This window comes from Cheilinus undulatus, linkage group 20 (assembly GCF_018320785.1).
Source record: "Cheilinus undulatus linkage group 20, ASM1832078v1, whole genome shotgun sequence".
NCBI lineage: Eukaryota > Metazoa > Chordata > Actinopteri > Labriformes > Labridae > Cheilinus > Cheilinus undulatus.
Window position 1 is genome coordinate 6,609,412 of NC_054884.1, and position 72,089 is coordinate 6,681,500.

The window sequence follows — 72,089 nt, forward strand, 5'->3', positions numbered from 1 at the left end:
ATCATTTAAAGCTTTTTTAAATTTATTCTGGTGATCTAATATTAAGTGTGATGAATATGGGATTATGTAAATGTTGCTACCTTTAGTTAATGTTTAAAATGTTTAATACGACTTATTTGATTTATCCGTCCATTGCCATTATTATTATTACGCTATAACAGTTCTATTTATTTATTTATTTTCACAAAATAAGTGCCCAGCTTTGTATTCTAATGCCAAAACCCTCTAACTGAGCGAATTTCTTTTTCTCAATAAATAAAAGCTCTGTCGTAAAGGTGCTTTACGACACTAACATCAAGTGTCGCAAACGTGTGGGAGGCTTTGGGCGCTGTTCGTTACGTAGGGAGGCAGCCGCCTACACTGACCTGGATATTATGGCTGAGGAGGACTCCACCGACCTTTTTAAACGCCATGGATTATTGGACTATAAAATACCGTATACGTGCTTGTATTCAAAAGCTGGACCTGTGTCTATAGACTGCTGGTAGAGGAACCGTGAGGCTCCTCTGCTCTGGTGGAGGGACTTGCTTTGGAGGTAATGGACAATATCGATAAGTAAGAAATCAAAACCTGGACCGTGCTGCGTTCTCCTGCTATATCACGGCTTTTGGATCTCGGTTGGACCGACCTGCTTCTGTGGTTGCTCACTGGAACTGGATATCACATCTGAGAGGGTCGTAACATCATCATTACTCAGAGACAACAGTATTTACTTCTCTGAAGTGAGGAAGTAGAGCTGCGTCAGGCTAAATCAAGCTCGCTACGTGTATGGCAGGAAATTGGGGATTTCGCCTTCAAGATAAAAGCATCGGACATATTTGTTGACTTTTAGTAATGGATGTTGTAGTTTTTGAAAGTCGCAACACTTCTTGAAAACAGCGGTGGACTTGTATAAAGAATAAGAGCCACCTTATTGTGTACAGACGCGGATTTCTTTACTATAGGTAAGCCTGCATTCGTTTTATTGTGAAAGCTCAGAGCGGAAGTCGTGCTCCCGTCGTCCAGCCGTTGACACAGGTTTGGAGAGGGATGTGGCCAGGATGTATTTATGCTGCTGTTCAAGATATGAAAATCAGTGAATTACAGCTTCACTGCTTCACCACGGGACACAGCAGGAGTGACGACAGTGCTGCTATCCGTCGGAGCGGCTGTTGTCGGCGGCTAAAATCAGTGAGCACGACCGCGGCTGCTGCTGCTGTGCTAGTTTCGCCGAGACTGGACCATTTCCATGAAGGCTTGTCAACCTCACGCCCCAACAGTTTGTGTGCTGGGCTGTACTCTGTGCTTGGTTACGTAATAAAAGTATGTGAATCTATACGGTCACATTGTTGACTTTTTTATTTTTTTCTACAAAGACTTGTATTTTCCTATTTTTTATTTAATAAACATGTCGACAACTCAGCGTCAAGTGATGATGGAGTCGTCCCTAGCGCTCGGCAGACTGGAGCTGACCCCCAGTTCAGCCGCGGTCGGGGTCAGCTTGACCCCGCGGCTGTCCGGAGGGACCCCCGGGAAAGAGAAGTGCAGTCAGCGGCCTCAGGTGTCACAAGGACCGGCTCACCTGAACGGATGCGTCCCGCTGTCACATCAGGTTGCAGGTCACAAGTATGGAGTGGATAAAGTGGGTGAGTACACTAGTGTTATTTCTATCTGTTTGTTCTGTATGGATGAACTATTAGAGAAAATAGCACGCATGCATTAATTCACACCTATAGCTGTCACAGACCAGGAGCAAATTATTACACTATACAGCTAATAGACAACAAAAGGGGACAAAACTCATATGTTGAAATTTTTTAGTTGAATAATATTACATGATCTTAGGGATGCACAATACTATTGTCATGATATTAGCTTATAAAACTTTATTATGGGTAATGTTAGGCATGGCATTTTTAGGACGTATTTACAGCTTTATTGTGGCTGAAAAATCTGCCAATATCTGCTTTAAACATTGGCCTTACAAACAAAAAAAATGTGTTTTATGCAAGACCAACAGATCCACGTCAGCTGAAGTCTTTTTCTTTATTCATCATCACTTTAAATTGTGTGTTAAAGACTGAAATTTTAGGTCTGAGCAGTTGTCGGTATCGGCCAATAATAATTTGCTGATATGAGCAAATCCATTATCATGCATCCTTAATTAGTGCCAATACCAAGCCTTAGTACTTGGACTATTTCTCATGAAACAGGAAACATGAAACAGATACTACACTTGGTATCACTGATGTTGGCCGTTTATTTTGTGCGGTCAAAGTTGGAGCCATGTCTGTTGTTTGGTGATATTTTAACATAAATGAGGATGACAAAAGTAGGGGAGAATGGAAACTTTATCAGTGAGGGGGAGGAAGAACATCTGATGAAAATAAAACTAACTTTCAGAATAATTTTAAGAACAGTTATGGCATCATGAAGTACTTATATTTGTACTCAGCGTGGGTGAGTAGCCAAATATAAGTACTTTCATTCAGCCTGGTGTGGAAAACTGTGGTATCGGTGCATCCCTACATGATTATTATCTTCTTCTGTAGAAAAATAACAGCCACACAGTTGTAACAGTACCAACATTTTAAACTCTGTGGGGATGCTTGATAATGGATTTTTGCAGAGAATGGACACATATGCCCATTAGGGATGCACAATATCATCAGCATGATATCAGTATCTGCAGAAATAGCTTAAAAAGGACATAATCTATATCAGCAGATAGAACAACTGATAAATTGGCTGGAAATACCAGACTATATCAGCTGTAGATAGTGGCTGCAAGTATGAACAAGTTTGTGGAGTTTTAGGCCGTTTTTCTAGTTCATTTTCATCCCTTAAACTTTAAAATGTGTATCAAGGACAAAAATTGTAGGTCTAAACTGGTGAAACTCAACATGCAGCTCTTGAGCCTTGTGTGGCTCTTGTGTGAGGACTTGCGGCTCTTTTAAATTTCAGTTCAACAAATAATTCCCCCTGAAAAACTTTAAGAAATGGAAATTTTGACATCAGAAATGACCCATCAAGCCACATCGAACAATTTGTTCTCCTCACTTTATGCAGTATACTTTAAATGTCAAATTCAATTGTTAACCTTTATTTTTAGTCTGTTGGATGTGTGCAAGAAAGAACATACATGATAAAAATCACTGATTCTTGAGAAAAGGGACCAAACAGGTTTTAAACTTTGTGTTTGTTGAGGTCCAAACTAACTGTTTTGTGTTGGAGCTTTTTATCCCCAAAATTCCGAATACTGAGTTAAAAAGGTCAAATATGACTTAAAATGAATCTAAAAGGTCAAAATATGAAATAAAAAGTCAACATAATAAGTTTAAGTCATAATTGTGAGATACAAAATTAAGAATATATAATGAAAACATGAATTGATTTCTTTTCTTACATTCCTGACATTTTTATCTAGTTGATTTGACTCCTTACTAGTTAAAATTTTATGACTGAAAAAGGATATTTTAAATCATTTTCACCATTTAGTTTACATTTTTATACTGGACCAAGTCTGCAGACCTCACCGGTGGGCCAGCTGTAATAAAAATATGATATAGTAGGTATAACTGTACCATGGGCCGGATTTGGTCCCCAGGCCTTGAGTTTGACACCCCTGCAAATAACTATCTTAATCGACTAAAGAGAAAGAAAAATAATGAAATGAAAGGTGAAACTAAGCTCTCTGCATGCCTGTGACTAATATGTGTATTTATTTTTTAATGATTACTGGAATCACACCCCCAGGGGTGAATTGTGGCTCTTGCAAAGGTATTTTTTAACAGCTTGACTCTATTGGAGAGCAGGATTGAGTAACACTGATCTAAAGTGTATTCTTCTTGTGAAAGTTTGTTTTAGAAACAGACGTAAAACTGGACTAACGACAAATAGTTTCAACCACAAAAGATGCATTTTTGAACAGGAAAATAATGTTAAGTGACTGTTTGAGAGCTACCAACAGCACTGTAACAACCTACAGACAGTCAGTCAGCTCTGTAGAGGCTACATGAAAATGTGACCCTTTTATGTTGTGCTCCACCTTCAAATATACAGACATCCTAATTAAACAGCAGGTTTAACATCATCATATGCTTTTGTATATTCTGCTACTATATAAAGCCAATGCATAGGCAGCGATTTTCATACCATCCGATATAGATATCATGCAGATATCGCCTTGCATCCCTAGATTCTACTAAAAGAATGATATTGAAACCTGTTTAATAACACAGCAACAAAAAGATCAGCTGTGCTGCTGCATTCTGGATCATCTATGTTATTTCTTGTCTCTGACTATTAAAGGTTGCATGCAAGCTTCTGCACTCTAAATTGCACAAGAGTATATGCAACTTCCACAATGTTTCCAACTATATTGTAGAGTGTAGAGTGCGCTCTCTTGCTTGTAGGGACTTTTTGGAAAAGACAGGACTAAAGATGAGTAGTTTATTAAAGCATTAGTGCTTATCAGTACAATCAACTATTAAAAGATTGTGTTTCTTAAAAGCATGGCATTAAAAAGAATACTGAAAAATTTGACAACCTTAGTGTTTTTGTATTGTTGAGTTCTTTTGCATTTTTAGGGTGGATCTCTTCCCAAACTGGAAAACATTTTATCTGCTCAATCTTGGATGTCTCCTGTCATGAACAGGTCATTTAAATGGAAGTTTAGGCTAGTTGTCTGCAGAAAGAGGTCATGTGTATTGAGTTTGTATATTGAGGGTTGAGTTTGATGCAGTTCTAGTAAAAGCAAACAATATAGATACCCCCTTGATACCAAAGCAACAAAGATTAAAGACCTAGACATCCATTATTAGAAAATTTCTTTTTAGAAATGACCAAAAGTTGCAGGTTAACTCCTGTATTGTATCTACATTTCAGTGTCCTGGTACCAAAATGTTGCCAATTTGCAGTGCCTAAAAAAGTATTCACCCACTTGGTTGGTTTACCCTGGTATCGATTCTATTAATCAGTTATGGCTGATATAATCTGGCCTTTTTGACAAATAGAACTGTCAGATTGCACAGGGAATTAGTGTGAACAGCCCTTTTCAAGTCCAGCCACAGATTCTAGCTTTGGCTGTATCCTTTGGCCCATTGTCTTGCTGGAAAATAAATCTCCCCCCAAGCTGCAGTTCTCTTGCAGACTGAATAAGACTGTCCTCCAGGATTTTCCTATATTTTGCGACATTCATTTTACCCTCTACCTTTACAAGCTTTCCAGGGCCAGCTGCTGAGAAGCATCCCCACAGCACGATGCTTCCACCCCCGTGCTCCACTGTGGGGATGATGTGTCTAGTGTTTGGTACCCACTGTCCTATAGCATCATCTTGGTCTCATCAGACCGAGAACTTTCTCCCACTTGACCATGGAGTCAGTCAACAGTGTCTTTCTCTTTGCCACTCTCCCATAAAGCTTTGACTGGTGAAGAACCCTGGCAGTTGTTGTTGTCTGCAGAGTCTCTCCCATCTCAGCTGCTGAAGCTTGTAACTCCTTCAGAGTAGTCATAGGTGTCTTGGTGGCCTCTTTCAGTAGTCTCCTTCTTGCTGATCACTCAGTTTGTGAGGACGGCCTGATCTAGGCACATGTGCCATATTCCTTCCATCTCTTTATGATGGATTAAACTGAACTCTGGGGATGCCCACAGAAACTTTGGGTTAAAATATGGCTGAAAACCTGCTTTATTTTTAACTCCAGTACTTTTCAGTTCTATTGTGCATTAAAAACAGAGACTTTAAAAGACATGATATTGATTAGCAGGCACAATAAAGAAGTCTTTACATACTTGTGTCATTCTATTATTTTATTCCATAATATCTTAAATTAGAAAGAGTCAGTTCATTGGAACTTCTCTGCACAGTGGTGTCTCACATCTTTATGCATAGGACACTGAACATGATCAAGGCTTTCATTGTGTGCTGTCAGATAGACTGCTGACCTGATTTGATTGTGTGCGAGTCAGCAGCGGGTGTTGGTTACGCTACCTGCTCATCAGTCAGTCACCTTGATTAACCCTCCTAGAAGATCCATCTTTATGTTATGAGACAGGCATGCATTCAAACATGTATGACTGCAGGGTTCTTGTTTGACCTGAGATATGAAGTAAACTGTGTTTTCTTTGGTGCAGTGGAGGCAATGAGTCTTTAAATTTGGTGTGTTTATTTATGTCAGGTTTAGGAATGCATCAGTGCATGGTTTTACATCTGCAATGATCGATATCAGCCCTGTTGAAAGATATTAGACAGTGACAGATAATGTGGCATGAACAGATGCCATTAGCCACTGATTATCTGTCGTGTGCATTCAGCTCGGTACTTAAAACTAGTAGGTGTAACTACTGGGTCAAAGAAGAGATGTTTAATGAGCAGAAGAAGTCACCTGTTGCACAGACTCCTGAAGTTTTTCATGGTCAAACATTAGACAGCATTCTGGCATAGTGAGAGTGTTACACTAACAGAGGTTATGAATAAAACATCAGTGTCAGTATTGACTAAATTGTTAAACTTGCCCTCCTTTTCTAGCTACTGCATGACTTTCTTATTTAATAAATATGATATCAGGGTCCGTCCGTGTGGAGAATTTTTGAAGTATGGCTCAAACAAAAGTTCAGGATGTGTTCAGAGCTTCATTTGAAGTGGTCTTAAGCACACTGATGACAGGCCTGTGTGGTAAATGTGAGCTCTTTTGTGCTGAGTTTATTGCTGGTTGTGAAATATTGAGGAAGTGGTCTGAACACTTGTGCAGTTTCATGTAGAGCATGTCTAAGTGTGAGGCCTTCCCTGGACTCCTCAGATTATCTCAGTCAGATAAGACAGACGTGAGTTAACTCTTTGATAAACACCGTCTCTAGAACAATGATTTTCAGTGACAATCAAGGCTTTCTTCATGAAATATGACATAATTACTGCTGCAACAACACCATCCAGCAACTATCAACACTTTTCAGAAACATTTAAACCTATGCAAACCGCTTTTATCTGAAATGTAGATGAAGTTTAGCGATGCCTGTTGGTTAAAGGCTCTAAAATAGTGTATAACTTTTTATAATATTTCTTGGAAAATAAACTCATTTTCATCACTTTGAAGCTTAATTTTGTAAACTTAGAGATGTGTTATTTGACCTGGGGGTTCATAACACAGTGACCGGTCATACAACAAACCTATATACAGATTTATTTTCATTTCAGAGGGTCTTTAAGATTAAATGAAGCGCCTGCAGAGGTGCACCCGCTACTTGCTGTGCTTACACATGCATGCACACAGGCTAATGCTTGTAAAACTCGTTTTTTAACACCTGTACACCCCCTTAAAAATTAGTGAGGGTTTGACGGTGTTAAAAAACAGAGAACACCCAATCCATGAAGGGACCAGATAACAGCAATTTTTTTTTTTTTTTAATCCATTTGTTCTCATTGGAAGTAGGTGTTTCAACCTAGAATCTGACTGTAAAATGTCGCCAGTAGTCTTAGTTTAACAAACTGTAACTTTGATAATGCCAAGTAGTAAACCCTGTGTTTCTCCATTTGAAATTAACATGACAGGATGCTCAATCTGTTAACCCGTTTATGGCAGTTTTCATCATGTGTTAGCATCCAGCTAACAAAATCAAATGTCAATCCCTGTTTGTCCATGAGATTTTTAACCTTCCAACGCAGACGGATACGCTTGTTTTTGTGTTTCTCACTGGCAAATCCATCTTGCAAAGCTCCCATCTGAAAAGATTTGGCCCGGTTAGAAAGTGACAGGACCAATCAGCATTGAGGGGCAGTACTTTCAGGCACGGTGGAGTCGTGGCGTATGCAAGCAGCGACAAGAGGTAAAACATATTTGCAATGATGATCTTCAGGAGTTTTTTGGTAATTAAAACAAGACACATTTTTCTTGCATGGGTGATGTGGTCTGATTAATACTAGTCGTGCTATAGTAGAATTGCTTGCACTGTGACAACCCTTATTAAAAGATAGATATTGTCATTTGAATGCTGACATACTTAAGCCAGAGTCACACCTTTGCAGTGAGCTCACGCTTTAAAATATGCTGTAGATCTGCAAAACCCTGAACTGCCTAGTCTATGCTCGTAGCAAATGTGTGTGTAGAAACAACGCAGACTGCTAGCCCTGTGATAGGTCACTGCCTGACTCTATCTACTAGCATATTTTGTGTACTCTAGTGTGAGATTAAATGACTACTGATTGGGATACAACTAGTCTAGCCTACATGCAGCATCTGAAGTGGCTGTACTCTCCTGTTTTCTAATGTCTCCATTCTTTATTTCTTTGCAATCATCAATATTCTTCAGTTCAAACTCCAACAACATACGATCAGATTTAGATGCCATTGTTTTCTTTAGACGACCATGAAAGAAATTTGGCTGCAGGACCAGGAACTGGCACAAAAGTGCGCGGCTGAGTAACGTTAAGGTGGGTGATTGCAGAGTGACGCTGATACACCCACTCTAAGTATGTAGAGTTCATCCAGACGATGTAGCTATGGTGTAGATCAGGCACTGAAGTATTGCATTGTTGATTGGCTGTTATATTTACTTCCCTCGTTAAAAAGTCACCAAGAGCACAACACAAAATCAAGCAGAAATAACCTGAAAATGCCTTCTTTTCCTAGTTTTAACCAGAAAATTAGTCAGAAACTTCTTGAGAATCAGTAAAACATGAGTCATACTTGAAGCAAACACAAGACAAAGAGAGAGGCTGTTACTGAGGAATTTTATAGCATGTTCAACAGTAGAAGGTGGGAGTATCTTATCTCAATCCTTCCTTGGGCTTGGTGGTGAACAATCATTAACACAGGCCACATGAGTTCAAGTTAACAGGAAGAGGACGGAGTATTGACACAGTATTCAGACTCCATGGCAGTGGTAGGACGAGCTCAGGAATCCTGTTGAGCTTGTACTGCTGCAGACTGAGAATGATCCTGCTCACTCCTCCTCCTCCTCCTCCCACGGTCCCCGGGCCCTCAGGCTGCTCCTGCTCTATACGTCTTTGTTTAAATGTATGTTAGTGATGTGTGGGCTATCAACAGCTCAAACTGTCAACGGTTTAGATGGAGCAGGGGTGGATATTAACACTTGAAACAAGCCCACATTCGTCTGAGCTTAAACAGCTTTTCTTTAGATGAACTGTGATATTTAGTAAATAGAGTCATTAAGAGTATGAAAACATATAGTTATATATAGTTTGTGTTTACTGTTAGCATGTTTGCATGCTCTTAAAAAAGGTTGAATTATTATGTTGGTCTAACTAAACTGGACTTGTTTGTCCACATGTAGGAGGGTAGTTTGTGAACATGGAGGTTTTTCTGTGCTCTCTGGCCTTTTGTACTCATGCAACCACATCTGGGTCACTGAAAATGCAGGATTGACTTTTTTTTATTACCGGCCACTTTATTAGGTACACCTGATTAATTGCAAAAATAGCTAAGGAGCCAATCACATGGCACAACTCAATGCATTTAGGCATGAAGAATGGTCAAGACGACTTGCTGAAGGTTAAACCAAGCATAAAGATGTGGCACACGAGGGATTTAAGCGACTTTGAATGTGGCTCGGTTGCAGTCACCAGATCTCAATCCAGTAGAGCCCCTTGGGATGTGGTGGAACGGGAGATTGGCGTCATGGATGTGCAGCTGACAAATCTGCAGCAACTTCGTGATGCTATCATGTCATGCTAACCAGCAAACACAACTAGCAGCCCTGTAATAACAAAAGGTTCAGCTGGTGGTCCACAAGTGGATCTTTTTCTTACTAATTTATTTCCTTCATTGTAGGAAAGGCACATCAAAAGGCATTCCTGCTGTTTTGTGGTGATTAAAGGTGCTATCTGGCAGTTTAGAAAGGAAAATAAGCCCCAAAGTTGAGGATTCTGCTCATGGCTCTGCCCAGGGGGATAAAAATATCAAACATGCCAGGAATCCAACGAATCAAACCAGTTTGGAGCAGCTGGTCGGCTGTCGTGTCCCTGTGGACGCTACACAACAAACGATGCCTAATTAGGCTGACTTCTGAGTGAGCAAGGCGACTCAAAATTCGGGTCAAAATCGGCTGAAAATTGCACAGTGTGCAGTTGTCTTTAGAGGGAAGATTATGATGAGGCAGAGTGCTTTAGAGCCTGGTTTCTGGTTTACAACAATATGAAGATGCCTTTTTTAGTGTTCAGCTGGCTCTGAGAAGTCAGGTGTGACATTTCTCAGCTGGTGTACTTTGTTTAAACACTTTTTTCACAAGCAAACACTTGCTTCCAATTTTTACAGAATTTTCAAGAACATTGGAGTCGTCTCAATATCAAAACCAAGGTCAGAGTTCCCGGAGTCTCATTCTCATCTATTATCTGTAGAAGTGGGGGTCAACACAATGGAAAACCAACAAAACTAGATGATCCATCTGGCTCAGTTTGACCATTTTATCATCAAATACAATCATCTGGTTAAGGTGTAATTATAGAAACATGTCAGATGAACATTCACGTTTCCACGGAAATGCTTCAAATGAAGTATATCTATACTGTGCTGTATATGGTTTTATTTTCAGTTGACCTCAATTCTGCCTCTTTCACACCATCATTTCATCAGTCAGATCAAGTGTCTCATCAGGTCAGCTGACTGCCACTGTGTTTATGTGTGTTACACAAGTGACACACTTGTATCCCGCAGCGTGATTAACTAGAACAGTGAGCTGATGTGTTCATTGACTGTCTGTACAGCAGACTGATGGAGCTCTCTGGATGTTTAATGATTCACTGATGGTGTCATCAGTTTCTGTTGATATCTCACCGGTCATTTAACTGTTTGATCTACACACATCAAGCTGCAGCTGTTGAGTTTATAGCTCTACTATGATGGTTCAATTTCAGAGTAAGAGCTGTAAAAAGCAACCATATGCTACATTCTTCGTAAAAGCACACATATATTTAGAGATTCCCTTCTGCACATAGCGGAGCATCTACTCAACTGAGGAGCCTGACTTTTCTTTGAAGGATTAGTTTTGCCAAAGAAGATAAAATCCTAAAAGGACAAATAAAATTTGCGCTGATGTGCACCTTGTTGCTCCACATTGATCCTTGTGTTGCCACATACCAGATTTGGTTTGCAAACAAGATCCCCATATCAGAAAGACGTCTATACACCAGTTAGAGTTTAGACTGCACCAAAAAACCCACCCAGACCCACACATGCACCCTCAGAGCTTGGCCTGGGGCTCAGAGCGGCAGTAAATGTCCATTAATTTTGGAAAATTCTGCCTTTATGAATAACTTTTTATTGCGGTATTTTAATGTAAGGAATCAGAAATTGTGCAGTGATTTTTCACTTAAAGGGGACACTGGCCTGACATGGTTCTGGGCTGTGAGACATGTCAGGCTGGTCTCCAGTTTGGGCAACCTTTCACACCAGTCAGACTTGTCCTGCTTAAGTTTCTTCCTGTTTAAAAGTTCCTCCGTGAAGCTAGTACCATGTGCTTGCTTGTTGATGTATTTAGGGATACACGGTGTTATTGGTGTTGGCAGATATCAATATTTTGGCCGATATTTACATCAGATATTTTACCCGTGTACTTCAGCATATATCGACTAATGGATTGGCACATTGTCACCGATACCCAATTAGCTCTTTGACTATACATCGATATCAGATGCCATGATTGGATCGGTCCATCCCAACACAGCATGTGCTAACTCTGTGATTCTTAACACTCTCAGCACTGTCTGGAGTACATTCCAGAAACTTAGCAGGTGGTGGTCTGGTCTGCATGAGCATAGACGAACAATGTAGATGAGAGATACTCTTTAAGAAAGCTACAGCTCCTGTGTAGCTTTGCATCAGTGCATTAAAGTCTAAACATGCTGTGCTGCAGCTGAAAATTTTCCAACCAGGATCGTATCCTGATGCTGATGCTTTTGTCCCCTTATTGATACCAGTGTCAGAGTGTGTGTTTGTGTTCTCACATGTGTGTTCTTAGAGGAGGTTCAGCCAAAGAGCGGAATAATCCGCTCCATCTGCACTCAGCTGTGGTCAGTATGCGATGATGTAACAGGACACTTATCTTTTCCTCTCTGCATCTTTGTGTTCACTCTGGAGCAGGGCTGGCACAGGGAGCGTCAACTTTATCTGAGACTGTAGTGTGGGACATGCTGCACACACCAGCCTGAAATACACACGAGCACGGACAGTTTCTCAAAGTTTTCAGGGGGATCTGCACGTGTGAATGCAGACACATAAATCTCTTATTCCACTTTTATCAGAATCTTTCCTGCCATTGTAAATGAAGTCAGGGTGAGCTGATGTGAATTATCTAGATGCTAGAATTAAGAATTTTGGTACCATATTTGTGAAAATTCCTGTTTTGATTTCAAGACAAAAATGACCTCCTGGACACCCAAAACTAGTTATTTTATTTTGAAAGTCATTGAAGCCATACTGTCTATTTCTTTAGAGCGTAACTGCAGTGCATCCTCTTATTTCTCTGATCCTGCTATTTGCAGTATTTTTGAGTTATAATATGACTACTTATCTTATTTTTTTTTTCCAAAGTTTTATTGCTTTTGCTACTTTTGTTGTAAATTTGACATGTATTGTACATTTCCTGTGTATTCAGGCTTGGTTTGCTGGAGATGTGAATGCAACCAGTCCAGAGTATGGAGTAGTTATCAGCGAGTCGAGCTGTAAAGACAATTCTAAAACTTCAAAAACTGTCATATTCTTGCAGCACGGTGGATGTGGAAAGGAAGAAAGCATCTTAAAAGTAACTGAAGCATCCATAGTCCGCATGGAGCATAAAAACATTCTGACACAAGTTGTTGCTGTTGTTGTCTTTTCTTCGTTCTCACTCTGTGGAGGATTTTCAAACCATCTACGTGCATACCATTACCTGTCAGACTGTGTATATATATGCAAGTTTGTTCAGGCAGAAAAGATGTTACTAAAGCAGAGCAGCGGGGGAGAAGGGAACGATCACGTCCTGGCATGGCACAAAATTATTCTGCCAAATATAATGGCCAAGGGCTGCTGGATTATGGCACAAATCAATTCACGACAACTGAACATGATTGCTCACTCGTTTTACAAAGTCTGCATCCATGTGTCCAAAGATTTAAAGTCCCTGTAAAGTAAAATCCAAACTTTTATTTATTAACACTATAGAAATGTTGGAATAAGGCTGCTGTAAACATGTAAAAACTCTGATCTACTGTATGTGTGACTGTATTTAGAATTTATTCTTTCCTGGCTTGGTTTTATTCAAAGAGTCAAATATCTGAGGCCATGGCATTACCAGTCTCTTTTGGGAAATACCCCGCCCCCCTAATGCTGCAACGATGCAAAATCACAGAGCATTTTATATCAGAAAGTCTGTTGTTAGTAGGGCTGGACAATTTGAGAAAATAATCTAATTGCAATATTTTTTACCCAATATTGCGATTTATATGATTATCTCATGTAGTTTTCAACATAAACAAGCAATAATTCATTCTAAACTGTAACCAACACAATATAAGATTAAGCTAAGGCTGAACAATTTTGAAAAATATCTAATTGTTATGATTTTGACTCATTTTGCAAATCAGATATTGTTAAAGGGAATGATAATTTTTATATGATTATAATATTTACCAAGAAAAAAATACAAAAATGTTAAAAATATTATTTTTTTGTACACTTTTCAAATAATACGTTACTAGAATGTTTGCACGATAAAATCCTTATTCCCTTGAATACAGCAATTCATATAGAATTTTCAGTGTGTAAAATAATCACAATTAAATCTTTTTCTTAGTTTAATCTACCAAATGTGTTCATTATAATATAGAATGATTGATTGCTTGTTTGTTAAGAAAACAAAAACAAGATAAGGAAATTTAATTGCAAATTCAATATTGACAGAAAAAAATACAAATAGATCATTTTTTAAAAATTGTTCATCCCTAGTTAGGGCCCAGAAGTGGGTTGTAAAGCTGTTATCAAATGTCTACCTAGAAGCACAATTGTGGTGACCTGATTCAGTTATTGACAGAAGCCTAAGTGGACATACATCTGTTTACCACTCCATCTTGCCAAAAGTATATTTTGGCTGTTTTCTCAATATCTTGTCTTATTTATCTCATTATCTTGGAATAACAGAGCTGCATTTCCCATGATCATGTGTTAATTTGGGTTAAAAAATAGCAAGAAAACAACCAAATGTGCATGTTATCACAGGAACGTAGTAAAATAAATGTACGGATGCATGTCCTTGCATTTGTTTTGTCCTCCTGTCTCTTAGTTCACTCATATTTATTCCGTCTAATGTCCAAACTTGGGATTCAGTTTCTCATTAAGGAGGCTGTCTTGTGTCCTGAGGCGAGACAAGTTGAGATCCTCTGCTGTGAAGGGAGGGAGGGTGTGCTCCACTTACCAAACATGGCAAAACATACAGACAAAAGGAGTGCAACATGACATTTGGCACAGGAATTGTTTAACTTGAATCATCTTGTTTTCATGATCATAGAAAGCTAAAATCATTAAAGGTTTAAAATGGAAGCTATTAATCACTCAGTACTAGCTTACATTCTTTCAGCCACTGGTGGCAAAAGATGTGCGCCCTAGACTGCTGAGAGAATGTCTCAGACTTAGTGGATGAGAACAGTTTCTTATATGTGTTCATTTTTGTTTTGATTGACCTGTCTTTATTTTTTATGCCTAACCCTTCCTCCTCTTCATCCTCCTTCTCCTATAGCCTTATGATGCCACAGTCTCAGTGCTGCAGCTATAATTGTCCATATTCTTTCCCCAAACATCTCTCCTCCCACTGCGTCTCTGCCTGACTCCTACATATCTCCTGGTAAAGCTGTGCTCAGACAAAGCCTGCGACTAATGATTATTTTCAGCATTTTTAATCCACCAAGCATATCCTCGATAGTCATTTGTCAGTTAATCACATGAAACAGCTAAACACAAGATAAAGGTTTATACCAACTTTCCAGAGTCTTAAGTAAGGGTGCAAAAAGTCTCAAAAGGTGACTTAAGTAGATACTCATGGATTAAATATGTGATTAACAGACAGAAGTATGGCCGTCCCCTCTCTCACTCATGTCTTTAAATATACATAGGAGCTGAATTTGTCACTGTAGCAGTGTAAATTTAATGTAAGATAAAGCTGTTGTTAAGGGGCTAAAGGGGAGAGCTTTCTGGGGCCCAGCCATTTGGGGATGGGGGGGGGGGGGGGCTGGAGGTCAGAACATGGTCCAGTGTAAAGTTAAACTGTGATAATCACATTTTATATGTCAAATCAACATCTGCGCTGTTCTACAATAAAGACTTTCCTTAAAAGAGAACGTCCTCTTTTGGTAATGTCAACAAGTCTGGGCACATTGAACTAAAACATTTGGAAAGTAATGTCAGACTTCAGCTATGCATGAGGTGCACAAACACCAGACACAAAGAGCCAAAAATTGGACAATAGCAGCAAAAATGGGCTAAGAAAGTAGGGTGGAAAATGTTGAAAAGCGGTTAAAAAGTGGCAAAAAAATAACCAAACGGTGGCTAAACAGGTTAAAATAGAAACAAGTGGGATAACAAGCAAAAAGGGCAAAAAAGGTTGAGGAAACAGAGTTTAAAGCAGTTAAAAATGTAAAAAAAAAAATGGGTTAAAAGAGTTAAAATTGGGATTACAGCAGTTGGGGGCAAACATTGGTAATTAAAATGGAAAAAAATTGTTAAAAAAAAAAAAGAAAATTGGATAATGTTGGCAGAAAGGGTCATCGTTGGTCAGAAAAAAATTATGAAGAGTGGTTAAAAAAGTACTGAAAATGGGTAAAAGAGAAAAATGAGATTGCAGCAGCAAAAAAGCTGCTGAGATAGGCCACAAGGGGCAGAAAATGGGTGGGAAAATGGTTAAAAAGTAGTTAAAATGTGGGTCAATGGGTCAAAAGTGACAGATTGGCAAAAATGGGTTAAAAGAGACCAAAATGGGATAGCAACGGCATAAAGGGGCAAACATAGAACGGAGAAATGGTGAAAAGCAGTTAAAAAGCAAAAACAGAAAAAGACTGGATAACAGCAGGAAAAAAGGGGGCATAGATAGGCACAAAGTGACAAACATGGGCAAGAAAAAACAGAGACAAGTGGCAAAAATAGGCAACAAGTGGCAAAAAGGGGATTAAAAGAGACAAAAAAGGATAGCAGCAAAAGGGGTCAAAGATGGGTGAGGAAGATGGTGAAAAGTGGTTAAAAAGTGCCAAAAATTGGTTAAAAATGGCAAAACAAAGCATAAACACTGTCAAAATGGGCCAAGAAAGGCAAAAAGAGGAAAACTTGAGTGGAAAATCTTTAAAAAGCGGTTGAAAAGTGTCAAAAATGAGTTAAAAGTGACAAAAATAGGCAAAAGTGGCAAAATGGGTTAAAAGAGAAGAATGGGATAACAGCAGCAAAAAGGGGCTAAGATAGGCAAAAAGGCCAAACATGGGTAGGAAAAATGGGAAAAAATGTCGGTAAAAAAAATGATCAAAAAAGGCAAAAGTGGTAAAAATTTGTTAAAAGTATCCACATTTGGTTACAGGGGCAAAAATATCCAAAAAGCTGCAAAGATGTGTTAAAAGTGGCAAAAATGGGCAGAAAGAAAGATGAAAATGGTTTAAAAGTAGCATCACACTTTGCAGCTACAAATTGAAATAAATATAAGCCAGGACACTAGCATCAATGCTAACAAACACACATGCATTATCATAAGTCACTTCTGAGGACGGCCCATTTGCCGGGTTTTTCAGTGGCCCAGACATTTCTGCGTCAGCCTGATGTAAGGCAGTTAAAGTTTGTCATTGACGGCTCATGAGACCCACAGTTACAGTCCTTCACTGTGCTTCTTTATAGTCACCAAGAAATCTGCAATAAAAAATCAGTCAGAGTCTAAATGTGAGAAGTTTCATTGAATGTCTTTGAACGCTTCATACCACTTGATGTTGCACATTCTAAACTAAAAAGACTATATACGCCGATAAATCGTAATAATTTAAGGCTTTCCACAAGCACCATCTGCCAGCCAAACAGCCAACTACTCACTTAATCACAGCGGGCTACATTTTCCTTTTGTTGACAGAAGTCTAAAACATCTCATTGTGGTGAATCTTCCGTTATAAACTTTTCATCTGACTTCTATTGAAGGTTTGAAACTCTGAAAGTCTAGATATAAGTATTTAAAGCTGTTAACACCAGTCTCTAATGGGATTTTCTTTTCTACTATTTTCAAACCTACCATGTGAAAATTAACAGATCAAATCTTGCTGCAATGAAGCGTTTCGCATGAAGTAGCTGCGTTTTGATTATCTAACAACTCGCTGCTTTCTTTTACTTTCTTTTTGCACATCGAGTTCACAGTCGCCAACTGAAAATCTGTTTCAGTAGCACGTTACACCCCCGACACTGATGTCTTTATCAGTCAATACTTGTAAATTATTGCTGAGTTTTATAACTCAGCATCAAACATTAACTTCTGTGAAGGATGTAATGAACACAGTAGGATGTTTGTGGTTAAATGAGAGAAAAGTGTTTGTTTTGGTTGAATAATTTCTGTATCGAATGCTGGAAAACAGCCAAATCTTGTGCCCAGAATATAAATTCTACTAACCTTTAACTTACTAAACATCAGAATCTTTTTTATAAAGTATTGCATGCCAGCTCCAGCATTGTCTCTACCTGGAGCTTCTAAATAGCTCTTAGAGCGCCGAAGGTGGTGTTTGTGCTGTGATAGCTCTGTGGAAGGCAAGGTAATTTGATTGCACTGGTTCTGGATGGCTGTGGGATGCTGGAGTTCACTGTCACAGGTGTCTGGTGGCGACTTGGACGTGTGCCAGAATGGGAGTTCCCTCTTGGTAACCCCTGTGATGTTCTGGCCCAGCATTGTTGCTGCCTGAAGTTTGCATGCACAGAGCCTGGGCTGTTGAAGGTGGTGATGCTGTGGTAAATACAGGCCATGCTGTAGGTTAGGCCTATGTATTATACCAGTATCACATGAGTTTAACTGAGATCAAGGGCCTCTTCACGGAGCGTTGATATTTTCATGAGGGTACAAGTATCTAGTGCAGTGATACACAATGTGTGGCTCTTGAGCCACAAGTGGCTTTTCTGTGACTATCTGTGGCTCTTTTATGACTTAATTTGAAAAACTATTCCCCCAAAAAACCTTTAAAAGGAATATTTTTGCCACTTTCACGTTTTTTGCCACTTTTCATCCATTAAAGCTACCTTTTGCCAATAAATGCCACCTTTTTCATACGTTTTTATCCATTTTGACAATGTTTTTGCAACTTTTTACCCATTTTCTGCCACTTTTATCCCATTTTTGCCCCTTTTCACCATGAATTCCTCCAAATTTTCACCCATTTAAGCTACCCTTTGTCATTACTTACCACTTTTTTCCTAGTTTTTGCCCATTTTAGTCACTTCTTGTTGCCACTTTTAGCCAATTTTTGCCCTTTTTCACCATTTTTGTTGCCATTTTTCACCCATTTAAGCTGCCTGTTGCCATTTCATACCACTTGCTTCCTCTTTTTTTGCCCCTTTTTGCCAATATATCCCATTTCTGCCATTTTTCATCACTTTTTACCCATTTCAGCTGCCTTTTGCCACTAAGTACCACTTGTTTCCTATTTTTTGCCCATTTTTGCCACTCTTGACTGCTTTTTGCCCATTTTGGATCACTTTTCACACGTTATTTTGCCACGTTTGGACCATTTTATGTCACCTATAACTCATTTTTTGTCACTTCTCGCACATCTTTTTGCTACTGTCAGACTCTTTTTCCACTTTTCCTCCCCATTCTCACTGCTTTTTACCCATCTTTGTTGCTTTTTGACAATTTTTGCCACCGATAACTTAATGTTATTTCTTGCTTGACCACTTAGATTGGGGCTCTTGCAAAGGTATTTTTCAGGCACTTTAACTTAAGCCAAATCCCCAATGTTTTCTTTTCTTCTGATCTGCCATGAGTCTATTGTCTGTCTAGGTTGTTTATTGTATTTTTTATTCTTATTTGCCATTTTTATTCTCTACCTTTTATTGCTATTGTACCTCTGTTTTATTGATTGTACATTGTTAACATCAACCTGCCTAGGGTCAAAGGATGGAAATTAGCCACTGGCTACAATCCTACATATTTATATGCAAGTGTTTAATAATATGTACTGAACCTGATATTTCAAATAAAATAAATACAAATACAACATTTGGCTCTTTGGTTGAGTAGGGTTGAATAACACTGACCTAGTGTTTGCTTCAAATTGTGAAATTTTATATTTGTTTCTGAACGTGCCTCGTGCTTCTCATCTTACCTTTCACTGAACGTTGTTGTTTTTGTTGCAGGTATTCTGCAGCATCCAGATGGGACAGTCCTGAAGCAGCTTCAGCCTCCACCCAGGGGTCCAAGAGAGATGCAGTTTTACAGCATGGTAATACCTGCATACATGTTACTCTTACACTCTTACAATAACACCTGCTGAATATCAGTCAATATAAATACATGTAATCTTGAGGAAGACAAGCTTTTAGGGCCATGCACTGGCAATAAGCCAGCAGTGACATGTGTACTAATATCAGCATTAATGCATGAATTTGATTAATTACAGTCTATCATTAGTGCATTGAATCTCTCAAATAATGTTATTGGCATGCTTTGGTTAAGCCACAGCAGTGTCTCCCTGCAGCCACGTGGATGTGAAATAAGTCTCATTTCACTTTAACCCAATAAGACTGCATGCAAAGTTCATATGCATGTTCCTTTAAGACACTGGCATGTTTCTATCTTTAAGACCTGATGCAACATCTGTGCATTTAGGGTAAACATGCCAGTTTTCACTTGACTGTTGCACTGCAGCATGAGTCACTATAATACACTGTGCTGTTTGTTGATGGTTTTAAAAAACAAAATGTAGATGAACTTTAGGAGAAATGCAGTGACTAACAGTCAAAGCATAAGATTTAAGCTTTCAAGTGGTTTTTATTTCATGTCTGTTGGCTACAGAGGCTGAGAAATAAAGATTTATGGAAATGTTGAAATTCTGTGCAGCTCCACAGAAAACCCTCAAGTTTTGGGAGGTTATTTTTAAACAATAGGGCATTTCTAAGACAGCCTTAGGTCTCAATGAGTTTAAAAACTCAGACAGCTCAGTGGAGAAGTCAAAAGTCATCTGCACATTATGCTTTCAAACATTTTCTCTGATTCAGTTTCCTGTTAATTCAGTTAAGGGCCAATCTACCCAAGTCTTAAAAGTCTTAAAAATAAAAGCAGGTCCGTATCCAAACAGGAAGTCAGTTACCTATAGTCTAAGATGGTATGAAAATGCACAATGAAACAAAAACAGGTTTAGGATGCAAGATAGTGGAATTTCAAAATGTGGCAGAAAGGGGTGAGTAATCACGAATATTTTTTAAATTATCTGACAGACCTGATTAGTACTGATGATCCATATAATGGATGCCGTAAGATTACTTTTTATCGTAGCTCTCCTTTTCTTATTTTCTTATCCCCACCTTTTCTTCACCCTGTGACGTTTTTCTGTTGAGGAAATGAATAGGAAAGGAGTTGAGATTTTTTTCTGACTTTTTGAACAGATCAAGACTAGGGCTGTCGCGGTATACTGGTATTGACGATAATCGTGGTATTAAAAAATGAAATTTCAATATCATGTTAAAAATGTGCATATGATAATATCGTGTAAATGAACACAGTTTGTTTTCTCCATCCGCCCCTGTTTTCTTCTGCCCTGCTTCGTCTCCCTCCTGTAGCACCCCAACAACCCCTCCCCCTTCCTGCTCACACACAAACACTGAACCTCTGCAATGACACAGCAGTTGCAGTACCTCCTTAGACAGGTATTTTGAGTGTAATTCATCTGTCAAAAGAGAGAACACAGCATAAAGTTAAAGATAAACTTGATTAATTGTCCCATTATTATTTAAATTTTTATTGGTATCGTGATAATTTCGTTATTGTGATATTTTTTACCCACAATAATCGTGAAGTGAAAATCTGATATCGTGACAGCCCTAATTCAGACTTTAGAGTGTATTGGCAAAACCATTAGAAAACAACATGATTAAAAACAACTGTGTAGCGCTGGGATTTTTCTGACTAAAAAGTCTAATGAGTGTAAACACTTCATATATTACATAAATTAACACTGGACATTATCATTAGTGTTTACTACTGCACACCATGTGTGTCATACTCCTTTAGTTCAGTGGTTCTCAACTGGTGGGTTAGGAACCAAAAGTGGGTCACAAAGCTCTTTCAAGTGGGTCGTGAAATGTGTACAAAATCCAGCAAAAAATTCTATTGTATGGAAGCCCTAAGGGCACAAACAAGCTTGTTTTCTATAGGTTTTCCAATGATGATGAGTCAATTTCAGTGTTTGTCTCAAGATTTCAACTTATCTATCTTCTTTTCTTTGGAGAACAAGCAGGTTTTTCCAAGATATTGTTGAAATTCCATATGAAATTACCAAAATTCCATGCTGTCCTGGGAAAATGGTGTAAAATTAAATGCATGCATTTCCTTCTGTGATGATGTTCTTTAAGAAAAAACCTTTATTTTGGCCTGGCTCTTTGAGTGATTGTGTTTTGTTCCATTTAGGGCCCAAACTGCCAAATTCTTCAATAGATAAATTTAAGTGGTTGAAAATTTTCAAACATTTGGGTCACGATTTCTCTCAAGGGGGTGGTGGGGGGTCCCGTTGAGAACTACTGCTTTAGTTCTGCATAACTTATCACTAACAGACCTGCACATCTCTATAGCTTCTCTATCACACCTTGTGCATACTATTGCCCCTTGAACATAGTTTGGGGTCTTTATATTCTATTTTATATGGCTGTTATATTTCTGTATTAGTCTGGTGGTCTAATGTAGGACTGCTGTGGTGTTCCTATGGACTTTAAACCGACGATTGCTCCATGACATCAGGAGAATAAAAAAAGATGGTGATTTTTCCGAAATAGAGTCTTGTGAGCTTTTAACTTCATTTGTTTTTTAATGTAATGACACAGCTCTATGTTCAGACAAGTCTTCCTCTTATGTTTACCTCTGTGGCTGTTGTATTTAGACTCCTAGTAAACAATAAACTGTATTTTTTCTTATTTAAACCAGTCTTTCCCGTTAAGCATCATATAGATGGAATGCTTTAACCCAGACAGGGGTGGGGCCGTCATTGTTTGGATAAAGTACCCTGATGGATTGCTCCTATCATTTGTATTATGTGGATGTTATTGCAATGATATCCAACCAAAGTTACATCATGTTCCCATCAGAAGTGAAGCAAAATTGTTAATGGCAACCTATCCTATAAGATCAGCAGGTTAGATTTTTAGAAAGCCTGTCATAGACAGAAACAGCACCTTCATTAGATTGTCAATGGACAGATTAATAACAGTGAATTCTTCACATGTAGGGGAGACATCAGACTCTCCATATGCTGCCGTGTGATCACCATGTGTATGTGTCTGCTGCTACAGAGCGTCAATGTTTGATTTGGAGCTTAGCGGCTCTGTCAGCCTCAGCAACTCTCATACACACAGGAATGAGTCATGGCAGGCAGCACGTCCGCCCGGCTCTGATCACAAACACGAACGCACACATGTCGTACGGGGCTGGATGTGTCGTTACAGCTTGTACAGATTCCTCTCCACATGACTACAGACATCATTAAGGTCACATTTAAAGTACTGGTTTGGGGGTCAGACTCTCTGTCCGCTCTGAGTTGTTGTCTGACCTTTTACCAAGGACAGTTCTTCTATTGTTGATACCAACAATCCAATCTCTATTTGTCCTTTATTTGTTTTTTGTTTTTTTTTTTAGATTTATTTTTGGGCCTTTTTGTGCTTTTATTAGATAGTGCAGGACAGTGAATAGACTCAGAAACAGGGAAGAGATTGGGGGGAGACATGCGGTAAAGGGCCCCAGACCGGATTCGAACCAAGGCCGCCCGCGTACATGGTGCACGCCCTAAACCGCTCGACCATCTGCGGGCCCGCAGCATTTATTTTTACCTTTATAAACACCTGAATGTGACACAGGCTTGGCTCAGTTGCATGCATGCACAGTGGCGTAGCCCTTGAAGCAGCAGCCCTGGTTTTAACTCCCATCCTTGGCCAGTTTTGCATAGCTACAAAACTCCTAAAAAAAGGATGTGAATATTATTAAATTTAATGTCAGATTTTCTGTACATGCCATGTTTAAACAACATTACTCTCAAAACTAGACACTATTTCTTGTTGTTTTTAAAGAAAAATAAAGAAAAGGAACATTTTTTATCTAGTTGTTTGAGGAATAGAGTTCCAGCTCATGTGTGAATAAAGATCGGAAAATAAAAGAAGGTGTGATAAATAATGTCATGAACTAAGTAGTAATATGAATGTTCCACTGTGAGTTAAGCGTATCCATAATCATGAGTAAATGTGATGATAGAAATGTTTCATGTGTTTGTGCTGTAGGTGTATTCAGAGGACTGCTGTGATCCGTGTCTTCTGGAGCTCCAGAATCATCTACCCAAGTACTACGGCACCTGGTCTTCTCCTGACAGCCCGAATGGTAAGAGGCCTCTTTAACAAGTGTCGACAGTATGATCTCGATGTAAACAAGAAGAACAAAACAGACATTTGATTGAGTAAATTAGTATTTCTTAGGCAGAGTTGAAGCCCTACCCCCTCTGCTATGTTTTGTCTCAGCTTTCTCCTCTACTCTGATGATCTGCTTAAAAATGCTCATATGTCGATAGAGCTGTCAATCATGAAGTTAAATGTGCTCATTTTTGCATGAGTTAATTAATTACAACAAAAATACTTAAAGAAGAACACTCTGACATAAATAAGCATCCTATCCATCCATTTTCTATGCTTACCTGTTCGGGGTCACGGGGGGCTGTAGCCAATTCCAGCTGTCATTGGGCGAGAGGTGGGGTTGCACCCTGGACTGGTCGCCAGTTGCCATGGTAACACTCACACCTACAGGCAATTCAGAGTTACCACTCAACCAAACTAGCATGTCTTTGGTCTGTGGGAGGAAGCAGGAGAACCCATGCATGCTCAGGGAGAACATGCCTTGTCCAGGATTCTGAATAAGTTGTCAACGCTAATCTCTGCGCCACCATACAGCCCGTAAATCAGAATAAGATTACCTCATTTAACCAAACCTGGGTTTGACAAAAATGTATTTAACCCCAAGTTTGGTATTGTTATATACAACAAGGAGACACGTCTTATTCAGAGTTGAATAAATCATGAGCCATGAATCGTAGCTGCTTAGTTGTTTTTTCCTCTTAAAGCCCTCTGTTGTGCTGTTCTAATGATGCTATCCACACCTCTGTACCTCATATAGAACATTTTCTAGTGAGCCTGGAACTTGGCTGACTTTCAGGGGTCTTTAAAGATTAAATCCATACCAGGGATTTCAATATCAGATATATTTTTATCCATTTTGTAGTCCATTTTTCAAATCCTGCAGCTATCGGGTTAGCCACCACCATATTGTCTGTTTGTATCCCAGAATGCATTGCGACAGGGTGCATGATGCTTTGCCAAACAGCGCATGTGCACAGACTTAGAAACTGCAGAATAGACAGGAACTGCTTTAAGGAATGACTCGAATTCCCAAAAGCCCAGGGCTTTTTTGTAAAAATGTGAATAATTTGGAGACTTTTTGTCACAGAATGATTGTTTTTTATTTATTTATAACCTTTTAAAAATTTAAATGACATTATTGAAGCACACATATTCTCAAAGCCCAGGTCGTTCTGAAAAGAAAAGGATGTTTAGAGCTTGACTGTGCACCACAGGGTTGATGTTTCACAAGCTATTTAAGATGATAAGTCCAGGCGAGACATATTGGTTAAAAGTATAGCATAGGGTTCAGATGGTCAATATGCATTTTAACTGTATAGTTTGAGCAGTTTCTCATCTTATAACATGAAATAGTTGGGGTTTTTAACTTGCAATGCAGCTGTAAAACTGTAAATACTTAGTGTTCCCTCCTAGGCGTCTGCTACCATCCATCCTAAAATACTGCCCATTATATGAAGTTAAACAGGGCCCTCCATTGTATCAGAAACATTTTATGAATCATTAAAATAATCTGACATCATAACCATATGAAAAGGTTTAGTAATAACACTCCTCTTGTGTCTCAGACCTTTATCTGAAGCTGGAGGACGTGACTCGACGCTTCGTCAAGCCGTGCATCATGGACGTGAAGTTGGGCCAGCGGAGCTACGACCCGTTCGCGTCGCAGGAGAAACGGGAACAGCAGATCAGGAAGTACCCGCTGATGGAGGAGATTGGCTTCCTGGTCCTTGGCATGAGGGTGAGTGTTGTTAAATCTGAATGATCAAATTCAAACCTCTCTTAAGGATCTAAGAATATTTTCTCTATGATATTGATGTTTCTGTTGGCTTCTGATTGCAGCCCATAAAATATCCATTTACACAAACTTTTTATCACCAAGAGGTTGATAAATGCTTACTATTGAATCTGTAATTCAACAGGTCTATATTTTAAGGCTGTTTAAGGCCCACTTTGGACTACTTCATACAGTACAAATATCAAAGGTTTCTACAGCCTAACCAGGTCACGCTTTACAAGGTGGTCAGACCAGGTGAAATGGTTCAATGTTTAACCTGGGTAATGTGAGAAACATGCTAAGGTCATTATCCTACCCTAGCTGTACATAATGGCCCTTTCACACACATAAATAGACAGAAAAAGATCTTCTCCGCCCATCTAAGTATCTGTTGTTTATCTGAAGGAGTGTGTTGACTCTCTGGAGGCTCCTCTCCGTGACCGCAGGCTGTGGAGGAGTAAACATGCATCATGTCAGCGCCTCATTAGTTTGTTTGACAGGAAGGAATTAAAGAAGTTCTTCTTGAATAACTCAACCTTTATCACTTTGATCAGTTTCCATTGCAGCTGTTGTCAGCAGCAGCATCAGTAAATGTCCGGGTCTGAGCTTCCTGTGTGCAGCATGAAGCAAACAGAAGACACCCAGTCAATCACCTATTTTATGATCTAAATTTACATCTTTTATGAAGCCTGGAAAGCATGGATAACGTTTAATTTCAACCTTATATTTCAAGGATTGTAGTTTGCTTTCTTTTGGAAACATCCTTAAAAATTTTGACCAATCTTTCTTTAAAATACAATGATGAAAATACCCGCATGTCTTATTTGCACAGTGGAGAGAATTAAATTCTGAATGACCAACTGTCCAGCGCTGACATTTTACTCTCCTTGTCAAAAACAAAACTTACCTTTCTCAAAGTCTTTATCTCCAAAGATCTATTTTTAGCTAGTCTTAGTCACATTTTCCTCATGAAGGAAAAAAATACTCAATGAACATTTGTAGTGATAGTTTTAGTTGACCAAATAAACACCGATTTGCAGAAACAGCTCAGCACCCCCAGCATTAATCTGCCATAAGCACAGCACTGAGCAAATTTAGCATAACACTGAAACACCGGCGCTGGATGGATTGAATCCAAAATGAGTCCAGCCAACCAGGCCAACTTAAGCTTCATCTAAATGCATTAAACTGATGTAAATCCACAGCCATTTTACACTGGACTCCATCCAATGGGTAAATTTTATGCTTCCTAAGAGGAAAGGTATTGCTTTTATTTAAATTTTTATTAAGCACAGAGCCATAACATTCCACATCACAACTTGGCCACAAGACTTCCTGTTCCTTTTTTCAGAAGAAACAAAACAAACTCAGCCAAAAAGCATATATACAACACAATCACAATAATATAAATAAATAAATAAATAATCAGATCAAAGTCCTCAACCCTTGGCACATTCTCACAAATAGCACAGCAAATAAATAAATAATAAACAAAAAAATTTAAAAATAGTAATAAAACAAAATTAAATTATAATAAATCAATTTAAAAAATGTTTTGACATCAGACAACTATGAACACTTAAGTAGCTTCAGAAAAATTAGAGGGGAGAATGACATGAATTCCATTGTTTATGATCAGTTAAAGTAGGATTCAGTGTGTAGATATAGCAAGTCCAAGCCTCTTGTTGCTGCTTGCTTATGTCCCGACTCCGCCGCACCCGAAAGTAGCCTACTGCACCTTGTCGCTGATTGGTCCTGCCACTTTCTAACTGGGCCCAAACAGTTTAGACGGGAGCTTGACAAGAAGATTCGTCAGTGAGAAACATGGAAACGGGCGTATCCATCTGCTGTGCAAGGTCAATGACTTCTTATATCTTACAATGATTTAAAGGTGCTTTCAAATAAAGTGAAAGTTACTGTTTTATATGCAGATTGTATAAAGAAACATATAAAGGTTCTACATTTTGTGGAAATAAAAAAAGGTTTGCATGTCTGCTGCCAATTTCTGTGCAGTGCACTCTGGGTAGTGATTTTACATGGCTGCATTGGTCCTTGTCCTATGGAGTGTCAGCCTTAAAACCTTTTAAATTTAAACCGGTGTGATGTCTTAGTAACCTGGTAAAGAGGGCAATATGGAAGAAGATGTTACGTAGATCAGGGTGAGTATGGTCTAAAACAGTGGTTCTCAACTGGTGGGTCAAGACCCAAAAGTGGGTCGCAAAGCCCTTTCCAGTGGGTCATGAAAGGGTGCCAGGAAAAAAAATGCGTCAAAAAGTCTTTAAAAGTGTGTGGACATACACATTTTTATCAAGTTTTTCAAACGATAACGAGCACATTTAGGCCTTTTCTCAAGGTTTCAACTTATCTATATTCTTAACCCCCATGATAGAAATGGTTTCCCTGAGATAATGAAGAAATTCCCATGCTGTCTGAGGTAAATTGATTATAATAAAATGTATGCATGCATGCATTAAAGATGTTTGTTTTGCACTTTCTCTTTGTTCATTCATGTTTTCTTCCATTAAGGGTCCAAACAGTAACAGTTTTCATCAAAAACACTTGGTAATGATTGAATGATTTCAGAAATCTGGGTTGTGATTGGTTGACAAGGAGGTGGCAGTGGGACCTGGCTCTAGACCAGGTGAGATCAGTATGAGTATATTTCACCTATACTGCAGCCAGCCACATGGGGGCAATTGAAATATTTTAGCCACATATTTCTGGAGTCTTCTTGATGTCTGTCACTGAGTTCGATGGAAATATGTTGTGTTGTGATTGGCCAATGCAGGAAACAGATCTTCTGGATCCTCAAGATATTGCCCTCTCAGAGATGCTTAAGTGGAAAATTGATTACAAAAACTGCAACTTTAATTATTGGTACACTAATAAGTATGTGCTTAATATTCCAAATTACAGAAATACGATTTTATTTAAACTTCAGGATGAAAAAAATTAAACAATTGTTTGCCATATTTTTGCCCTCTCAAATCTTTAATAATCCTCTGGGGGCCAGATGGGCAGCTTTGAGGGCCCTGATACTGCCCAAGGGCCTCCCATTGATGATCACTGATTTAAAAGGTACTGGGGGGAGAAAAATGTCATCACAAGAGTGCATTGTGCAAAAATAGCAACCCACGTTTGAATCTATTTTGTGAATTTTTGTTGGAACCTGGTGTGTTTCTTTGTTCCACATACATAGAATGGACACAGATGTCTCAGTGTACAGATTATCTTTCTTATTCATTGGGATGAATTCAGATTTTCCCCTATGTTTTTATTGCAAAATCTCATGTTGTGATAAAAATAAAGCCCTTATAAACTGCACAGCCCTACACAGCTGGATTACTCTGCTGTATTAATGACAGAGCTGCTTGTAAAACGGGTCTTACTGCACAGGAAGACGTTGTTTGATTGGTTTATCCTGAAAGGCTTGACAGTGTTTGTCTATCCCACCCTCAGAACAGATGACAGCATAATGACTGTGTGTCTACACCCTTAGTAAACGGGTCACAGATGTACCCTACATCTGTTTAAGTTTGCTGATGTGGTTTAGTAGGAAAGGGTGGAGATAAATTTACAGAAGATAAGATTCATGTTCAATCCCTGTAGCGCTGTTAAACATCTACATCTTAGAGAACTTCTACTTTATACCAGTGGTTTCATGCTTGTGTTTGCTCAACGCACACCTACGATCAAGCCAAGCCCAACCCTATTCATATGAATATTTTGTATATTCCATGCACAATAGCCTCTTTAAAACTTTCTACCGTGTCTGTAGGTGATGTGTAGCTTACCGAGACTTGCCTCAGACACACCATTTAGAAATCACAGCTCCATGGATGGCTTTATCTGACTCTACTGTGTTTGACTGGAACACAACGTAAAGCTAAAAGAGTATTAATAATATGGTAATTCACTGAGCTGACAGGACCTTACATTGATTTTCGTAGGCTGATAATTTTACAGACTTCAGCCACTAATTTCCCTAAAAGTCGTATTTGTGTAAGTCGTGATTGAATTAGCTTAATAAAAGGTAAAATTGATGGTTAGACTCTTTAGTAATGGGGGTTAAAAACAGAACATTTCTGGCCCTGAGCTAGGAAAATTCCCTCACTAATCTCAGCTCTGTGTTTGTTTGGATCCAGAGGAAACTCATTAGTGATAATGACCTCAGTGATGGAGGAGTGATAGTTAGGGAGGAGGGTCACAGAAGCCTGCAGGAAAAGATAAAATAATTGTGTTATAATGGCTGTTAAAACAACATCAATTTTAAGTTTATTTGATATTGCTTCAAACAGAAATAGGCCCTGTTCTTAAAGGTAAAATACAAAGAATTTTAACATGGATATGCCTTAATTTATTAGAAGATGACTACTCCTGTTATATATTTTTAGCTAAGTACTTCTACCAAATATATTTTCAAAAGTATTCAAAGCCAGAGAAGAAGCTTTATCAGCACAGGTCTCCTCAGGTTTTTCTCTGCCATCAGCTGCTTGCTCCTCCTGTAACAGTGTAAATAATCATGATCCATCACAAGAAACCAGAACAAAACATGAATGAGATACAGCAACAAAACAGCAGCTTCCAGTGGCAGCTAATGCTTCCTTATGTAGCAGTCTGTGGTTCCTGTGTTTCCACAGCAGTGGAAACATATCATACCTTTTATGGCGTCACAACACCATCCATTTTCTACATCGCTTATCCCGTTGGGGGTCACGGTGAAGCTGGAACCTATCCCAGCTGGCGGGGTACACCCTGGACTGGTTGCCAGTGAATCACAGGGCTAACAACCCGGCACACTCACACTCACACCTACGGCCAATTTAGAGTCACCAATTAACCTGACAACTTTACCGTTTTTGGTGGTGGGAGGAAGTGGGAGTACCCGGAGAGACAGCACGCATGCACTGGGAGAACATCCAGACTCCACACAGAAAGGCCCTGACTGGCCCTTAAAGATTTCTGACTTTAAGAAGTTTTTTAATCTGTTTTCGATATTTAAGGTAATGAAAGTACTCAGCTAAAAATATATCAAACACAGGAGTAGTTATATTTTAATGAGTGTAGAATAACAGTGTGATAATTCTGCAGATTGCACCTTTAATAGGAACATATAATTGTGGATAGGTCCGTCAAAAATAGTGAACTTTTACCAAAGTGGGGGATCAGGACCCCTTAGGTCAGGAGATGTTATTAAAAAGAAGAAAAGAACTTCAAATGATTTCAAATGGAATTTTTTACCTGTTATTATCAAAAAATCTTAAAATAAGTTTAATTTAAAATTAACCATAGTTAATGAGTGAGATTTGTGCTTAAATGTACAAAAGTAATGTGTAAAAAATCTCCTTAAATCTAAATTTGTACATGATGCTTTGTGCAGCATCGTATGCTTTAACCACCTTCAGAGACGGTCTGGGTCCCAGGTCTCTGGTGCTGTTATTTTGGAGGTCCCTGGTCACTGGTGCTGTTATTTTGGAGGTCCCTGGTCTCTGGTGCTGTTATTTTTGGGGTCCCTGGTCTCTGGTGCTGTTATTTTTGGGGTCCCTGGTCACTGGTGCTGTTATTTTGGAGGTCCCTGGTCTCTGATGCTGTTATTTTGGAGGTCCCTGGTCTCTGGTGCTGTTATTTTTGGGGTCCCAGGTCTCTGGTGCTGTTATTTTTGGGGTCCCTGGTCACTGGTGCTGTTATTTTGGAGGTCCCTGGTCTCTGGTGCTGTTATTTTTGGGGTCCCTGGTCACTGGTGCTGTTATTTTGGAGGTCCCTGGTCTCTGGTGCTGTTATTTTTGGGGTCCCTGGTCTCTGGTGCTGTTATTTTGGAGGTCCCTGGTCTCTGGTGCTGTAATTTTTGGGGTCCCTGGTCTCTGGTGCTGTTATTTTGGAGGTCCCTGGTCTCTGGTGCTGTTATTTTGGAGGTCCCTGGGACCCCTGCTTTAAGCGATCAGCTCTGTGCAGGCAGAAGTCGCTTTGAAGTTGCTCTGTTTCTTGGGCTTATCTTGTATTACGGTGCGGCTCTAGTCCTGTTTAAATGATATGGAGGCAGATGTTGGTGCAGCAGTGCGCCACTAGATGGAGCCAATGAACCGTCAGTGAGAGAAACCCTGATGAGGAGCTTGGCCAGTTAGACACTGTCATCTACAGGCAGTCTACAGTTGATTAATCCTGTACCCTTTGAGACTTAACAAAACTTTGTGTGTTTTATATGCAGTGAAAAAAATAATTTTCTTGTTTTTCAGGTGTACAAGGTGTGCAGTGACACGTTTGACTCATATGACCAGCACTATGGCAGAGGACTTGTGAAGGAGACCATTAAAGATGGTATGTTTATGCTTTTACATATGTGGAAACTTTTAAGCTTTACTGTCTTTTTACTACAGCTAATAGCAAAGGAGGTTTTAAAGATACACTTACAACAACTCAGTTAAGCTGCATTTATGAGTTAACTATTGATTGAGTGAAATAAACCATAGGTAGAAATTTTAATCATCGGTTTAAAGGCTCAGAAAGAAATTGACCCCCAAACTATGCCAAGTAAAGAGGTCAGGAAGCTTGCAATCTTGGTTGGGGTAACCTTTGATTCTGATTTTAACCCTTTACTGGGCACTCATTGGATTACTTGAAAGTCAAAATGTAAGCCCTAGGATATTATTGGTGGACATCCCATCACCCTGACATTGAATTTATCTGTTTATTAGTTAGAGTTATGTGTCTTAAACATTGCTTCATAAACACTAACTGATCAGTATCCTGTCACGGGCTCGGCTTAAAGGATTGAAACAAAACCAGTTGACTCAAAGACAAACTGAAAAATAAAAACACTGTACAGATACTAAAGTAAAAAGAAACCATAAAATAAAGACTAAAAGAGGATCAACAGGCTTTATTCAGCTTCAGCCACTGTGTTAAACATTGTACCATATAGTTTCTAAAAATTTTAGATGGTTATTTGTACTCCTTTTACTTAGATTAAAAATTCAGTATTAAATCAAAAATAAAAACTAATTAAGGCACAGATGAATCAAACATAAGGGCTCTTCTTTACTTCATGACAAGGCACCACGTTTACTTAAATTTCAAACTTTCTTCTGTTGGACATTTTTACAACCTGTGAAAAATGTGCCTGTGTTCACCAGCTTCAGAAGTTGTTTTCTTGGAGAGAAACAGCCATGAAGACACAGATTCAACCCTCTCTGCTTTCTTCTCCTGCAGGTCTCGCTAAATTCTTCCATAACGGTGTCAGCCTGAGGAGAGATGCCGTGTCGGCCAGCATCCGCAGAGTTCAGCGAATCCTCCGCTGGTTCGAGTCCCAGCAGCAGCTCACCTTTTATGCCAGCTCCCTGCTCTTCGTCTACGAGGGTCTGCCCTCCTCTCCCTCCTCATGCTGTCTCCCCTCCCCTCTCAACACCCCTCCAATCAGCTTGACTGGAGGGAAAGGCAGCAAGCTGTCATCAGCAGCTGACGGCGGCGTAGTCATTGACGGGACGGCGAGACAGGAAGAGGCGGGGCAAGAAGAGGAAGTAGCTGAGTACAACAACAACAACATCCAGGTGTCTGTGCCCTGGGACTACAGCCTGGTGACAATCTACGCTAACCACACAAAAGGGGGCCACCATCACTGTGCCAAGGGTCATCTCCATGGCAACAGCGGAGCCAGTGACACCATGGAGACGACAATGAGCTCTGGAGATAAAACCTCAGCACTGTGCGAAGAAGACAACTCAGCGTGGAAACGGACAGGTGAGTCTCAGAGGGCTCCGAACGGGAATGGAAACAAATCACAACTGGAAGGGAAGGAGGAGGACGGAGAGGAGGAGGACTGCGGCAGGAGGAGGACGGGGGAGGAGAAAGGAGAAGGAGGTGACACGACGGAGGGCAGCGGAGGAGACGCAGAGGTGGAGGTCAGGATGATCGACTTCGCCCATGTTTTCCCGAGCGAGAGCCCCGATCACGGATACATCTACGGCCTCAAACACCTGCTGACGGTGCTGGAGCAGATCCTCTGTGACTCCGTCTAGAGCCCCTATCTTCTCTTTACCTCCCCATCAAACCCTCCTGTCTTCTCAAGAAACTCTCAGAGGAGAGGGAATAATCAAAGAAGTGAATATTGAACTAGAACCATCATCATCATCATCATCATCATCTCACCTGGTTTGATGGTCTGTCTGTCGTGTGTTGTGTTTGTTTGTGTGAATGTGGAGGCAGTAGGAGCTGACTGCTGTGTTTCCCTGTGATCAGCAGAAACTACATGCACTAATCGATTCATGAAGGCATTTGGACCCTGAACTTAAACGCAACATCTTCAGATGCTCAATCTCTTTGAGTTGTACATCACATTTAGTGACTATAAGACAATATTCTTTAGCTGAAAGATTGAAGGTTTCTGCTCAAGTTTTAAATCATTGGTGATATTTTAAACACCCTTTAATTTGATCAAATTTTGATCTGACAATCTTTGTCACATGGCTGATATCCAACAATACCAATCATAAACTAAAGCATCAACCCTAGTTTCTCTAGCCAACAGCTGCAAAAGAAGTGCGGCACAGTTTGGTAATAATATGCAATTACAATTATACTGTACAATACTGCAATTACAGATAAAAAGTGAAAGTGCAATAGTGCCGCTATTGTAAACTTAAAGGTTTCTCTGCGGGCATTTTTGTCAACCTTTTAAGGTCTGCTAAATCCATTTAGACCTGAGGCTGACCAAAGAAATGCCTTCTAAAACTTCAGTATTTGGAAACAATGTCCAAAAACCAGAGGGTGGTTGGATCGCTCTCTCCAGGCAGGGAGGGCGTCTTTGGCCAAAGTGAAGAATTCCAGGTACCTCAGGGTGTTGCTCACTAGTGAGGGTAGAATAGACCGTGAGACGGACAGGTGAATTGGTGCAGCATCGGCAATTTTGTACGGTGCTGCCGCGGTTTAGGGGAAGCTGAACCAGAAGGCAGAGCTCTCAATTTACCTGTCGATATCTTTTCCAGCCCTTACCTATGGTCATGAGCTCTGCGTAATGACTGAAGAGTAAGATTTCAGGTTCTAGAGGTCGAAACGAGATTCCTCAAGGGGGTGTCTGGGCTCAGCCTAAGAGACAGGGTTAGGAAGGATCTTAAAGTAGTGCCACTGGATGCCTCATGGTCGCCTCTCTGGGGAGGTCTTCCTGGTGCGTCCAACCAGGAAGAGACCCCTGGGTAGACCAAGGACTTGCTGAAGGGGTTAAATATCTTAATTGGATTGGGAATGCCTTTGAATCCCCTGGGAAGAGCTGGAAAATGTTGCTGGAGAGAGAAAATTGAGGCTCAGCCAAACTGCTCTGATGTCTAGTTCAGTGTTAATTTTGGAAGCTATTTTTACTTTTAGTCTTAGTATTAGTCTTTAAATGAAATGCATTTTAGTCAAATGCATTTCATTTAAAGACTAAATTAAAAATAGCTGGCAAAATGAACACTGAACTGCTGAAAGGAAGTTAATACAGAGCATGTGACATGAAAGGAGCCAAAGCGCCCTCTACTAGATAGATAATAGAACACAGACATGATATTTAAGAAAAAACAAGTCTTATTTCCTGCGCTTTATTAGTGAAAATACAAGTGTTAACATCAGCAACTTTCAGCCAATTACTGATTTTTAATAGGCAAAAATCGCCCAATTAATCAATGCCGGCCAATTAAATCAGTCGGTTCTTGTAAGAACCTTTTTTATGAGAAAAATGCTAATCTGAGCCTGTCAGTGGCAAAAAGAAGTCTGTTTAGTGGATATACTTTGTCTTCATCGACACAGCTAAAGAACTTTACATGACCATTTTCTAACTTTTTTATCTATGTATTATATGCAGCCTACTTTGAAACTGGTGGAAGAATTTCCTGTAATACATTCTGCTTGTTTTTCCAGATCTTTGACTAGTTATGCTTTTATCTTGGACAATAAAGCTGGTTATGATGTGGGAATTAGCCAATTTAGGTCAAATTTTAAGGAATTTAATTGTTTTAACAGGTAAGCCAGCATTGTTATCTCAAGATAACAGGAAAAATAAGTCTTGGTTAAAAACCTGTAAATAACTTATAAAATGTAGTGATATCTCAACTTGAACTTCTGCTAAAACTACCTAAAACTCAACTTTAAGCTAGTTGTAGCACAATAAAATGTAATGAATTCATATAGTTTTTCATTACATCAGCCCCTAAAATCTAGCCTGCATTCGTCAATAATAGTTAACTGGATTTGGTGAGAATTTTCAGGCACAAATTAAATAAAAAAACAATCCTTTTTCCATATAAACCAGCAAAACAGCCACTGAATATAGCAGTTAATTATTTTTCTCTTTTCTGCATGTTAATGCAATGCAAACTGTAATATTCTTATGTCTGATGGATTTAAAAGTACCAAAGCTTTAAAAAACATCCCCTATTTCAAAATACAACAGTTGGTTAGACAAGGACAGTTCCTTAAAAGTTGCAGAAGACCTCCTTTACTGACATAAAACTGTGACATCAGATTCCAAAAATCCTTTTTACATAATTTTGGCGTAAAGGTGTGAGTCCCGAGCCCAGCAGAAACCTGAAAGATGTTGTGTTCAAGTCAGGAGGCCATGTTGTTTTTAGTTAAAGCCACTGTCTACAGGTATCTAACTCAGGTAACTTTACTGTAAGAAAACATTACTACTACTATCCTCTCAGCAGCTCGACGGTCATGCTGCATGATCGTTCGGTTCTTTAATGATTGTTTTATTTGGTCTTTCTCTGTGTGTTTTATCTCATCATCAACTTTATCTCATAAATGTTGAGTGTTTAACCGCTTCTCCTTACGTGTTCAATTTACCATGGCTGTTTTTAACTGTTGTTACATGTTTAGCTGCCAAATCACCTCTCCTTTCTGAAGCCTGTGCTCTTTGCTGTGTTTGGTGCAGTAACATGGTGACCCTAAATCCACCCGAACACACCTGGTGTTTAGAAACAGGAAAATATTTCTGAAATCTGACCTTAGATTTCCTTTTTTATTTATGCTCCCTTTTTATCAAAGGTTAAATTGCTCTTGATGGACTTTTGTGCCATTGCTCTGGCAATAACCCTGTATTTTCTTGTGATTTTAATTTATGATATTTGTATTGATTGATTAATATCTGGGCCAAAATAGGAAAATCAGCTACTTCCCTCACAAGTATACGGAAGCCCAAAGAGAATATGCATCCAGTTTAATCTTACACCTGGTGGTACTGAGAATTTAGCTTTTTTTTTTCTTGAAATTTCAACATATATCCCTTGTTATCTTTGGATATTAACCCTGGTTTTCTTGAGAACAATTAATTTTCATCTCTTTTTCTTAACATCTCAAAAAACTCACAAGAAAACCAGCATTTTTTTTCTTTTAAAATACAGTAGTTGTGTCAAATTCACAAGAAATCAACTGAAAACCACATGATGGACTAAGAAATGTGGATGCATGTCCACTTTGGGCTTCTGTAAAAATCTGGAATGATTATTTTACGTATATGTACAGTCATGTGCAGAAGTTTAAGGCATAGAGGGTGCTAAGGATTTATCGTGGGGGCCGATGTGTCACAACCTGGGACTGGAGAGAGGGGGCATGGCGGCCAGAATCAAGCTGTCAACACGTTAGCAGCCAAGATCAAGCTCGAAGGCGTCTCTTTTTTTTTTCCACCCCTGGGGACTGCTGCCAGTTGTCATGCACTTGCACCACCAGGGGCTCGTAGCCCTACTTCCCACCTGGGCGGCACTCTAGGCGATCCCGACCTCCACATCCACCTTTTACTCCACCCTAAAGTTGTGAACTTTATTATTAAATTTCCAACTGCTTTTTTTGCCATGCCCCTGGTAATATGCAAGGACGTCCAGAACATGGCCAAGGTTGTGTCAATCCTCCTCAATTTTTGGCCCAAATATGCCTAAAGGTTCTGTACAGTACCGTATATTTCCTTTTCTTTTTTGTTTTTGACAGAAGTGACATGTGAAACTAGGCCATGTCATGCTAATGTGTTAGCCTGACATAAACTGTCATGGCAGAAGTTTGCTAATGGTTTAAAGATTGTAGTTAAGAAATGTTTAATACATGCTGCTTTAATGGGAGTCGCCTGACCGACTCACCAGAGAGTTCCAGAATGATTACGAGAGAAAGACAGCAACTGAATGGTTTCTTTATTTTTTTGATATTTAATTCTTCTTTTTGACTTGTTGCAGATGGACAGGTGGTGGTTCTTAAAGAAAACTGAAGTTCAATAAAAAGTGGAGACAGCTGCTGCTTCTTCAGCGTAGGGTTGACTAATAAATACAGGGTGACACAGACAGATGCTGTAGATTTCAGGGTTGTAGGGTCGTTTGAATTTCCAAACTTTCCTGTTATAATAATCAATATAATTTAAATGTTTGGTAGTTTTAAAAAGTACCAAAGATTTAAAATGAAATAACTCACAAAGTTCTGGAAACAGGAGGTTAGGAGAGTAATGAAGCCATCCGAAAATTGCAGGCAAATTTAAGCACGCTGTCTAAATTTTAAGTAATTGTTGGCAACAAGTTTGCCTGCTAATTTTGGACATTGGAAAATCTAAATTATCTAAAACTGGAAGCCTTAGATTTCTGTCTTTTTTGCTGTGGTGTCAAAATAGAAATCAATCTGGTGTGTTTTTTCCTACAATCATTCAGACGTTAAAAATTCAGTGGCCTGTTTTTGATGGTTTAAGTTTCATCTTAGCTTATTCTAAACCTTACAAATAGACTAGTTTACTTGAGTAATGCCATTGTTTGGTTGCATCACAGAGATGTGAGGTTCATCTTCAAGCAAATCAAACCAAAATAACATATATGACGTTTTCACCTGAGGTGACCAGCCTGTGAAAAGCGCTTTTCCTCATTCACTGTCTGTTACAGTCCTGCCTCTAGTGTCAAAGGCTGCAGTCACACTGTCAGCCTTAATGTTTTAATTTAGATTTTTTATTTATTTATTTATTTTTTTTATCTGTTCACAGTTCTTTTCAAAATGTGGCCTGAATCCGACTGCTCCATGCATTTCATTTGGTTCACATATAAAAGGGCCCCAATGCAGATTAATGCAGACTGAAAACGATTCGATATCCGATAGCTCAGACTGCATAAGGATGTTAAATTGGTAATGTTGCTACTAGGGCTGAAAAATTTGAGAAATAATGTAATTGTGACCAAATGTGTAATTATTTCTAAGTTCCAGTTATATATTTTTCAACAAAATAGCAATATCTCCTTCTGTCTTATTACAAACATAGTGTTTGTTAGATTAAACTGAGGCTGAACAGTTTTGAAAAAATGTGTAATCATGATTACTTTGACACATTGCGAATTCAATATGAATTGCTGTATTGAAGGGAATGATGATTTTATGTCTTTCTCATTTTAAATCAGACAAATAGATAAAACAAAGAAAGTAGGATTTTTTTTGAGAAGCAGACTGTTCATCTGAGATCCCTTATATCTCAGAATGGAAGTGCCAGAATTTTCCTGTACAATTTATTTCCAGTTTTAGTAAAAAAAAAAAAAAGAAAAGAAAAAGAAGAAAAACTTTATTAATAAACAAAGTCTGGCAGTTACACTCATGAAACAACTACATTAAAACATGACAGACCAAAAAGAATTTCAGAAATATGATAAAGAAAAACAGCAAAGGCTTAATCTGGGATTAAATTATGTGTAGATCCATTTTAGAAGTAATTACATGAATGTTGGTTTGCTTTAGCTTCATTAGCGTAAGCTAAAGCTAATATAGCTACGTAATTAATGTTGCTTTATAAGCCAGTGTAGCTTAGTTATCTTTGGTAACATGACCAAATGTAGCTAAAGATAACATAGCTAGATAGATATGTACCTATGTAGCTTACATAGCTGCTTTGTGACTTTTATGTATAGCTACATAAGCAACTAACTAAAAAAAATGTAGCTAAAGCTCAATTAGCTATGTGGATAATGGTGATACGAGCTGATGTAGCTGCTTTGTTGAACTTAGCTTTAGCTAAGTAGCTACATTAGCTATGCAGCAATGTCATCTACATAGCTAACAGAGCTACCTAAGCTACGCTTGCTGTGTTAGAATGTTTTCATGGTGGACTAGCTTTTCTTCTGTGAGCAGACTGTTTACTTGGCTTTATTAAACATTTCATAATCGGGTTTTGCAGGACAGTGCACCTTTAGGTCTCGTAATCATTATCATAACCCTCAACAGAAGTTTAATTGGATTTTAATTTGGAATTGTTTGCATGTATTTCAGTTCAGAGATATACGGCGTCTCAGATGAACGGCCTACAGCCAGACTTTCTTGGATATTTTAATGCAGTGCAATTGTTAGATTGGTGAAATTATCATGCAAGAAAATATCCATCCACCATTTACAGGATGCAATAAATAACAGAGCACACACTGCAGACACCTAACAGCTGCTGAAACCTTCTGCTCCTCCAAAATATTCCACCTACCGTTCATCATGACTTTATGTTGAAAGTAGCTAAGCTGGAGCAGCAGTTCAAAATGTTATAAAGCATAAATGCCATTAAAAATATGAACTGACCTTCAAACTAGGCTATGTTTGGACTACCACAGAGCTGGTGCAACCCATCAGTCCAAGTCAAATTTAATCCCAGACATTGAAATCTAAAAAGCCCAAATATATTTCCTAATATGACCTGAAAAAGCACAAATGAAGATACATTATTAGATTTTACAGATGACAATCTTAGAGTATAATTTCAGTCCTCGTCTGATCTGCAGTCATCCTGAATATTAGCCCAACCCTACCTGCAGCAGCTGAAATACTTTGTCTCACATATTAGAGATAATCCAGCAGATATTTTAACCCTACCTTAGAGAGTCAACTTTGTTTTTCTGTAAATTATTTTATGAAAATACTCAAATATTTTTATACCACTCTGCTCTCCACACTAACACTGGAGCTCCTTTTAACTGCGCTGCTCCAGATCGCCACTTTGATTTTAACCAATCATATGCACAGGCCTCTTCATGTATGTAGCTTGTAATATATGAATATAAAGAACAATATGAAAATCTGATCTTTTGTAAATTAACTCGATTAGATGTACTATGATTTGTATCTGAACCAAAAGAGACGATGAACTATAAGAGTATAATATTTTTCTCTAACGTTTCTTTGAATAAACTTGATTATTTGTTGGAATTAATCGATTTGAAAGTTTTAAAGGATGTTTACAGGAATAAGAGGACAGATTTTAGTTGTTTTTAATCACTGCCTTACGTTCTGTTCATGTCTCCATGTCGTCTATGTGTCTGAAATATTGATTTATGATAACTCCGGCAGCTTTGTGAATCTCCTCTCTGGGTTTTAGGCCTGTTTTCTCATGGCTAACTCAAAAAGCATATCATGCATTACTGTGTACAGGGCATTGGTGTGATGAAAGATGGACTCATGACGATGCAACTCTTTGTTTTTAACTCCTTTAATCAAACGTTGGCACTGAGACGTTTAAATCCAGAGGAGGTGGGCTCTTTGATCCCAATGTTTTCACTCTCTTTGCATTACTGCCAAAACCATCATTACGTTTTTCCATCATCTCTAAGGCAGCTACTGCTTGTCCTCCTCACTGTTTTTCTGGTTTTGAAGTTTTGATTTGAAAATGACGAAATTACCAAAAGTTTTAAGCATAAAATGATCAAATGTAATCAATATTAGAAATCAAAAGTCTAAAATTTGTCACCATGGTGAGATGGACAGACAAAAGTGGCTGCTGAAAGGGAAGACAAAACAATCATGTCAAATGGTTTAAAACATGCATGATGCACTTATTTGTAAAACAACTTGTATGATTTGAAGCTAAAACTACAGCCAACATTCAGGTGCATCTCAAAAAACTAGAATATCCTGTAAAATTTCATTTAATTCCAATTATTTACTTCAGAAAGTCAAAGTTCCATTTATTCTAGATTCATCTCATGCAAAGTGAAATATTGCTAGACTCAAAATCCTAGAACATTGTTAGAGTAAAAGTCCAATTTACAAAGGTTTCCTGAGCCTTCATTCTCTCACTCTAGTTCAGTTCACACAACAACAATCATGGGAAAGACTGCTGACTTTCATGAAGGTCATTCTTGAAAGGCCAGGCTGTTCTCAGAGGCTGTATCAATGCAGATTCATGGAAAGCTGAATGGAAGGGAAAGAAAAGGAGCACAAGCAACAGGGATGAGCTCAGCCTTCAGAGGACTGTCAAACAAAGCAGAGCTTAGCGGAGCTTCACAAGGAGTGGACTGAGGCTGGAGTCAGGGGATCAGGAGCCACCACTCAGACGGGTCCAGGAAATGGGCCACAAGTGTTGTCTCCTAAGTGTTGAGCCAATCCTGAACCACAGACGTTACAAGCATCTCACCAGAGCTAAGGAGAAAAAGAACAAGACCGTTGCTCAGTGGTCCAAAGTTTAAAGCTCTTCATGTTTTTATCTGCTGAGAAGCTTTATGGAGATACTGGTTTCCTGTTTTAGCTGGACTTCACTGCCCACGGTGAAGCCAAAACCACCAGAAACTGGTTTTCTGACCATGGTGTTACTGGGTTTGATTGGCCAGCCAACTGGTCTGATGCTATGAAGGAGAGACACCAGACTCAACAATCCAGATGAGCTGAAGGATGCTATCAGAGCAACCTGGGCTTCATAGCAGTACCACGGACTGATCGGCCTCATGACACAAGCATAGATGCCGTAATTTGTGCAAAAGGAGCTCCAACCAATTACTGAGTGCATAACTGAGCAGACTTTTCTAGAAGATCTTTAAGCCATAATCATCAACTTTAAAAAAAACAGCGTCTGGAGATTTTTCACTTTGTAGTGATGAATCTAGAATATATGTAAGTTTCATTTCTAGAATTAAATGGCAGGGACAATGAACTTCTTTCATGATATTCTATTTTTTTTTTTAGAAGCACTTGTATTTATCCTGCTTTTCTTGAATTTTCTTATCATTTAGATGTTAAATGTTGAATATATTTTTCAACAGTCTTTTAAGAGTTTCACTGCCCTCCTCCTCTGCCTCAAATTGTCTCAGTCTTACGTTTTACATGCACCTTTACTCAGACTGGAAACCAATACGAAGCCATGATACAGAGGGTCCTGTCCAACAGCATCACATCAGAAAGGAGCACATTGAGCATGTGCAGATGTGTTACCTTTCACCGCTGATGTTTAGGATGCAAAAATGTCAGATTATCAATGACTCTGTGCTGGCTGTATTGCTTTTAATATTTGCTCTGCTCTTTTGTTTACATGCAATTTTTCTCTTTATGACTAGAAAGATCAGAATCCAGAACAGTCCAGTCCAACAGGTTTTACTTTCCCCTTTCTATCTGATTTGTACATTTATTTCTACACATTTGAATCAAAATTTTGTTTGCAAAAAGACCCTTCTCTGAGCCTGCTTATGCTTGCATTGACATCCACTTTGGGCTTTCTGATGCCAATCGGCAGCCCTTTATAGTAGATGTGGATGCACCTCAACATGTACGGAAAACGGTTTGATATCTGATCGCTCAGACTGCACACAGAGATGGTCTAGGATGCCTTCACCCTGGTTGGTTTGGTAGTGTAGTCACCACATGTTCTGTCACAGTAGGCATAGTTAGTCCACCATGAAGCAAGAAGATGAACTTTTTTATGTCCATCCAGCCTTGGTCATCAATTGTCTTTAATTGAGTGGTCATGTCGGTCTAACCAGCACTGCACAAGGCTCATTTACCTAATAGTGTGTCACTGTTCCCTTTCAAAGCATGTTTAGGACAGACAAGGAAGAAGAGGCAACACTGAGCTTTTACCTCATGGCTAATTCACCCTTGTTCATTTGTATTGCCTGCAGCTTCTCCCACAAAATGGGGGAGAAAAGCTGCTAAAAAAGGCACAGCTTGCCTTTAAAGAACCTTTTCCCCTCATTTTCCCATTAACAAGCTCTTAAAGGGAGATGTCACTTGCTTTATATTGATTAAAAGAAACCTTGGGGGATGCTGGTTAGACTGAAGTGACAGCTAAGCTGAGGGAAAGCATCTAGCAGTGCTGAACAGACGCAGCCATGCTATAAGCCTGAGCACCATCTAAGTGGCATGAGTTGTTTTATGCATAAGAAGGTTTAAGAGCTCTAATTCCAGGCTATAACTGGATAAGATTTGTTAAAATTTAAACCCATGTGCTCAAGTGCAGTCAGCTCGGTATCCAGTTACCCAGCATGGATGTTAAGCAAACATAACAGGGTCTCTGATTGGCTCTGAAGACCTCCCATCCTTCTTTAAAGGCACAGCTGAATTTTTATAACCGGTTCGATCGCTGCTGGTCATGAAAACTGTCAAAGGATTTAAAGTGAGCCGGGTTCACCCCACCTCCATCTCTCCGTGTCAGACTTGTGTTGATCTGACTCAGACGTTTAGAGCTGAGCTGAGCCCGGCCCTGGTCTGGTCCCCTCTGCTGAGCCCTGTAACAGAATCTGAAACTTCTCATTGTGGATTTTGAAGCGTGTTTAATTTCCTTTTTGTTTTGTTTTTTTAAATATACTGGATTTAACATGTCTTATAAATGAGCCTGAAACAGAACAGAAAATATCATCAGTGTACATACGGAGAGGAACAACAACAGTTAAAGTCCCTCCACAACTATAAACCTGATACTCATTATTTTTTCAACAATAAAAATATTAATCAAAGCCTTTTGTGAGTCCTCTGTTTCTGTCCTTTAGAAGTGATGGATGATTGTGGTCTGTTGGTTTAATTTTACTTCTTTGAACATTCATCATCTGTTTTATGTAACAACTAATTTTATTTACTTGGTGGACTCCTCAAATTTGTGACGTCCCAACCCTATAACATCCATACAGATAAATATAAATAAACATAAATAGCCACTTTATTAGGTACACCTGTTCAGCTGCTTGTTTTAACCAAGTTTAATAACCTGTTATTAAAAAAAAAAAACACCTACAATCACTTCAGATTAATTTACATTCATTGCTTCTACTGTATATAGAAGTCTAAAATACTGTAACACATTTTCTTGTAAGATTGCATACGAAGTCCATAGAAACATTGTAGATTTACGTTTGAAACATACTGATATATTCCTTGATTAGGCTTATAATCCTCTAGTCTTGGATAAAATGTTATTCTGTATGTAGAAAGCAGCTACAACCCACAATTCCAAAATAATTGGGACATAAAATGTGGATTAAGAACAGAATTGAGTAATTTGCAAATCCTTTTCAACCTATATTCTGTCAAATACAGCACAAAGAAAACATGTTTAATGTTCAAACTGATATATTTTTAAAGAAATGCACATTCTGAATTTGATGCCGACAACAGTTTTCAAAAAAGTTGGGACAGGAGTGGTGAAATGTTCAAAAATCACCTGGAGCATTCAACAGGTAAGGTAATTAGCAACAGATGATAGCACCGCCTGTACTGCATGGAAATCATTGTCTGTAAAGGGTAAGGCTTGAAACCAACATTGAACACCTGTGACCTTTGACCCCTAAGGTGGCACTGGATTAGGAGCTGGCAGCATCCTGTGACAGATATTATAATGTGGGCTCAAGAAAACTACAGAGATCCATCATAAAAACAATATATCGCTGCATCTACAATTAAGACACTACCCAGCAAAGCTAGAGCCATATATCAACAACATCCAGGAGCCTCAACCACTTCTCTGGTCCTGAGCTCATCTGAAAAAGACTGACCTAAAGTGTAAAAGTGTGCTGTGGTCTGATGAGTCCATATTTCAGATTGTTTTAGGAAACAATGAAAGTCGAGTCCTCCAGTCTAAAGATGAGAAGGACCATCCAGATTGTTATCAAGGTACTAGTGATGGTGTGGGGTGTATTGGTGCCCATGGTGTGGGTAACTTGCACCTCTGTGAAGTCAGCATTGATGCATAAAGGTTTGGCAAATGATTCCATCCAGACAATGTCTTTCATGGATATTCCTGCTTGTTTCACTGGGACAATAACAGGCCACATTCTGCACGAGTTACAACAGCATGGCTTCACAGTGAAAGAGGGCGGGGCCTAGACTGGCCTGCATTCTAGACCTGTCTCCTGATGAAAATGTATAGAGCAAAGTGCTAAATACACAGTTGAGCAACTTAAGATGTATTTCAAGCAAGAATTAGGAAGAATTCCTCTTTCATAACCTCAACAATCAGTGTCTTCAGTCCTCAGACTGTTATTAGAGGTGTAATAAAGTGATGTAACAAAGTGGAACAGGTTGCATGCATCAAATTCAGAGAATAAAGTTTGATTTTAAGTACCAAATGTTTCCTCTTTGTGCCATATTCCTTTGAATATAGGTTAAAAGGAATCACTTTATTCTGTTTTTATCCAAATTTTACACAGTGTCCCAACTATTTTGGAATTAGGTTTTGTACTTATGATAGGATCAGTAAAAAGAGCTGATTTTTGTCTGGATTGAACCTATGGAAATCATTGAAATCTGCACCTTTTCTCTGTCTGTGTTTGTAGATTTCCTCCAAATGCTCCGGTTCCCTCCCACTCTCCAAACTAACGTGGGCTGGCTGAACTGGAAACTGTTGGAAAGTGTAAATTAGGAGTGTAAATGATTGTCTGTCTCTTACGTAAGTATTGTGCGAGTTATCCGCTCTGCAAACGGAGCAGGAAATTGTCCAGAGCATTCACAGAGAGCAGGAGAGCGTGGTGATGACGTACAACTGAGTTCAGCAGCGTCATACTCTTTTCTACTCGTCTGCTTTGCATCCTCTGTTTTATATCGCTTACGGTTGCAAGTATTCATCGGACCTTTGACCTTTCCTTCATCTATTACTGAGGCTGATCCAGCAAAAATCATAGGTCATAGAAACACATATATGGATAAATTTTGGTACCCATCCATCGTCTTCCATTCATCCAGGGCCGGGTTATTCTGGCTATGTAGTTCAACCGAGACACCCCTCGACCCAGTGACATTTTTCAGCTCCTCCTGGAGAATTCCAAGGAGTTCCAAGGCCAAACAGGGTAAATAATCCCTCCAGTGAATACTAGGTCTGCCTTGGGGTCTCCCAGGTCAGTAGCACACACCTGGAAGACCTCTACAGGGAGGCAACCAGGAGGCTTCTTGATCAGATGCCTGAACTACCTCAGCTGTCGGAGTTTTATTTTCCCAGATGTTTCTTGCCCAGCTGTTAAAATAACAAAATAAAGGCAAAAAGCCCCCTAAAAGGAATTTGATTTAAGAGACATTGAATGTGCCATGGAAATTCAGACCCTGCTGGACAAAAGTATTCAGCTGCCTGGGCATTACACCAACAGGGACTGTAATGACATTGTGTTTAAATACTTTTACTTTAATATGGAGTTGATCCCCCTGTTGCAAATGTAACAGCCTCCAGTCTTCTTTGAAGGCTTTCCACAATATTTTGGAGGGTTTCTGTGGGAATTTGTGCCCATTCATTCTGTAGAGCGTCTATGAGATCATGCACTGAAATTGGACAAGAAGGCCTGGCTCGCAATCTCCATTCCAGTTCATCCCAAAGGTGCTCGATGGGGTTGAGGTCAGGGCTCTGTGTGGGCCAGTCAGGTTCTTCATCAAACCATGTCTTTTTAGCCTTTCCTTTATGCACTGGGGTACAGTCATGTTGGAATAGAAAAGGGCCTTCAACAAACTGTTGCCACAAAGTTGGAGGCATAGCATTGTCCAAAATGTCTCGGTATGCTCCCAGCATGCACAAAACCCTGACTCACCCCTGCATCTGAGGCTTGGGCGTTGGACTTGGTGATGTGAGGCTTGCATGCAGCTGCTCAGCCATGGAAACCCATTCATGAAGCTCCAAAGGCACAGTTTTAGTGTTTACATTAATCCAACGGAAGCTCAGAACTCTTCAGCTATGGAATCAGCAGAGAGTTGGTAACATTTATGCAGCATGTGCCTTAACAGTCCTTGACCTTGCTCTGTGATTTTATGTGGTCATAGGCTTCATGGCTGAGCTGCTGCTGTTCCTAAACTCTTCCACTCTCTAATACTATCACTTTAAGTTGACAGTGGAATTTCCAGCAGGGATGAATTTCTTGAACTGCCTTATTGCAAAGGTGGCATCACAGCATCATGCTTGCAGTCACTGTGCTCTTCAGAACGACCCAAATGGAGACTGTATGGCAAAGTTTTTGATTTTACACACTCGAATTCAGGTATGGCCAAATCCTTTCTTTCATGGAGTGTATGGTAATGCCACAGCTGGAATAGAGACTGAGCAGTTTGGGCAACTCTTTTTCAACTTCCATTATCTAGTTTTTGTGAGCCTGTGTGAATTGTAGCCTCAGTTTCCTCTTCTTAGCTGACAGGAGTGGTACCTGGTGTGGTCTTTTGCTCCTGTAGTCCATCTGCTACAAGGCTCAATGTATCATGAGTATCATCAGATGCTCTTCTGCACTCTTCAATTATAACAAGTGGTTATTTGAGTTATTATTGCCTTTCTATCAGCTTGAAGCAGTCTGGTCTTATTGATGCCGTATTGGATAACTGCTACTCCACTGGTTTGAACTTCAGCACAATGTTTCGACCATGTTTACATCCCTGAATACACTGGTTGCTGCCATGTGATCAGCTGATCAGACATTTGCGTTAATGTGCAGTTGAACAGGTGTGCCTAGTAAAGCGATCAGTAGCTGCTGAGTTCTCGCCTTTGGTCCTAACCTTTAGATAGGATGATGAATGGATGTATGCAGTGACCAGGATGATTTCAACACAACACAGAGCTGTGGAATAAAATCCATGTATTAGTCACAGTCTTTAGACTTTTATGACATGCCTGAGATTATCAATCACAGTTCATTCAATCAAAATACAAAAAAACACATTTATAAAGAGGACACAAATATTGTGCAGCATGGAGTGAAGGTTGGCACATTGTGAAGAGAAGCTGTGCTCACACAGTGACAGCTAAAAACTATAATCAAAATTATCCTGGCAAAATATTTGTTCAAACTACATTTGTGATAAAAGAACTATCCTTCCCAAACATCCATGATCTATACATGATCATTAGGGCTATAACTAAAGGACTAAATTACAAAAATAGGAGGAGAATAAGTCCAAAAGGTTGAAAAAGTCAACTTTCAGTGCTAGGGCCAGGCATGAAGGGGAAATGAAGGTTTAATTTGCTGATGTGCATTTTTAGAACAATGCAAAAAGCTGAGAATAAAGAGAAACTGCCTTAAAACAATTCTAATGACTAAGTTCTCCTACACGTGGCTTTAATTTGCTTGCAACAATAAAATGAGCAAAACAATGAAAAGATCTAGTGTGTCAGATTAGCTCACTTTCCTGTTTAAAGAATAAATTAGTGCCAGCAGAGACATTCATGTCTTTGTAAACACGAGAGTGCTGAGAGAGTCAAAAGTAAAGAAATATCTAGAAAAGTGGCTGCGCAAATACCTGTTAAAACAATAAAACAGCAGTAATGCACTGAGGAAACACATCTAATTTTAAGTCTAATAATAATAAATAATTCATTTCATTCCATTAGCAATTCGACTTTATAATTCTACCATGAACAGATGAGAGAGACTCCAGACAATTGAATTTCCCTGCGGGGATAAATAAAGTTATTGTATTGTATTGTATTGTATTGTATTGTATTGTAATACTTTATCCAATATGGTTGTGGTTTTGATGACGTATTCGGCAAGATTTTGCACTTAACACGCCATCTTGGCACAGACATAGTTTAAGGGATATGTTCACACAGATATCTCTAAATTAATTAACCTGCCAGTGCAGATATGCTTCATATTGTACCTTTTATGCCTGACCCTACTCCACTTTAAATTATTAAAATCTGTTGCATATTTTTAAAACATGGCATACAGTGCATTAAGAAAGTTTTGCATAAAGAAAGAAAATTTTGTTTTGTTGCAGCCTGATGCTACAACTCTCTATAGAAGGCTTCACAGCAGGCAATGAATATCAGAGTGTAAACCAAGCCTTGAGGTCAAAGGAACTGCCTGCAGAGCTCAAAGACAGGATTGTTGCAAGGCACAGATCTGGGGAAGGCTACAAAAAAAATCCCGCTGATCCCCAAAAGCACAGTAGCCTGCAAAATTCTCAAATGTAAGAAGTTTTGCACAACCAGAAATTTTCCAGGAGCTGGTCACCCAGCCAAACTGAGCAATCGGGGGGAAGGGCCTTAGTAAGAGAGGTGACGAAGAACCTGATGGTCGCTCTGACTGAGCTCCAGAGATCCTGTGTGGTGATGGGAAAAGTTCTGGGAGGACAACCATCTCTGCAGCCCCAGGCCTTTATAGCAGAGTGGCTAAAAGGAAACTTGTGCTCAGTGCAAAACACATGAAAGCCTACTTTGAGTTTGCAAAAAAGCACCCAAAGGACTCTCAGACTTTAATAAACAAGATCCTCCGGTCTGATGAAACCCAGATTGAGCTGTTTGGCCTCAATTCTAAACAAGTTACCGCTCATCACCTGCCTAATACTACCCGAACAGTGAAGCACGGTGGTGGCAGCATCATGCTGTAGGGGTGCTTTTCAGCATTGAGATATTTTCCGTGAAAAACCTGTTCTGCAGCACTCAGGACCTCAGACTGGGCCAATGGTTCACCTTCCAACACAACAATAACCCTAAGCACAAAGCCAAGACAGCATAGAAGTGGCTTAGGGATGACTCTGTGAATGTCCTTAACTAAAATGCTAAAAGTCGTTAACAAAAAAGGTGGGGCTGGATTAACGAGTCGGTTAAATTAATAACCTATCATTTTTTATAAACACAGGCTTGAAATCCTAGTCTACAATGCTCTTTTAAACTGTTATGAACCTCCCGCCACTAGAGGCCACCGTAGCTTCACTTATAGTTGCTGTCTTCCTGTCTAGCACTAACCTGACAGGGAAACCTCCCATAGACTGCATTTGGGAAAGGGCAGAGCAATTGAATAAAAACTTGGAGGGTGATTGGATGAACATTCTGTCTGCCACATCTTTACGGGCCAATCAGAGCAACAAAACACGTGATGATTAGACTCTTCCGGTCGGACTCTTCAACTTACTGCTGTCCTTTTTACTTCTTTTAACAAAGACATTTTAACGAATGTTAAAAGTCAAGTCCTAATAAAACTAGAGCTTTAGCAGCAGCCACATTAATCTCTTCTGCAATAATTGCAGCGGCCTCTCATCGCTGCTTGCTGACATCACGACTCTGTTGCGCCCGAAAGTGCTGCCCCTCGACGCCGATTGGTCCTGTCACTTTCTAACTGGATCAAAACTGTTCAAATGGGGGCTTTGCAAGATGGATTCACTAGTAAGAAACACAGAAACGGGCGAATCTATCTGCTTTGCAAGGTTAATCTGAAACTTCACTGGATGGAAATATGAGAAGCTTAGCGGAGGCATAGCGGTTAGCGTGTAGTAGGAACAGCAGGGTATGACAGTTTTTTAGAGTAGTAAATGAAGATATAGAGGTAAGAAGTCTGGCAGTGCTAGCCTTTAATGTTAGCCACTCTATAGAGTATCAGGCTAACACCACACCTGTTGACACAATGACCCTGTTTGACTGTTTTCTTGGGATTTTCTACTCTTTGGACTAGTTGATTAAACTAAATTTAAATGAGCGTTAGCCGAATAGGGAAACATGCTTAGGAACATCCTTGGTCCTTGAGTGGCCCAGCCAGAGCCCTGACTTCAACCCCATCAAACATCTCTGGAAAGACCTGAAAAGGTCTACGCAACGAGAGTCCCCATCTTTTTGATAAATTTGCAAACATTTCTAAACTTCTCTAGCTTAATGAGAGACAAAATGAATTTAAACAGCTGCAGCATCAGGCTGCAAGATAACAAAAGGTGAACAGGGTCTTAAGACTTTCTGAATGCACTGTACATGTGAGATGTCTCAGTTCAGCACTTATTGGAAAATGTATAAAAATAAAATCAAAGACTGAAAAACCTTTTTGAACAACAAGATAGAAAATTATCTTCTAAGGTGCATCATGAGTTGTAGAGGATTCAGCTATTCACAATTCATTAAAAATGTTGCAGTACAATGGCACAATCTCACCAACAATAACAGCAGGAAATTTAAATAAAGTTGCCATGAAAGACCATGAACATCAGCACTGCTTGGTTATGATGATGTAGCTAACTTGTTCAGATTCTAACTAGTGCAGTGTCTACTAAACAAACAATACTGTTGTTCTAAATAGAAAAAAACACAATATTTCCAGGAAATTTAAACTAACAAACATGATAGTTTTCAAACGTCGCAATGCCCAACTTAAGTGAAGAACACACTACAAGGTAATCTTGAATGCTTTCGGTTTGTTTCCTGTCTTCTGACCAAGGTCAGAAAAAGCCAGATTATCTAATGGATCTAATGGTTCTAAAGATTATCTTGTTAGATTCTTCTGTGGCGTGTTGTGTGGGAAGGGTGATCTTTCCCTCTCTGGTCTGCTGGGTAAGCTATCAGGGGGGTTCTGACTAGGGATTGTCGTCTGCTGTGGTTTTGACCAGATGTAACTAATAGAAAAAAAGCCATAAAGCTGTGTGGTTCATTATCAGGTAGATGCTTTCCAGAGGGACTCTGGGAAAAGGGGAGACCTGGTGTCCAAGTAATCCAAGCTTACATGGCATCTCAGGCAGATCTGTCTTGTACACACTTGCAGTGTACATTGTAAACATTATTGGAAAATTTTGATAGATTTTTCTGCACCATAAGTACCAGATTTGTGATTATAATCCATGAAAATGACTGAGAGCATTCTGGGTTTGCTCAAAAACTCCCTCAAAAACGTACAATATTCAATAAGGCAGCTTCATGTGTGTTCAAGTGATCCAAGAGCAGGTGGACGACTAAAAGTGAAGGTGTGTGCATGGGTCTTCAGTCTAAATTTTCCTTCTTTCTCTTATATAACATGGCTTATTTGGTCATTGTGAATGTTAAATGAAAATCCACACAGATCTATCCATTACTGACTTCACTAAAAGTGCAACATTGTTCCTGTAAAACCCAGGCTTTAACATTTTCTATTTAAAAAATGTTTTGGAATGGCCATGAAGAACCGGAGGAAAAAAGGTGGAGGACGACATTCTTCTTGCTGCAACTTGTGACAAGTTTTTACAAAGCGTAGTCTCCGCTCACTATAGTCTCTTTAAGGCCTGTGGGTAGTACTTTAAGAAGATTCTGTGTGCTATCTCGTACGTGTCTCCATGAGGCTTAGTCGGGTATCTCTGGCTGTTGTAAATGAATCCCTTTTCTACCTGGAAAACCGCCTGGTTAAAAGCATCCTGCTTGAACGGTTGTCCGCTGTCCAGACACTCGACTAGCGTGTGAACAAACAGCCCCCACCGCTGGGCATAGTAGTCCTCCATGAGGCCTCCCCATTCTTTGTTTGCATAGTCGATTATCTCACCGCTAGGACCCCACAGAGTGAGCTGGTTCCTCGCGTTCATGTCGTAGAGCTCTGCCTCCTTCTCGTCTAGGGCTAAAGATCGAGCTCGGTCCAGCCATGTCCCTAATAAAAAGTTGGCGTCACTGTTCAGTAAGCGATTAAGCTCCGGTAAGAGATCATACACCAGAACTCCGCCTGCTGTCAGCAGCTCTGGCAGCTTCTGGTTGTGGAAGGCCTCTGCAATATCCTTGTAGTAGGAAGTAGCCAAGACTTGGAGAACCTGCCGAGTGACGTCCACAAGATCGTACCGGAAAGTCTCCTTGGAAATGAGGGATGGAGCTGCTTCTATCATCATCTTCCAGGCTTTGTACAAGTCAGCAGGGTCGTACCAGAGATCAGTATTCATGCGGAAGGAGGGTCTGCGGACCAGAGGGCTGTGGTTGTGGTTCTTGTAATGAGGCACGGTGCAGTTGTAGACACTGGAGAACAGAAGCCTCCATGCAGCAGTCAGGTTGCTGTGAGAGCTGCCGTAGCGCCGTACTGCGTACAGCGACACCCAGTTGGACAAGTTGACAGGCTCCTTCCGCCAAGCCAGCTCCGTCATCAACTCGTACATGACTGGATTCTGCTCTATTCCCTCAGGAGTCATCCCAATGCCCACCAGAGTGGAGTTTGGAAAATGTAAGGCTTTAAAGGGCCCTGAATTGATGCTCTCCACGGTGCCAAAGAACCCGCTGTTGCCCCCAAAGTTTTGTAACATGCACCAGATGAAGGGCTGTCCATAGAAAGACTCAGTGTAGGAGAAAATTGGCTCTGTCTCTGCAAACAGGTCCAGCACGATCATCCTCCCGAGGGGCACCCCGTGTAACAGGGCCTGAATCCGGGCTGGCTTCCAGAAAACTGCATCACTGAAGAACAGCCAGCCTTGCATCAGCCAAATTGCCTGAGGATCGACTGGGGAGAAAGAAAGAGATCTGGATGAGGGACAGGAAGGTGACGGAAATGAAGGGCAGCTGGGAGCACGAGGGGAGGGGGGGGCGTCTGTGTAAGAGAGTTGGACAACAGGTCATCCAAGGGGAAGCTAACTAGGGCAATTATTGTACTTGTTGCCCAGAATAACAGCGTCCACAAAGGCACGATTAGGTTTAAAACAGGAAGTTAAACACCCAGACACTGACCTGCTGTCATCGAGGCAAAGACAGAACGACTGACTGCAGACAAGTAGGCCGGGTCGGACGATGGCGGGGTCATCTCGTTGAAGGTGTCGGTGTTGTAGATGTGGTCCGTACCAAACTGCTTCACCACCTGGGACAAATAGAGGGAGCCGATGTGGAGGAAAAGAGGGTCTCGAGGGTCTAGGATGTAGGAGCAGGAGAAGCTGCAGTTGAAATGAGACCAAGGGCCCAGTCTGGTGACGTTGGCTTCTGGATACAACCTGAAAGACCAGAAACACTTCAGAGACTCAGAGGGTAAGACTCATGAGTTTTTTGTAGCATTACAAATGCTACGTTTTCATAATACTACTAATTTTTCAGTTTTCTTCTGTTGCAGCCTGATGCTACAGTAAAAATATTCTCATTAATCTACACTCAGTTGTCCATCATGACAAAGTGGAGACAGAACTTCAGACATTTTTGCAAATTATTGCAAATAAAAAACTGAAATATCACAATGACATAAGTATTCAGACCCTTTGCAAAAACACTTACAAATTTAGCTCAGGTTCCTCCTATTTCATTTGATCTTTGCCAAGATGTTTCTATGCCTTGATTGGATTCCACCTGTGGTAAACACCTTTATAAAGGGCCTCACAGCGGACAATGATGCATATCAGAGCAAAACCCAAGCCATAAGGTCAGAGGAACTGCCTGCAGAGCTCAGAGACAGGATTGTTGCAAGGCACAGATCTGGGGAAGGCTACAAAGAAATCCTGCTGGTTCCCAAGAGCACAGCGGCCTCCATAATTCTTAAATGGAATACACTTTGATTTTTCATAAAAAGCATCCGAAGGACTCTCAGATTTTGAAAAACAAGATTCTCTGGTCTGATGAAACCCAGATTGAGCTGTTTGGCTGCATTTTAAACGTTAGGTCTGGAGGAAACCAGGCATGGCTCATCACATGCCTGATACCATCCCAACAGTGAAGCATGGTGGTGGCAGCATCATGCTGTGGGGGGTTGTTTTCAGCACTGAGATCCCCTCAGTGACAACCTGTACCTTAGTGCTCAGGACCTCAGATTGGGCCGAAAGTTACCTCCCAACACGAAAATGACCCCTAGCACACAGCCAAGACAAATCAGGAAATTTCTGTCGCACTGAAGTTTCCTCAGTCTTTCTTCTCCTTTGCTGCAAGTGTGTGCTGAAATCTTTGCAGTTTCTCTCAGGCTCCTTCCATGTCAGCGGCCCGGCTCTGATGCAGCGTTGATTTCATCGACTAAAAATATGAATAAAACTATTCGTCGACAGCCTTTTTTCATGGCAAAAACTAGACTAAAACTAACAAAAACAGAGCTGTGATGACTAAAACTAGACTAACATGTAATTTTGTTTTTTTTTGGACATTGAAAATCCTTGATATTTTTCCACTGTGGGTAAATCTGTCAAAATACAATGCATCTGTAGCTCTACTACCGTGATTTGGTACCAGATTTAGGCAAGAAAATAAATAGTTGGACTAAAAGTTCAGACTAAAATGTGAGGACTTTTTATGGACTAAAACTAGACTAAAATATTTTGAGTTTTTGTCAACTAAAACTAGACGAAAACTAAAAAGGGTGGAAATGACTAAAAGTAAAATTAAAAATAGCTGCCAAAATTAACACTGCTCTGATGTATTGTGGACCCAGTGATCTCCCCTTTCTGCTGCAGGCTACACCTGCGTCAGGTGTGCCAGGAGGTGTTGTGTCTTCAGCGTTCTTCTTGGCCCAGGAGTCCCTGTTCTTGGCAAGACTCCCATCGACTCTTTGGCATCATTATATGTCATAGGCCTGTTTTCAGAAAAAGCTTGGAGTTTTGCAGGTACCAGAGTTTGGAGTCTAAGTTTCTTTTCTTCAGTACCTTCATCAGCAATGCATAAGCTTCCTTTTCTATGTCCAGGAAATTTAACTCAGACTTTAAGAAATTCTCCAAAAACGTACACTGCCTGGCCAAAAAAAAAGTCGCCACCAAAAAAAGGTCACACACTCTAATATTTCGTTGGACCGCCTTTAGCTTTGATTACAGCACACATTCGTTGTGGCATTGTTTCGATAAGCTTCTGCAGTGTCACAAGATTTATTTCCATCCAGTGTTGCATTAATTTTAATATTGATGATGGGAGAGTCTGACCACTGCGCAAAGCCCTCTCCAGCACATCCCAGAGATTCTTAATGGGGTTAAGGTCTGGACTCTGTGGTGGCCAATCCATGTGTGAAAATAATGTCTCATGCTCCCTGAACCACTCTTTCACAATTTTCGCCCAATGAATCCTGGCATTGTCATCTTGGAATATGCCCGTGCCATTAGGGAAGACAAAATCCATTGTTTAAGAAATGAGAAGTTACTCATTGCATCAGCTGGGGTTTAATAACTTGTTGCCAGCTGAAAGATAATTGCCCATGCAGTAATTATCCAATAGGAGGCTCGTACCTATTTGCTTAGTTAAATCCAGGTGGCAACTTTTTTTGGCCAGGTAGTGTATGTGCATTATCCCCCTCCTCACCCACAGGGATTGTGAAGATGCAGATGGTATTTATGCAGGAATGTGTTTCTAAGTCTGTTAACTTACACTGGATGTGCTCTTGTTGCCGCAGAGTTTGGAGAAGCAGGTCTGTCGTTGTGGCGCTCCATTCTTCCACCTCCACCTCTTGATTCTCAACTTCATCCATCCTGCCCTCTGTGTTTTTCCACTCTGACCCAAACTTGCTCAACTCCTGGTTGACTTATTCTCTAAGCTCTTATTCTTGTCTCATTTAATTTTCTCATAAACACCTTTAAGTTCAATTTTAATATCAGAGCATCCTGATCTGATTTCAGTGCGCAGGGTGGCCATGTCAGTAAGTCCATCAGTTTCACCTGTACAAGTGACCTTACCAGCCTTTGTTGCCATTTTGTCACTGACTGTGGTCTGACTTTTCCTTTAACTAAATCTCCCCATTAGATTTTTTAGTGATATGAACACGTTGAGCTCTCTGTTAAAAGGAAAATGTCAGACCTTTCTGGGAGCACACAGGTTATGCCTCTCACCCTGATATTTATCATCAGCTGTGAGGCCTTCGATAGAGAGGCGTGTGACTTTCCAAATCCTGCCCAGTCAGTTTAATTTCCACAGGTGGACTCCAATCAAGGTGTAGCAACATCTCAGCAAAGATTAAGAGAAATAGGAGGAACCAAAAGTTTTTGCAAAAGGTCTGAATAATTATGTGATACTTCTTTTTTTTTTTTTTCATAAATTTGCAAATAAATTTAAAATTCTGTTTTCCCTTTGGCGTGGGGTGCTGAGTACAGATTAATGAGAATAAAAATGCTTTTTTAACTGTAGCATCATGCTTCAAAATAACAAATTTGAAGGGGGCCCTGTAAATAGTTTACCTGAGGATTCCTTTTGGAATATTCCCAGAGAAAGCAGGCAGAACAGGAATCATGCCAAAGGATCTCATCCGCTCCAGGATTTTAAACTGAAAAAAAAAAGACAGAAAATGTTGTTGTCAGATTAATTTCTTCAAAGCATAGAGGTTTGATTAGAGACATTTCAACGGTTTTCTCTTTCAATTTCACATCACTACAACTAAGTGACAGTGTTTCAAGATCCCTGTTGGAAAGTTTTGTGTTTTTATGAACTGTAAGAAACTCAAAAAGTAAACAAAGAAGAGAAAAATACATGTACTTTTTAAATCTAAAACACTAGATTTGATTTTTCAAACTGATTATTAAATAGTGCTATTATAACAATTTTAACAGGCTCTAGAGATTAAGATGATTGTTTATTGGAGGTCCACTAGGGATAGACACAAGTGCAAGAGCACTAGAGTACTTGATGTGACTGACATTATTGGATTGCTTCAGTACTTGTGGACAGTGCACACGCAGCATGAAAGAGACGGCTTCAGCGAGCTTATGGTGTTTGTCAAGCTGGAGCAAAAGCCGCCATCATTGCTATCAACAGCTACAAGAGTGGAACGCCCGGCTTGGTATGAGGAGAGAACAAATTAATTGAGCCCTGACAACACGCCAATAAATTGGCAGTTACATCAGACTTGTGGACAGATCTCTCCATGGAGCCGTATGTTACTGTGAGCTATTCTTCATAGTTTTCATCTGTGGAGGAGTTGAGGGCTATGGCTGGATAAAGTTTGGACTGTCTTATTTTATTTTACGGAGCTCCGTGTTGATGTTTTCTTTATATTTGTAAGTTAAATAACTCTAAGTTAGATTTTTATCTATCTACATCATCCTTGTTCATAATCATTCTCAGAATAGTAAAACTGAATCAAAGATTAGCTCTATTTAACTTACAGTGTCTTTAAAAAAGTATTAACTCCCTAAATGTTTTACCTTTTCATTGATTTTTTTAAATCAATCATGGTCGATGCATTTTGGCTTTTTGACTGATAAAAACCTCTTTAATGTCAAAGTGAAAACAGATTATGATAAAAATAAATAAATAAAAATACACTGCATAAAAATATGTACTATAAAATAAGTGACTGCATAAATATTCAACCCCTTCAAAGAGACTGACCTAATTCAACAGAGGTCCAGCCAATTGGTGCTAGTAGTCTCACAGTTAGTGAAATGGAGATTACCTGGGTGCAGTGAATGTATCTGAAGTGACTGCAGAATGAAGACACCTGTGTCTGGAGGGTCCAGTCACTGGTTAATCCGTTTTCCTGCCTACCATATCACCATGAAGACAAAAGAACACTCCAAGCAAACCAGAGAAAAAGTTATTGGAATGTAGGGGACAGATAAAAAAAATTCAAGGTACCTGGACCTAAACATCTCTCAGAGTTTAGTTAAATCCATCATCAAGAAATGGAAGGAATATGGCACATGTGTAAATCTGCCTAGAGGCCGCCCTCACAAACTGAGTGAGCGTGCAAGAAAGAGACTAGTGAGAGAGGCCACTGAGACACCTATGACTACTCTGAAGGAATTCCAAGCTTCAGCAGGTGAGATGGGAGAGACGCTGCACACAACAACTGTTGGCCAGGTTCTCTTCCAATCAAAGCTTTATGGGAGAGTGGCAAGGGGAAAACCACTGTTGAAGAAAACTTAGATTAAATCTGGACTAGAGTTCATTAAAAGGCATGTGGGGGACTCCATGGTAAAATGGAAGAAAGTTCTTTGGTCTGATGAGACCAAGATGGAGCTTTTCTAGCCACCAGACAAGACGCCAAACGCTGCACATAATCACAAACACACCATCCCCACTGTGAGGCATGGTGGTGGCAGCATCATGCTGTGGGGATGCTTCTCAGCAGCCAGCCTTGGAAGGCTTGTAGAGGTAGAGGGTAAAATTAAATCAGCAAAATATGGGATAATTCTGGAGGACAATCTTTTTCAAGCTGCAAGAAAACTATGGCTATTGGCTAGGGAGAAGATTCTTCACACGAGTTGAAGGGGGTGAATATTTATGCAATCATTTATTTGACATATTTTTTTTTTAATTGACTTTACTTTGTAGAAACCTGTTTTCACTTTGATATTACAGAGGGTTTTTACATTTTTTTGGTCAAAAAAGTCAAATTATATTGATCATGATTGATTTATAAAATCAATTAAAGGGTAGAACATCTGGCTTCCATTGTAGAGTTCTGACACAAACATCCCTGCCCTTCTGATGTGTAGTCAAGAGACAACCATGACAAAAACAAAACAAAACAAAAAAACAAATACTGGAGAGAAACATCAGGCCTACAACATGCAGTTCAAGTACAATAAGTACAGGATGGTTTGTTAGAGTCCTCTTTTTAGGGGTTGTATACACTGCTTCCCCTCCAACATAATCACATCAATTATGACATTTCGTCAGGTACCACCATGTAGTCAAAAACAATGTAGTCCGACCTTAGTATGTAATTCTACCACAGTAAAATCGTCACAGTGAAGTTTAATTGTTGGGAGAAGCACGGAGGTGTCATTACCTGGAGGTAGAGCTGGTTCACATGCCAGGACTGTGGCAGAGGCCCTCCAAACCTGAACATGTTTCCCATTCGGTTCCAGGCAAGAAACGCCGGGCCAGAGAAGAACTCCTCGATCTCTGACTGGTTCAGCCCAAGAGCTCGATAAACCTGAAGGTGTGAAACAGGTTTATGAGTCGTCAATGTACTGGTACACAGATGAAAGAGCATGCTTAATAAACCGCAGTAGGGAAGTTAGAAGTTTCTCTTCCTGCTTGTCATAATGACTTCTATTTCCTCAGTATTTCTCTGGGGTTGATGTATCTCTTATTTCGAATTTCTAACAAAACTCTAGTAAGTAACTTATCTACCATCCTCCCACATAAGCACCTCAAAAATTCCCCCAAACATTATAGTTGAAAAAGTCAGATCTGGTGCAGACTATGGGTTCTTCTTACCTCTTGCCACACGGCCTCTTGACCGGTAAAAGCAAGAGGAAGATTGATTCCATTGAGCGCCATCCAGTCGATCTCCCTCTCCCATCTTGGCCAGTCCCACCACACAGAAGAATAGCTAAATGTGCAGACGTTTTGGTAATACCGGAACCTAAAACAAACACACAAATGTAGTTTATTATAAATCCGTAAAGTAACAGGATCACAAAAGACAATGCTTTAAGGGGCCAACACATACATCTGTGGGTGGATATGAGTGCTCCATCAGAGCACACAAAGACTTCTTTATTTACAATACAATCAATGATGTCTGCAGCTAATGTAGCAAAGTGGAGCCACTGAACAGACAGTCGGTTCTCAGTATATAATATTATGACATATTAGGGATGACCCTGTCTGCTGGCACAGATGATCTACGTATGAGAGCAGCCAATGCTGCTCGTATTTGTTTTATCAGCTGGTCTTGTTGGTTGGGTAGCCTTGCAGTGCACTGAGACATCCTACAGGTGGAAGTGTAACCTGATAAAAGGATCACAAAAACTTTTTCATCCAACAACATGATTTTACTTTGACAGAGCAGCCAAAAAGAGCAGCTCAACAAGCATCCTATAATAAAAAGCTCCTGGAGTTGAAAAAAATGCAGGGACAGAGAGCAAGATGAGGATGATGGAGAAGAAAAAGGCAGGAACAGAGAGAGAGAAAGTGAAGAAGATGGTGGAGAGGAAAGCAGGGACAGAAAGCAAGATAAGGATGATGGCGGAGAAGAGAGCAGGGACAGTAGGGCTGGGTATTGCTAAGAACCTCACGATTCAATTCGATATTGATTCGATATTGGTTTAAATGCTTTGATGTTGATTCAGTAAGAAGTAGAAATACACAAATGGCCTGTTGACTGTTTTTAATAATTATTTTCATGCCCATGTGAACATATGTGGTAGGTCACCTTACATTTTTGAGCAATAAAACATCTGAAAATAAAAATTTGCATAATAATAACTTATTTGTGCATAAGGAGTACAAAAGTAAAAAACATGCCAGTTCTGTATAAACACTGAAAAAGTAGAGTGCATGTAAATTTTAGTAACATTTCTTTCCTCTTGGAAATTGTGATAAACCTCACATAACATGGTTATGGTTGGTTGTTGTTTGGTTGAGTGCAGCCTCCGTCCTTACAATGTGAATCGCACGCACAGTGATCCCCACTGGCCAGGAGGTGAATCGATTCAGAGGATTTGCTGAATTGAATTGAGGGGGGAAATATTGCGATGCATCGATTAATCGATATTTTTACCTACCCCTAAGTGACAGAGAGAGAAAGTGAGGATGATGGAAGAGAGGAAAGCAGGGACCGAAAGCAAGATGAAGAAAATGCAGAAGAAAGCAGGACCAGAGCAAGATAAGGATGGTGGTGGAGAAGAGAGCAGGGATAGAAAGCAAGAGGAGGACTATAAAGGAGAAGAAAGCAGGGGCAGAGTGCAAGATGAAGATGATAAAGGAAAAGAAAGCAGGACAAACACATAAACTGACGTGAAAGAAAATTAAACGAGTAAATTAATTTAGATATAGTTAAATATTGCTCATTAATATAAACTATCATTGGAAAAATTAAATTGAATTTATGTTTGTATAATAATCCTACATTTTTTGCTTGGTTGGCTGATGAGGGCCCTGTTCAATGTTATACCTGGGGGCCCAAAAGCCATAGCTACGTCTCTGGGTGCATTTACTAAGAAGTGAAAACAGAGACTAAAAAAACATTTTTTTGTGATCTTACACTCAGATGAGAACTCAGTATGCCTTCATGCTGTTTTAGGGGGAGAAGGAGGGTTATAACACCTAAATGCGTATTTAAATGCATTGCATCTTTTAATTTTTCATACTGAACTGTACACAGTGCTTACACATAGTTTTGCAGCCACAGATATCAGAATATGAATCTCATGTGATCAGATAGATTATTTCCAATGGCTGCCAACCAATCAAGGCATTTCTAGAAATTACTAGGTGCCTAGGGGATTCAATGTTGTTGCTGAGATATCAAAATAGACAAAGCAAAGTCAAAAATTTGCTATCATGATGACCCTATGTCGTATGATTAACAACACTTACAATCACATTGACGGTGTTGGTCATTAGACCCACGGATCAACGCCATGAGTGACCTTCAGCTGGTAAAAAAATGTAGCTTAAGCTTCTGGTTCTTTACTATAAGATTTAAAATCATGGGAAACTAAGCTGTGCTATGCCTGCCATGGCTTTTTCAATCCAGCCACTGTGCACATGACATAACTGGAGTGAGCCGATGCGGCTCTAATGCACAACAGAACATTGAAAAGAAGGGTCCTTTAAAGGGCCAGGCCGCGCTACAAGTGTCCATAGCGCTCAGAGTAAACAATGAAAAATAATGTGTGACAACGCTCCATTTCTCATGCACCCATGGGCTTGGCTGTGTTGTGATGCAGAGGAGGGGGCCGGGGTGACATGCCCACAAAACACTGCCATCACAGAATCCAAACACATAGATATGACATGGCTTAAATTTCTGCAAAATCTGGTCGGAATGACACAAAAGTATACTCTGTGTCTGACTGGCTGGAAAACACATACACATATGCGCCCTTTGCTGGTGATCAAATAGAGAAAATCAGAGACTCTGGAGCTCTTTCTGCTGCTCTGACAGGACCGACTGAGTCTATGTGGCGAAGCTCTATGGCCCCGCAGAGAGGAGCTGGCACACATCCAGTGTACAGCAGAGTGAAACAGATTTGGTGGGAAAAGGACATCTTCAGAGTTGTTTTGCTGATGTACACAAATTTGCACAGTCAGTTAATTCAACAGAGCGTTTACATACATCATACAAGAGAGGATATACAGTACACACACAAGCAATAGAAACTAATACACTTTCACAATAAGGCGCAATACTACTGGTGTAAATTAAATGCATTTTCAATTAGCTTTGTTGGTTTGATTTAGTGGCATGTTTTACAAAAAAATTCATGAATCATTTCCCAGTTATACTTCAAATACAGTGATTGTTGTGTGGTGCAAACGTGCTGTTTTTACAGATCTTTAACACAAGTTTTAGTTGCTACTAAACTACTGTTATGTGAAACAAAGCAACTGTGCACTTTTGTATCACTTAATACCCTGCTAAGATATTTCTTTAATCTGGTCCAAGATTAAAGTTAGGTATGATAAACTATCAGTACTTCTCTTTTTACTGTTGCATGATCAGCGGTGACCTGATTTTTTTTTCCAGGGATTTTTGCAGCCAAGCTAATATCACAAATTCATTTATTGATGCCTACATAAGAATGTAGTTCAGGCCTTCAACTGCAGTCCTGAAAAGACACTTTCAAATTAAAGGCATGTGGATAAACAAACCAATAACAAACTTTTAAAGCTAATATCTGTCAATGCCATTATCATACTGATAATACCATGCATTCCTATCATTACCACTCATTTATCTGTATTTGTTTTATTTTTTAAAATGCATTTCTTTCCTTTTGATAGAAATTCATCCCCTTTCTGTTTGTTTTAGTCCCATTTATGTTCTAATAGGGGAGAACAGGAACATTAAACTTCTTAAAGAAACAAGCTAGAGTTATAACCCTTACTCTGCACATGCTCAGTAGCACCGTCTCCCTGCATATTGAAAATAAGCTTTATCAATTCACCAGAGGCCCATTTCTTAAAGTAGCTTCAGTTGCTCACCTTGAGTCTATCAACCCTGAAATGAGGGAAAGTCTTACATTTACATTTCAAAGCGGGAGGAAACACAAAAACAAGAAAAATGACTGAGTCAGGTCTATTTCACAAGAACAGGAAACTAAAACTTTATGGTGACTGAGTATGTGAAGCTAGTCTGGTCAGGAGCAGGTTTCTCCCTGTCTACAATCTCTAACAGAGCCATAAATGTGATTTCATTTCTGCATTCTTTATTTATTCATGTGGGGCATGTTATTCACGTTTATTCTGCATAAGAATCCAGGTTTTATATGGAACTAAAGACTCTAAGCCACATTAAAACATATCTTGTATTGACATGGCGTGCTTTTGTCAGAGAGCATAGATAAAGGGACTACATGAAGCAACATTTGTGTCAGTAAATGTCAGTTTAATTATGATGAACAGATAAACTAAACAGGACAAAGGTGAGTAAGTATTCATGTTTGAAACCAGCATTGTTCTGAGGATAAAACTATTGCACATGTGCCAGTTTAAAAAAGTCTCAGCTTAAAGTCATTACAGCCCAAATAAAGCCTACAGACGTAATATATCACACTTCAAAATAGCACTTCTAACCCTCTACTAGACCCACAACCTCATTCTTTTATCTTGAATCTTCTATATGTTTGTTTTTAATCTCAGAAATGTATTATTCTCATAATGTGACTTAATCTTATAATAGCATGGCTATCCAAAATCTTATTTTTTTATTTGATGTGCCCTTATACGCTTCTCCAAAACAAGTTCGTATGAACTTGAGGATTTCTAGTGTGAGAGTGTAAAATGTGCCAAACGCTCTGATTAATGATGCGCTGGCTTGATGTTGTTCTGACGGCAGCAACTTACCGGTTGTTAAATCTCACCAACATTTTTCCATTTTTCGTGCTGTTCATACCTCAGTGACGCACCATAAAGGCAGGAATGTTGTTATAAGAGCTTGACAAACTTTTCCTTTGTCTCATCTCACAGCACCGACTTCATCACTCTTCTATCTCTTTGCCATTTGGTTTGTTTACATTTGAGACGGCCGAGTCTGCTGAGCACTCTCATTGGTCAATGTCACAGATGACAAAGTCCAAACATGCTAAACTTCCTGTCTGAAGGTGTCTCAGATGTGTACTTGATAGTTGTTGACTAAAACACACTACACGTGGAGAAAAGACTGATTTCCAGTGCCGGCAGGCCTCAGCTGATCTCGGCTTTACTCTTCCTCTATGGTGATGAACAGAGACGCCTGAGGAACTGTAGACACCATTCTTGCTTCATACAACACTCCAAAGACATAAATTATAAAATTATTATTATATTCATAGTAACTATTATCAATTATTAAATCAAAAGCCAAAATAATGGGAAATTAGGTCAGTTATAAGATGAAAGATGAAAGCATAAATTACATTAAAAAAGCAAAATTATGAGATAGTGATCATAAAAAATTAGCTAAATGTGAAATTGACAAAAACAAAAGTAAAATATTGATAAAGTTGAAACTATATTATAAATAGTCTGAATATTAAGATAAGTCAAATGTAAAACATTTTATCTGATAATTTAGACCTATCTCACATTTATGCCTTAGTATCTCATAATTTTGCCTTTTAATCCTGTAATATCAACTTTTTAACCTCAAATGTCTCCTAACTTGATTTTAAATCTCATAAATTCAACTTTTTATCCAATAGTAATTTTTACTTTTTGTCTCAACTTTTCTACTTTTATCTCTTAATTTTACTTTAAATCTTACAGCCTTGACTTTAACCTCAAATCAGTTTATCAAAATTTTGACTTTTATCTCATCAGTTTAAGTTTTATCTCATTTTTGAGTGGTTTCAACTTTTTGTCTCAAAATTTTGACTCTCTTCCTCATAATTTTGACTTTTATGTAATAATTTTGACATTGTATCTCATAATTTTTCACTTTTTCATATAACTGAAACTTTTTAATCCCATAATTTTCAACTTCTCAAAATTTTGACTCTCATCTCATAACTTGTGTATTTTATTTCATAAATCAGAGGGGTTTTTTCCTCTATTTCCCTTTTCTGAAAATTTTGACTAATTTTGACCATTAGTTTGACTTTTATCTCATATAATTTTCCTTTTTGCTTACAGTATAATTTAACATTCCTCTCATAATTTTGACTTTTTACAACATTATTTAGACCTTATATCTTATAAATTAACTTTTTATCTCAAAGTTTGTTTGTTTTTTTGTCTTTTTTTTTTATCTCATAATTTGGACATTAGGCTATATCTCATAAAAATGACTTTCTGTCTCACTAGTTTGACCTTTGATTTTCTTTATTACCTGTCAATTTTTTTTTTTTTCATGGGCAGGCGTTGGCTCAATGTGGTTAAAACTAAAAGGCATTTATTTTAATGGAAGAGTACGTTCAAAATAGATGCCAAAATAATAATCTTTAACCTAAGTATAATGTATCTACAACCCACTTTTTTTTTATTTCTTTACTTGAAAAAAAAAAAACTTGTCAAAAGAAGGTTTCTGTCACTTTGCAGACAGACATACTTATTTTTCTTTTATCATTTATCAACACTGAACTAAAAACAACTAAGGCGTGATTTTCGGTCCTTGTTGCCCAGCCCTACTGTAGCTGTATACAACAAGTCTGACCTGAAGAGTAGCTAAGAACAAAAATGACATTTTTGACTTTAACTTGTTAAAAATAAAAAGTTAATGAATGAACCAGTGAGATAAACTCAGCCTTATGTAGTCCGTATGATGTTACCGGTTCTCTACACCGATAAGTCCCTTCATGAAGCCGCTGTGCCCCTCACCTGTGCTGGGTGTTGATCCGCAGGACGCCGCTGAGTCTCGGTAGAGGTCGGGGGAGCTCCAGCTGGTCCCCGGACCAGGAAACATGGCAGTTACAGAAGTATTTCAGATAGTTGTAAATCCCAGAGGCCACAGCCACTCCTGAACTCCCTGTGGCCACTATTTTATTATTCTTCGTGGACCTGAGCTCGCAGACATCCAGGCTGTCATTAGAAAGGCTCTTGTTGACTGACACTATGAACTCCGTGGATCTGTTCCCGAGAAGACGCTTCAGCAGCCCCACCACTGCCCTGCCCTGGACCTTGTTACTGGCTTTGGGTTTGAGGTGGTCCAGAGTGGGGAACTTACAGTAGGTGGACACGACAAGGCTCAGCACGACGAGCAGAACCAGGCTACAACTGCGTCTGGGTGACATTTTTTATCCCGAGTCAAACGAGGCCAGTTTCCCACCGAAGCGAAGGTTTAAAAACAACTTAAATTGTCCATTTGCAGACAACCAGGAAGCGCTGTTTCACCGACGAGCTGCGGACCAATCAGAGAGCGAGAGCTGCTGTCTCGAGCACAAGTCGCAGCCAATCAGGGGACGCCGTTTCTATAAAACCTATTTTAATGTCATGTGATCTATCTGTCACATGCTGGTAAGGTTACAGCTGTAGTTTGCGTTCAGGTGAATGTTCATATTTGTTCCTGTGATAAAAACCTCAAAGTAAAGAGATTTTACCCCAGGTTTATACTGTCAGAACAAAGTTTAAAGGACGTTTAAGGCTAGGAGAGTTTATTTATGGGGAAATATTCATACACAAAGCATTTTAAAGTGATTTAAAGAGTTAGAAATATAACATTTCTAACATTATAAGTAATAAAAACAACACTGAAACAGAAATATAAAAAACAATAAAAGATATGATTAAAAAATTTAAAAAATGCATTACTAAGCAAGTACGGAAGCCCTGAAAGAACATTTTGAGAGTGCATTTATGCTCAAAATGCCTCCTTTTATTAAGACTTTTTCTGTTAGTGCACAAAGTGTCTGCTTCTCTCACGTCTCCCATGCCCATGGTCAAACGTGGTAAATACATTCCTAGTTTCAATAAAGTTGGGGCGCTGTGTTTAAAATGTAAATTAAAAACAGAATACAATGGTTTGCAAATCTCATAAAAACATATTTTATTCACAATAGATCATAAACAGCATGTCAGATGTTGCAGTTGACACGTTTCATGAAAAATATCAGCTCATTCTGAATTTGATTGCAGCAACATATCTCAAAAAAAATAAGGACGGGACAAAAAAGGCTGGAAGAGTTAGTCGTACTAATGAAGAAGAGCTGGAGGAGCATTTTGGGCTAACTGGAAACAGGTCAGTAACATGACTGGGTATTACGCCACTGTCTTCTCTCAGCCAAAGCTCATTTAAAATGGACTGAGGTGAAATGGAAAACTGTTCTGCGGTCAGTGAATCAAAATTTGGACCCCTTTTTGGAGATCCATCCTGCTTTTTATCTGCTCACAGTTCAAAAGCCTGCATCTCTGATGGTACAGGGTTGCATTAGTGTCTGTGGCGTGGGGAGCTCACACATCTCTCAATGATGGAAAGTCCTTAGAGGTTTTAGAGCGACGTATGCTCCCATTCAGATGTCATCTCATTCAGGGCAAGGCCTTGACTATTAAGCTTGCATAGCAGATGGATACGCCCATTTCCTTGTTTTTTACTGGCGAATCCATCTTGCAAAGGCTCCCAGCTGAACCGTTTGGGCCTGGTTAGAAGGTGACAGGACCAATCAGCGACGAGGGGAAGTACTTTCAGGCACGGCAGAGTCGTGACATAAACAAGCAGCAGCAAGAGCCGGTGCAGTTAAGGCGGAAGAGCTTAGTTGGATGCTGCTAAAGCACCAATTTTATCAGAACATGAAACATTCCTTCGTTAAAAGAAGAACAAAGAACAGCAATGAGTTGTTTTTTTTTTTCAAAAACGACAAAAGTCGAGTACTTGCATGTCTACAGTCACCATGTTTCTCGTTATTCCTCGGTAGCTGCGCACGCACAGCTCGATAGCTGCTACGTCCTGTGTTTTGTTGCTCTGATTGGCCCGTAGAGATGTGACAGACAGAACATTCATCCAATCACACTCCAAGTTTTTTTCAAAGCCGTTGCCTTTTCTCAAACGTTTCCTATTGAAGCTTTCTCAGATGGATGTGTGAAACACATCCATCTGGCGTGTCAGGTTACATGAGTGTTTCATCAAGACAATGCTAAACCACATACCACATCCATCACAACAGCATGGCTTCACAGGAGAAGAATCCGGGTGCTGAACTGGCCCGCCTTCACTCCAGACCTTTCACTAATAGAAAATATTTGGAGCATCATAAAAGGGAAAATCTGGCAAAGAAGACCCAGGACTGTTGATTAACTAAAATTCTATATCAGACAAGAATGGGACAACATTCCTCTTTCAAACTCAAGCAGCTGGTCTCCTCACCTCCCAGACGTCTGCAGATTGTCTCTAAAAGAAGTGGAGATGCTACACAATGGTAAACACGGCCTTGTCCCTATTTTTTTGAGATGTGCTGCTGTCATCATATTTATAATAAACTCATACTATTTGACAGTTGTTTTCTGTTTTTACTTACATTTTACATGGTGTCCCAACTTTTTTGCTACTGGTAGTGTAGTTTAACAAGCATTCGCTTTCTGTGTCTATTGACCAGTGGCCTGATCAGGCCTCCTGATGATTTTTACTATGCTTTATTCAAATTATTTACTGCAAAAATAAAAGATATTTACAAAATATCTATCATATTTTAAAAATCTGGTTGGGAAATGCCTCTGCTATGTGTTAGGGGAGCTCAGATGAAATTAAAGGAGGGCTTCAGCTCCCTTAAAAGGGTGTTACATTGCCTACGTGGTTCACAAATCAGCCAGGATCCAGCTGTTAGACACAAACCTTCAGTACACCAACAACCCACCATGAGTCAACTTTAGTCTTTGGCTCTTATTAGTGGATCAATAATTGAATGAGTCATGGAGAATAAACTTTACAGCAATTGGCCAGAGCGTCATCCACCCCTCTTTAAAACTCCATAAATATCATGAGGAGAAAATAAGAGCACATTCCAGTTTCAGATTTGTTTGGCGTTCCAGACCAGAGACGATGAAACTGCTGCTGATCTTCCTGGCTTTGCTCTGTGCGGGACACGCTGTGGAACAAGGTGAGAGCATGACACTTATTATTTACTTTTTCTTTTTTCTTTTTTTAATTCTTTGTTTATTTCTATTGTTTTTTAGTCTTATTATTTTATCTAATTAATCAGATCTTTCTCATTATACATTGATTATTTGTGGAATTATTATATATACAAATTTATATTATGTGTAAATATTTAATGCATCTCTACTTTTTTACACTGCTTTGGCAGTAACTGATATGTTCATGCTATTAAAGCAAATTGAAATTGAATTGACACACTGCAGGTATCCAGTGAAGTGTTTATTATAGTCTGTCATGTCTGTGATTATCAGACATAAATGTTAACCAGGACAGGGTTTCCAAACTACCAGACCAGGAAGGGCCCCTGTATAGCATGAGCCTTCACTGGGCTCCCCTCTTGCAAAATTTTCAAATTCCTTGTCCATAATGATGACAAATATTAAAATAAACATACAGCTTCTTTAAATAATACCTTTTTTATTTATAAATAATCGTCTTCATTTTATTCAATGTCTATTTGTTTATCCTTAGCCAACTTATTGATAATGTCAGCTTTACAGTGCCTATAAAAGTATTCACCCCCTTGGATGTTTTTTACCCTTTGATTGATTTTATAAATCAATAATGGTCAATATAATTTGGGTCTTTTTAGAAAAAAAAATTACAAAAAACAACTCTTTAATGTCAAAGTGAAAACAGATTTCTGCAAAGTAATGCCAATTTAATAAAAATATGTAATGTAAATAAGTGACTGGATAAATATCCAACCCCTTTAAAAAGACTGACCTAATTCAACAGAGGTCCAGCCAACTGGTGCTAGTAGTCTCACAGTGAAATGGGGATCACCTGAGTGCTGTGAATCTGTCTCAAGTGATTGTAGAATGAAGACACTTGTGTCTGGAAGGTCCAGTTGCTGGTTAATCAGTATTCCTCGCTACCATTACACCATGAAGACATAAGAACACTCCAAGCAACTCAAAGGTACCATTCACCGCGCAGTAAGACGTGAAAAGCAGAAGTCAGGGGGAGGACACAAAACATTTCCAAGGCTCTGAACATCCTCCAGAGTTCAGTTAAATCCACCATCAAGAAATGGAAGGAATATGGCACATGCGTAACCTGACACGCTAGATGGATGTGTTTCACACACATCCATCTGGGAAAGATTCAATAGGAAACGTTTGAGAAAAAGCAGAGGCTTTGAAAAAAAACTCGGAGTGTGTTTGGATGAACGTTCTGTCTTTCACATCTTTACGGGCCAATAAGAGCAACAAAACACGTTAAGTAGCTGCTATCGAGCTCTGCGCTCACAGCTACTGAGGAATAACGCGAAACATGGTGACTGTAGACATGTAAGTACTCGTCTTTTGTCGTTTTTGAAAAGAAAACAACTCACTGCTGTTCTTTGTTCTTCTTTTAACGAAGAAACGTTGTCAAGTTCTGATAAAACTGGCGCTTTAGCAGCATCCACGCTAATCTCTTTTTAAAATTTGCTTTGCAAGGTTAGCACATGCTTAGATCAGGCCATCCTCACGAACTGAGTGAGTGTGCAAGAAGGCAACTGGTGACAGAGGTCACCAAGACACCTATGACTACTCTGAAGGAGTTCCAAGCTTCAGCAGCTGACATGGGAGAGACTGTGCATACAGCAACTCCACATGAAGTTCACTTGGAGTTTTTTGTACTGAGGAGAGGCTTCTGTCTCACCACTCTGTCATATAGATTAGTGGAGGGCTGCAGTGATGGTTCTTCTCCATCTCCACTCAGGATCTATTTGAGCTCAGTCAGAGCGATCATCAGGGTCTTGGTCACCTCTCTTACCAAAGCCCTTCTCTCCTGATTGCTCAGTTTGGCACATCCAGCTCTTGGAAGAGTCCTGGTTGTGCCAAACTTCTTCCATCTGAGAATTAGACTTCCCCTGATCTGTGCCTTGCAACAATCCTGTCTCTGAGCTCTGCAGGTAGTTCCTTTGACCTCATGGCTTGGTTCTTACTCTGACATGCATTGTCAGCTGTGAGGCCTTCTACAGAGAGTTGTGTGCCTTTCCAGATCATGTCCAATCAATCTAACTTAGGACAGGTGGACTCC

At 39.5% G+C, this 72,089-nt stretch overlaps 3 protein-coding genes across 3 annotated transcripts in view; 2 read left to right on the forward strand and 1 right to left on the reverse strand.

Moving 5' to 3' along the window:
- Positions 1 to 356: 356 nt before the first annotated feature.
- On the forward strand, positions 357 to 44,015 carry ipmkb (inositol polyphosphate multikinase b). Its single transcript, XM_041815375.1, has 6 exons — positions 357 to 1,625; positions 19,320 to 19,405; positions 23,442 to 23,538; positions 25,133 to 25,305; positions 31,575 to 31,656; positions 32,548 to 44,015. Exons 1-6 carry the CDS (start codon positions 1,388 to 1,390, stop codon positions 33,351 to 33,353), a joined length of 1,482 nt encoding a protein of 493 aa, XP_041671309.1. The 5' UTR covers positions 357 to 1,387; the 3' UTR covers positions 33,354 to 44,015.
- A 4,060-nt stretch (positions 44,016 to 48,075) lies between these two features.
- On the reverse strand, positions 48,076 to 67,282 carry naglu (N-acetylglucosaminidase, alpha). The gene is made up of 6 exons (XM_041816545.1): positions 66,794 to 67,282; positions 60,266 to 60,413; positions 59,832 to 59,978; positions 57,277 to 57,362; positions 53,885 to 54,141; positions 48,076 to 53,660 (listed from the first exon to the last, which is right to left on the reverse strand). The coding sequence occupies exons 1-6, from the start codon at positions 67,204 to 67,206 to the stop codon at positions 52,456 to 52,458; spliced, it is 2,256 nt and encodes a 751-aa protein (XP_041672479.1). The 5' UTR covers positions 67,207 to 67,282; the 3' UTR covers positions 48,076 to 52,455.
- A 2,599-nt stretch (positions 67,283 to 69,881) lies between these two features.
- The window catches only part of LOC121528729 (C-reactive protein-like), a 3,232-nt gene continuing 1,024 nt past the window's right edge, over positions 69,882 to 72,089 (forward strand). The window contains exon 1 of the mRNA XM_041816295.1: positions 69,882 to 70,002. Coding sequence (XP_041672229.1) covers positions 69,945 to 70,002 — 58 coding nt within the window. The 5' untranslated portion in view covers positions 69,882 to 69,944. The remainder of the gene's footprint in view (positions 70,003 to 72,089) is intronic.

Excerpts from the sequence above, each read along its gene's own strand:
- ipmkb (XM_041815375.1), top strand. The coding sequence starts at position 1,388 with ATGTCGACAACTCAGCGTCAAGTGATGATGGAGTCGTCCCTAGCGCTC. Across the intron at positions 23,539-25,132 it reads TTCTCCTGACAGCCCGAATG|ACCTTTATCTGAAGCTGGAG; the intron begins GTAAGAGGCCTC and ends CTTGTGTCTCAG. Across the intron at positions 31,657-32,547 it reads GAAGGAGACCATTAAAGATG|GTCTCGCTAAATTCTTCCAT; the intron begins GTATGTTTATGC and ends CTTCTCCTGCAG.
- naglu (XM_041816545.1), bottom strand. The coding sequence starts at position 67,206 with ATGTCACCCAGACGCAGTTGTAGCCTGGTTCTGCTCGTCGTGCTGAGC. Across the intron at positions 60,414-66,793 it reads CGGATCAACACCCAGCACAG|GTTCCGGTATTACCAAAACG; the intron begins GTGAGGGGCACA and ends TGTTTGTTTTAG. Across the intron at positions 54,142-57,276 it reads ATTCCAAAAGGAATCCTCAG|GTTGTATCCAGAAGCCAACG; the intron begins GTAAACTATTTA and ends CTGGTCTTTCAG.